This window comes from Miniopterus schreibersii (assembly GCF_964146895.1).
Source record: "Miniopterus schreibersii genome assembly, chromosome: 8".
NCBI classification, from domain to species: domain Eukaryota; kingdom Metazoa; phylum Chordata; class Mammalia; order Chiroptera; family Miniopteridae; genus Miniopterus; species Miniopterus schreibersii.
In genome coordinates this window covers 17,785,966-17,846,054 of record NC_138109.1, presented here as the reverse complement: position 1 = coordinate 17,846,054, position 60,089 = coordinate 17,785,966, and the positions used below count along the sequence as shown (strand labels likewise).

General features: G+C 42.8%; 2 protein-coding genes across 7 annotated transcripts; both read right to left on the bottom strand.

Annotated features, from left to right (window-relative positions):
* Positions 1–1,524: 1,524 nt before the first annotated feature.
* TMEM39B (transmembrane protein 39B) lies at positions 1,525–18,097 on the bottom strand. 5 transcript variants are annotated; one of them, XM_081143690.1, is made up of 10 exons: positions 17,757–18,097; positions 15,964–16,090; positions 15,234–15,453; positions 14,736–14,780; positions 14,500–14,583; positions 14,030–14,184; positions 7,341–7,677; positions 6,199–6,386; positions 3,413–3,533; positions 1,525–1,973 (listed from the first exon to the last, which is right to left on the bottom strand). In XM_081143690.1, exons 5-10 carry the CDS (start codon positions 14,551–14,553, stop codon positions 1,731–1,733), a joined length of 1,098 nt encoding a protein of 365 aa, XP_080999816.1. In that variant the 5' UTR covers positions 14,554–14,583; positions 14,736–14,780; positions 15,234–15,453; positions 15,964–16,090; positions 17,757–18,097; the 3' UTR covers positions 1,525–1,730. The 5 variants fall into 5 exon arrangements, with proteins under 5 accessions (XP_080999816.1, XP_080999815.1, XP_080999814.1 ...); XM_081143689.1 differs by having other exon boundaries at positions 14,698–14,780; positions 17,757–18,057; XM_081143688.1 differs by lacking the exon at positions 14,736–14,780 and having other exon boundaries at positions 17,757–18,092.
* Positions 18,098–25,614: 7,517 nt separating this feature from the next.
* KHDRBS1 (KH RNA binding domain containing, signal transduction associated 1) lies at positions 25,615–59,867 on the bottom strand. 2 transcript variants are annotated; one of them, XR_013999244.1, is made up of 11 exons: positions 59,128–59,665; positions 48,571–48,695; positions 47,672–47,788; positions 45,144–45,290; positions 42,434–42,567; positions 41,628–41,829; positions 41,084–41,151; positions 39,816–39,874; positions 37,388–37,580; positions 34,747–34,804; positions 25,615–26,263 (listed from the first exon to the last, which is right to left on the bottom strand). XR_013999244.1 is itself a non-coding variant. In XM_081143566.1 (9 exons), the coding sequence occupies exons 1-9, from the start codon at positions 59,507–59,509 to the stop codon at positions 37,483–37,485; spliced, it is 1,332 nt and encodes a 443-aa protein (XP_080999692.1). In that variant the 5' UTR covers positions 59,510–59,867; the 3' UTR covers positions 36,244–37,482. The 2 variants fall into 2 exon arrangements, 1 of the variants encoding a protein (XP_080999692.1); XM_081143566.1 differs by lacking the exons at positions 25,615–26,263; positions 34,747–34,804 and having other exon boundaries at positions 36,244–37,580; positions 59,128–59,867.
* Positions 59,868–60,089: the final 222 nt, after the last annotated feature.

Sequence of the window (60,089 nt, the reverse complement as noted above, 5' to 3'; positions counted from 1 at the left end):
CCCTACCAGGGGTTGAACCCACAACCTGGGCATGTGCCCAGACTGAGAATCAAACTGGCAACTGTTCTGTACATGGGAGGATGCCCAACCAACTTAGCCACACTGGCCAGGGCAGTTTTTTCTTGTCTGGGAAGCTCTTTATATATCCTTCAATTCTAAATGATAACTTTGCAGAGTAGATTAATCTTGGTTGTAGGTCTTTGCTTGTCCTCACTTTGAATATTTCTTCCCAATCCCTTCTGGCCTACAAAGTTTCTTTTGAGAAATCAGCTGAAAGTCCTATGGGAGTTCCCTTGTAGGTAACTAACTGCTTTTCTCTTGCTGCTTTTACGATTCTCTCTGTCTTTAACCTTTTCTCTCCCTCCACCCCCACTCTCTCTGAAAAGCAATGGAAAAATATCCTCCAATGAGGATTAAAAACAAAATAAAAAACAAAATTCTCTACAGGTTTGGACATTCTTACATTGTATCTTTCTCATCTTTGTATTTGTCTCAGTGCCTAGCACAATAGCTGCCTCAACAGGCACCAAAAACATTTGTTGCAGTGTCTGTCTACCATACACCTCTGCAGACTCATCTGCATATCTTGTGGCCAAAAAGGGCTCAGGGAATACAGGCAAACTAGATGAGCAGCTATGACTGTCTCCTCTCCTCCCAGCCTCTGAGTTATGCCCCATAGGAACCAGGTGGCCCTCCAAGCACCTTTATGTCTTCACTCTAGCACTTGGCCTTGCTCATAAACCCCCTAGAGCCATTGGTCCTCTCTGATCCAGGCCTTACATACCTTTCCAGCTCCACCCCACTGTTGCCCCACTTTCTTTATCCTGCCTGCTCTAGGAACCATATCCTGCTTACCCTCCCCAAATACACCAGGATGTTCCAAATCGCTGTGCTATTGTACAAACCCTTTTCTCTGCTTGAAATGCACTTTCCCCTCTTGTCCACCTAGGAAGTAGCTATCCCCTCCTCCAAGAAGTGTAGCGAACATTAAACATTCTTTCCTCTGTGCTACTGTGTACCTTGTAACTGTTATAGCCATCCCAGTGTAGTATGACTTGTTTCCTCACCATCTACCACAATGCCTGGCACAGAGCAGGGTCATAGTGACTGCATGCTGAATCAGGACATCACATTTGGCTAGGATAGTAGTATCATCCTTTGGAGGGTTTTTGGCACCACTCTATCCTAGCTGTGTTACCTAGCTGGGCAAGTCACTATAGCTCTCTGAGCTCTTTCTTCATCTACAGACTAGGAGTGACAGCACCCACCTCCTAGGGTTGTCGTAGAAGTTGGATTAGGCCTGTAATATACATAAAGCAGCATCTGACTGGTACATGGTGAGCATTCAGCTAGAGGCAGTTTTCACTGCTACCATAACTCTGGTGCCTTGTCTCCCCTCCACTGGAGAACGCAGAGCCCACAGGCCCTAGAAGACACATGTGGAGCTTCCTGGCCCAGAATCCCACACCTCTGCACTCTCCCTGACAGGCAAGAAGGGAAAGAAATACAGGACACAAGCTCATTAGGAGTATAAAAATAGGACTTTTTTTTCCTCATAATCATATCAATTATCAAAGGAAGAAACAGTATGTAACAAAAATACAAAGCTCTGGTGGATTTTTTTTGTCAGTTTTTGGGATTTTTGCCCCTCACCCATCCCTCCCCAACAGCCCCTTCCCAGGGATCCCCTGGCTGAAGCCTGGATGCTGTCCCTGGGGTCACCCTGGGGCTCAGGAGAACCGGTGGTCCAGGTCCCTTTGGGGGTTGGCCGAGTATGAGTAGGCCTTGCCTAATACCAGGCGGTCCCGCAGCAGCTTGAAGAAGGCGTAGTAGTTGCTGAAGAGGATGAGTGCCAGTGAGATGGTCTGGTGCCACTTTTCAGAAGACATTAAGGAGTACAGCTGGTAGACAATGACAGCACCTTCCAGCAGCAGCAGAATGTTAAGGATCCGCAGAGGTTTGCTGAAAAAGAACTGCCCAGGAAAGCGTAGGCATGGACTGGGAAGTATGCTCTGGAAACCTGCCTCTTGCATGGGCTGGGTGGGCCAATGAAGGGGATGAGTTCTTGGGGGGCCCCATGCAGAGTGGGTTGGGAGGACGACTTTGGAGGGTTGGGCATGGACTTTGCTGCCTTTCTGCCTTTGCTTGTGGTGTTCCTTCTATCAATACTATTGCTTCCCACATACGTTGTTTAAGATCCTATTCACCTTCTACCTCCTCCAGGAAGCTTTTCTTGAGAGGTCTTGCTTGCTCTTTCAAACTTTTTCTGGTCTAAACTCAACACCTTTTTATATGTGATCCTCCTGGTACTGTAAGACCTGAGCAAATTAGAATCTTATGCCATATTATAGATTCTACAGCCTGAGTCACCACTACTTCATGTGTAGCATAGCCAGCTAGGCCGGAAGTTTCCAGGGGACACGGTGACGCCTCACTCTTACCTGGTGTTTACTGGGCAAGGCAGAGTATAGGGACTCAAGAGTGATCAAAGTCTAGGGATCTAGATTCTGCAGAAGTCAAGGTTCTGCACGAGCCAGGGTACCTAAATCTCAAGAGCTGCTTACAGGATGGGAGAAGTAGCAGGAAATGGGAGTCCAAGAAACCAGTATGCCAGGCTCAGCTCTGCACCTGGCAGGCTTCTGGGACCCTGGGCAAGTCCCTTCCCTGTCTGGGCCTTAGGTTTCTCTACTGTGAAATGAAGAGATCACCCAGATCAATGATTTCTCAAGTTGTGTTCCTTATATCACCGGGTTCTGAGGAGGTTATTTTAGGGACTGTATCAGTGGTGAGTGGGAAGTGAAAGAAGTTCCAACCCTTTCAAATAGAGCAGTGCCATGAGGTCCTATATATTGGATTTACTCTATGACTATATTGGACAAAGGATTTTGATAGCAAAATAAATAAATAAAATGGAGACCACTAGCCTAGATGATTTTGAGCAGCCCTTTTCCAGTGTCATTACCACTACCAGTTTCCAAATTTCTCAGGAAGGCACCCTTGAACAAGTTAAACTCTCTAAGCTGATTTTAGTATCTGAAAATGGGGAGAGCCCTGGCATTTCTCCCATACACACAAGGTTCTGGTAAAGCGCGATGGAAGGGTGCATGGGAAGTGCTTACCACAATAAGCACACAGTACAAATGACGATAGTTGTTATTTTCACCACTGAGAACCCCTCCCCTTATTGTATCATCTTTCCCGCCTCCACCCAGTGTTTCCAAAGATCTGCTACCAAGGGAGCTGCAGTTATGAAGTGGTCATTGGCATGGCCGTCCTTGTTCTGCATGTGTGCACTGTCTTCCTTTGGATTTGGGAAATACTAAAAATAGCTCTCTTATTATGACATCACCTTCCTGCCCCTCCTGCCATCTAGATAAGGCCCTAGCCCTCCTTCCCAGGGGAGCAGACTCACGTGGAACCGGAAGTGGGAGACATCAGAGGGGATGGCCACGTTGTAGTGACCCACTGCTTTGTAGACATTCTTGCTGTGCTTCACCAGCACGCCCTGCGGCCACATGCACTCTTCAGTCCACCTGGAGGCAAAGCCCAACAATGCCTTTAGATCCCAGCTCACCCACAAAAGGGGGTAACAGAAGATTGAGCATGAGGAGAGACCACCAAGCCTCTACTCCCATTTCTATGACTTAGACACAGTAACTTTCCTTTTCTATAAAATGGGGTAAGGCCTGGCCAGCATGGCTCAGTGGTTGAGCATCGACCTAGGATCCAGGAGATCATGGTTCAAATCCCAGTCAGGGCACATGCCCAGGTTGCAGGCTCTATCCCCAGTAGGGAGTGGGCAGGAGGCAGCCGATCGATGACTCTCTCATCATTGATGTTTCTATCTCTTTCTCTCTCTCCCTTCCTCTTTGAAATCAATAAAAATATATTTAAGAAAAAACAAAACGGGGTAAGAACCATGAGAAATTCACTGTACTGGCAGTAACAAGGTCTAGGGCTGACATTAATGTCTGAAGGACTGTCAAGAAAATCCTTTTTTCTCTCTAGGTGAATTTTCTTCATCTGGTCTCACCTGTAGCCTCCAATTGGTCCATCACACAGTTGCCTAAGTGATCTTTGTAAAATACCAAACTGAGCCTGACTGTTTTCTGCTCAAAGACCCCTGAAGACTATCCAGTGCTCTTGGGGGTCAAGTACCCCTCTGAGGCCCTGCATGGCCTTCCTTGACTCCCACCATATAGCTCAGTTTCTAGTCCCTCCAGTATACCTTACTGCTTCATGTCTCTGCACAAGTTGCTCCCTCCAATTAGAGTGCCCTTCCTGATGCCTTATCGTTCTGGCAAGGTCTTTGTCATCTTTTTTTTTTCTTTTTTCCAACTGATCTCAGAGAGAGGAAGGGAGGGAGAAAGAGAGAGGGAGAAACATTGATGTGAAAGAGAAATATTCATCAGTTGCCTCCTGCATGTGCCCCAAATGGGGATCAAACCCGCAACTTGGGTATGTACCCTGACTAGAATTGAACCACCACCTTCTGGTGTATGGGATGGTGCTCCAACCAACTGAGTCACACTGGCCAAGGCTCTCTGTCACCTTTTAAAACTCCGAATCCTTCAGAAAGCCTTCCTCCAATTCCTCACAGAGTTCAGTATCCTTTAACTCTCCCTGAATCCCCTACTACTGGTCTATTTTCCCCAATATTTTGTCACTTATTTATTTCTTTGTATCCCACACTAGACTAGGAGCCCTTAAGGGAAAGGACGGTGTCCAATTCATCTTTGTGTTCCTGAAGCATGTCACAAGGCCTGGCACATAGAGGCCCCAGTGAGCATGTGAATGAGGTGGTGGAACCAGTGAGCTTTCTTCCAGTATTCTGCAAGATCTCTCAGGAACCCCAAGGGTGCCAGGCTAGAGGACTGAGAATCACTGTCTGCAAGAAGCTCAATCTCATGCTCCTGCTAGAGTAGAGTATGAGCTGGGGCATGGTAAGAGATGAGGTAGAAAAGGCTGGCAGGACCCAGTTCATCAGCTGGGAAACTGTGTGAAAGAGCCTGGATCTTATCTGCGGACCGTGGTGAGCTACAGACACGTTTATCCTCATATTCAGCTATGTTCTATCTTTCTACTCTTCCCTCCCTTCAGAGCCCAAGGCTAAGCAGAGACCCATTTTGGCAATGCCCATCCCCTTTCCTGGACCACCCGGACAGAGGCTGAGAGGGCCCTGAATGGCACAGAGGGCCAACACCAGGAGGGTTGGCCTCTGTGGCCTCCCTTTGCATCTCTGCTTCTAGGTGGGCGTACCTCTACAAACTATCCTAGCGGCCTCTTCTCTGCGAGGCCTGGTGCTGGGCCCAAGACTCAGATGTGATACAGAAGTGGCCCCACCTTGAGAAGCTTCCAGTCCAATGGGGCAATACAGGCAGAAAAATTAGTGTAACCTGGGTGAATAGCACTGTGGTGAAGGGCTGTAGAAATGCTAGGCCTCCATGAAGAATTAGCCAGGCTGAGGGGAAGACAGCCTAGCCCCTCGGTGTTCCAAGCTGGGGACTTCTGCCTCTACTCTGGGAGCAACGATATCCTGCAGCTGGGCTTCTTTCATGCCCCTCATCCTATTTGTATACACAGCTATCATCCCCACCAGACTGTGAACTCCTCAAGGATCTCATCTCAGTCATTTCCTCCCTGTCTTTTCTTCCCTGTCCAGGGTTCACCATCAGCTAACATAACACCATATCTTGTTACCAGACATGTTTCTAAGGTCCCTCCACTATTCAGAACCCTTTATAGCTTTCCTTTGCCTATAGGTCAAAGCCAAGCTTCTGTGTCCAATACATAGCATCAGGCCTGGTATGGATTAGGTAGAAATAAGAGTCTGCTGAGAGAGTAGGTGACCTAATAACTGAATGGATGAGTAAGCAGTTGATAGAGGGAGTGAAGCAATAAATGAATGCATCAGCAAATCAGTCAATGAGTGAATAAGTCGTGAATGAGAAAGTCAATGAGTCTATGAATTTAACACCTGTCCCCCCCCCATTTCTAGTCCACTACAAGTTACCTAAGAACAGGGAACATGTCCGGCTTGTTCATGCCATACCCCATTCTGCCACAAGGTCTAGCATACAAGACATGCTCAATAACTATTTGCTGACTGAATGAATGTGTTGATGAGCGAAGAGGTGAGTGACTCCAGACACTGACCAGGAGGGTTGGGGTTGGGCAGAGAAGGGTAGGGCAACTCACGGGTGCTGCAGCACATTGGAGCACAGCGCTGGGTCCACCTTCTGCCAGCAGCCCAGGTGGGCAGCAGCCTTGTGCAGTAGGTCACAGTAGCTGGCAGGCAGCAGGTGTTGCATGAGGATCACTGAGGTGCTGATGGACACCAGAAGGAAGAGCTCGCAGGACCAGCGCTTGTCATAGTAATGTGTGTTCTGGGGGCAGGAAGAGATGGGAAAGGCCTGGGATGCCCATAATGCCCTCACTCCCTCCCCCTTCCCTGATTCTATGTGCCTTGAACATCAGGACAACCCTGGAGAGAACTCAGGGTAACCTGAAACCAAGGACCTAACACATAACAAAAAAGGCTTAACCATGGGCTTAGACCCTGTGCCCACTTAGTTTTCTATGAAGAAAAACTGCTCCTACTGTCGACCACTCTGAGCCAGAGCACAGGCACTGGGGTCCAAGCAGAGACTCTGGGGTCCAACAGACATGAGTTCAAATTTTGGCTCTGCTGCTTATTAAATGTGTTACCTTGGGCAAGTCATTTCACTGCTCTATGCTCTAGCTTCCTCATCTGTTAAGTGAGGATAAGAGTAATCACCAACCACCTCTGAGAGGCATCCAGAGGACTATAATACCCATGAAAGCTCTAGCACATTGTAGGTGCTCAATAGACTTTAAGTCCTCTTAACCTCAGATTATTCAGTGTAGTCCATCCTTGGAGAAATGTTTCAAGCCTACAGTCAGCTGGAGAGGTAATTTCCCAGGCCACACAAACTCAACCGCTGAGCCATGCTCAGCCAGGCTCATCACTGATGTTTCTCTCTCTCTTTCCCTCCCTCTCCTTTCCTCTCTGAAATCAATAAAGATATATTTAAAAAAAGAAAGAAATACAAGTCACTGCTCTTTGTTATCAAGTATTATGAACAATAATGCCAGGTCCTCCTCATTTGCTGGGTGACCCTTTGTAGGCCACTTCCTTTCAATGAGCCTTATTGTCCCACCCTAAAAAAGAAGTAGCAGCCACTCTAGCCCTCGAGAGAACAAACAGAATCTCATCAAAAACGGTAGAGTTATTTATGCAAGCAGGAGGTCGCCTGCAGGGCAGGCAGCAGGGTGAAGCCCTGGGCAGGCCCTTTACCTCCCTGGGTTGAGCTACATACCTTCACGAACCAGACAGGCACAAAGGCCACATAATAAGCACTCAGCATGGAGCTGACCAGCACTTCCTTCATGCGCCAGTTGAAGTCCATCTTGAGGAACTCCACCTCGCTGCGGATGAGGCTGGGCGACAGGCAGCAGGCATGGGTGGGCATTGAATCTGGGCCATACAGCTGCCGAGTGTGCTGCTTCCATGTCTCCCGCAGGGTCAGCAGGTAGTCCCGGCTCCGGGCCAGGCCACTGACAGCCTCCCGGGGACCCATGGAAGCCACATGGCTGAAGAGATTTGTCTTGCGGAGGTCACAGTTCAGCTGCAGGAACGGAATGTACATCCCAAACCTGCTGGGGAAGACAGTGGTGAGGGCAGGCCTGCCCATGGGCCGGATCCCAATCTTTAGGCACTGAGGGAATCCTTCTTTCCTTCCCGGGCCTGAGCTCTCCTGGCTGTTCTGAGGGAAGAATTTACCCATCCATCCTCCCATCCAAAGGTCCAGTCATTCAACACGTGTTAGCGCTGAGCATGTGCCAAGCATCAGGAATAGAGCAGGAAGCAAGAGGAGTCCCTGTCCTCACAGTCTACTGATGACTAACAGTAATCATAACTGCCCACAGTAATTGGGCACAGCCTATGTTCCAGACACTGTACTAAGTCCTTTACGTTCATTCTCTTCTTTTTTTTCTTTCTAAGAACATTGTGCTTTAGATACTGTTATTTTGTGCCCTTTTCAGATGAAGAAGCTGTGGCTCAGAGAGGTGAAGGGGGTTCCCAAGGGTTACACAATTAGTAAAGGAGGTAATAGAGCTGGGATTTAAACCCAGAACAGTCTGGTACCATAGATCAAGACAGATACTCAAGAAATACTATGAGTAACTAATTTAAAATGTATACAGCACCACAAAAGAGAGGTATAAGTTGTTATGAGTACATATGTTAGAGGCAGCTCTTAAGTGTGCAGAGGAGGGCAGTTCAGGAACAATATTTGTGTGCCTACTATGTGCCACGCACAGAAATGGACCCTTGAACAGTACAAATCGCTTCCTCTGAGTGGTACCCTTAGGTTAGGGCTGGAGCTAATTAGTAAAGGGGTGTTTTGAGAGTCTAGCTGATATCATTTGAGGAGAAAAGTAGACGAACCCATAGCTCAGAAGGGTAGGTAATTATAAAAAGTGGGTAAGTGTCTAGCACAGTACATGGAACATCACAGTAGGAGCTCTTTACAAGCATTCTCTTTTTTAGCTTGGGGCCTCTCAATTTCCTCAGACACAGACACAGAAGGGGTCCCTGGGCTGCTCCCAGAAGTTAGGGTCAATGAGAATGCTACATTTTCTTATCAACAGTAATTGCCTCTTTTCTTGTTTTCTGAGGTTCCAAGAAGATAAATGAGTGTCCTTGGGCAATTTGCCTCTTTGGGTTTTTGCTTTCTGTATAAAATGGGGATGCTACCATTCTCCCTGGGGTAATGTTAAGATAACTAGAGAATTTGGTTGAGAGCATAACCTTTGGGGTCAAATACGCCAGGATTAATATCCCAGCTCTGCTACTTACTAATGCTGTGATCTAGGGCAAGTTATTTAACCTCTATGAGCCTCAGTTTCCTTAACTTGCTTTAAGTTACATAGCTTGTATTGATTCTCTATGCTCAACCAGGCATGCTAGAGTTTTCATAAATACTCTCAATTTCTACAACAACTCTAGCATGGTGCCTGGCTCAGAGTATGTCAATATGACTTTGTTTAAAAAAGAAATAGGCCAGTGATTCTATGGGACAGAAAGAAGACTGAAATGGGATTCCCAAAACACTCTTTAGGATACCCTGTGGGAATGAGGGGGCGGAGCACTTACATGAACATATAAGGGATTCAGAGTTAAACTTAAGGGCAAGTCCTTAAAATTTCCTTAGCTTTGCCTCTAAGAACTGCAGGTTCAATTAAATTATGTGGTAACAGCAGTGACTGCTCTGACAGGTCACAAATTAGAAGCAGCTTCACATGCAAGATGGAAGATTCCCTCCCATCCTCTTCACCCAAGACATAACAATAGGAAATGAAGCCATATCAGCAAAACAAGTGGGAGGAGGCGTATCAGTACACAAGTGATTCTGACAAATTTAGGAAGCGACGGAAACATGTCAACAGATGAGGGAGGAAGCCATTGTCTAGAGCAGCAATGAGAGTCACACATGTAATTTAAAAATTTCTAATAGCCACATTATAAAATAGATAAAATTAATTTTAATACTCTATTTTACTTAATGCAACATATACAAAATATTATCAATGCAACATATAATCATTGCTTATGAATGACATTTTACTTACTTTCTTTTTTTGTACTGTCTTCAGAATCCAGCGTATATTTTACACTTATAGCACATCTCAATTCAAATTAGCCTATTTCAAATGTTTAATAACAACAGAAGGCTAGAAACTACTAACCTGGATGGCACAGGTCTAGGATATGCCATAAGAGGGCTGCACTGGGGGTAGGAGCTTCTCTGCCTAGAGTGACTCAAGAGAGACTCTGGCTTGAAGTGAGCAAATTTGATAGAGGACAGAAGTGAGAAGCAGGGCTGAACAAATGAGATTAAACAAAGGATCTGTATTTATGTATACGAATCAGTCCTTTTACTCTATTACACACCTCATATAACCCACCCTGAAGGATTTTTCTCTAAAGAAATCGAAGAAAGCATTTGAGAATTGAGGTCTCCAATCTGGGCATCCGAGAGTAATACCTACCCCCCTTTTTTTCTGGCCAATGAGGGCTCACAGCCTGACAACTAGTACCTTAATCATCCTAAAGCAAAGTTTGCCAGTCAATGTGCCCTGCCCACATACTCAGAACTCCCAGTCAAATCTCCTGTTCTCTATACAATGGTAGGGGGAGAGAAAATGCACTCCAAGCTACTAGGTCCTTTGTTCTTAAATAAAGACAACCAAAGAAACCAACTGTACCTAGAAAACTAGCAGCATGAAACAGAAAAATTGACCCAGGACGAAAGACAAAATTGTGGGAACATAAAGAGATTTTAAAAACAAGAGAATGCCATAAAAAAGAATAATCAGAAAATAAGAAAGAGGCCTTAGATAGGAAAAACATGATTGCTGAAAAAAATCTCAATAAAAAAGCTGGAAGATAAAGTTGAGGGAATCTCCCTAAGGCAAAGTAAAAAGGAAGAGACAGAGAAAGACTGAAGGAAGGGAGATGAGAAAAATATGAGAGAAAGTATAAAAACAAATGATCAATCTATGAGGTCTACCATCTGATGAACAGAAGTCCCAGAGAGAATAGAAAACATGAAGGAAAGATATTATCAGAGAAATAATACAAGAACATTTCCTTGAACTGAATACCTAAATCTTTTGGTTACAAAAAATCCTAGAGTACTGAAAGATGAATGAGAAAGTTCCACACTAGACACATCCTAGTGAAATTTCAAATAATCAAAAGATAAACAGAATATCACTCAAAGCCTTCAGAAAGAAAAAACAAGTCATCTATAAAGTAACTGGAATCAAACTGGTATCAGTCTTCTCTTTGGAAACATGGGATGCTAGAGACAATGAACCAGTACCTTCAACATTCTGAGAATATGAATTTGAATTTAATTTTCTACATTCAGCCGAATCACCAATCAAGTATGAGGGCAGAATAAAGATATTTTTAGACATGCAAGGACTTAGAATGTATATAGCTACCACGTACCCATTGTTAAGAAAATTACCTGATTGTGCAGTCCAGCAAAATAAGGAAGAAAACCAAGAAAGAGGAAGACATGGGATCCAGGAAATAGTGGATCCAACCCAAGAGGGCAGCGTAGGGAAGTCCCAGGCTGATAGCTGTACATCAGGCCTAGGGAGCAACCACTCCAGACTGGAGCAGGAGGATGCAGAGCTCCAGGAGGGATGTCTTGGGGGGAGGGGGCGGGGAATGAGCTCCAGGCAACAGGTAGCATGACTGAGAGAGGCTGGATAAACTTGAGGATATGTTGGAGGCCCATCATTCTTTTGTCAACAAGAAAAAAGAAAGGCAATTAGAAACTCCAAGATAAATAAAAAGCTGTATAAGAAAGTTAAAATCTAAATATGAAGCAAACTAAACTATGACATGATTTTAAGCAACTGATGAAATGTAAGAAAAGAGAAACCATTTGCGCTTGATACTACAACATTCTTTTTTTAAGAGGCTCGAGACTGTAACTCAGTAACTATAGAGAAGGAATGTCATCTATGCATTCATCTATGGCCCTACACTGAGTGGCATTTTCATATTCATAACATCAAGGCTACTTATTTTTAATTTTTAGAATTAGCCTTAGACAAAGAATGTGTTTATACAGAAGAGTGTGAATGTCAAGCTTGACTATATAAGAGTATAGTTGTCAGGAAGTGAGGGGAGGGAAGGGGGAGAAAGAGTGGATGGGCAGGGTTCCTAATATTCTCCTCTTATATAAAAGGGATTAAGATACTGACTATTGTGGATGGAATAAAAAATACAGGCATTCTCATATTACTGAAAAAGGTAACTAATAGGAAACAAAAATAAGTTATTAAACACTGGAAACAGTAGGGATGGAAGGGTAAACTAAATCTTTTATCTCTTATCGTATGTGTATATATGAATGCTTGGTACGCTTGTATATGAAAGGAAATTTATTTCCAGTATATACAAGAAACCAGAAATATTGGTGGCTACCTCTGTGCAGGGAAACTGGGTAGCTGAAAAACAGAAGTCAAGGGGAGACTTTTTCACTCACATTCTTTTATATCTGTTGAATTTTTAAATATGTTTTTATTGATTTTAGAGAGAAAGGGAGAGGGAGAGAGAGAAACAGCAACTGGCTGCCTCCTGCATGCCTCCTGCTGGGGATAGAGCCCACAATCGGGGCATGGGCCCTGACTGGGAATCAAACTGGCACCAGCAGTGCAATCGGTTAGTGCACAGTATTTATACCTGTTGAAAAAGCCTACTGGATTTAATTTTTTATGAGATACATGTATTACGTTCATAAAAATTAAAAAATTAAGCAAAATACAAACATCGGATGATGCCTGTATCCAAGGAGATTGGACTCACCGGAGAGTAACCAGAAAGGTCAAATTTAGGCAAATGTTGACAATTTAAATCAGTACAGCCACTCTGGAGGATCATTTACTAATAGCTATCAAAAATGTACATAGTGTACTACCCAGTGTGGCTCAGTTGGTTGGGTGCCATCCCATGCACAGAAGGGTCACCGGTTGGATTTCCGGTCAGGGCAAATGCCCAGGTTGCAGGTTCGGTCCCCGGTTAGGGGTGCTAAGGGAGGCAACTGATCAATGTTTCTCTCTCTTTCCCCCCCTCTCTCCCTAAAATCAATTTTTAAAAAATGGACATAACTTTTGCTGCAATAATTCTACTTCTGGGAATCTGTTGTACAAAAGTATTGGAAAAGTGTGCAAAGATGTATGTGAAAGAATGTTCCCTGCCTCATTGTTTTAAATAGGGAGAGGATAGGCACAGCTCAAAAATCTACCAATAGAAGACAAAACAAACTGTAAGAAATCTATACAATGAAATACTATGAGGCCACTTGAAAAAGTGAGGCAGATCCATATGCATTGCCATGAAAAAATACCCAAGTTATATGATTATGTGAAAAATGTTATCAATTGTACATCATGCAAAGTATAATCCCATTTTCGTTTTAAAAAAAGTACATGTGTTCTAGCACAAAAAAAATATGGAAGGATATGCTGTAAATAATGGTTTTCTGGGGGATTGAGATTATGTGGACTTCCATTTTCTATGATTAAAGCTTCTATAAAGTTTAATGTTTTTATATGACATATGTCACTCTTCTAATTATAAACTAGATATAATTGCAGCAACAGTGATGGGGCTCCTCCCATGACAGTACTCTTTTGGTCAAGCAAGGTAGAGGGGGAGAAGTGTCCAGCTATGAAGCTTCCCAGGGAACAGGGCTGGTCTAATCTGGAGAAGCTCATGAACCAGGAAACTCGGGTTGGGAAATAACTGTTAATGCCCAGGCAGCCAGAAGCCTGCCCCAGGAATAGCCTAGAGTAGACACCTTGCCAAAGCCCTCCCCAATTCTAGGCCAGAAAGGGGCAGTCCTGGGCTCCTCTTAGATACTATTTCTCCATCCTCAACAATATGGGTTCTGGCAAGATGGAAGGAGTGAGTGACCAAAACAGACACAAAGACAGACATATACACATGCAAGTGCAGATATATACACACATGCTTCATGCATAGACACCCACAGGAAACATGCACACAGGTGCCAACATGCATACAGACCTAGGGGATGCACCAAGAGCTTACATAAACACTGATATACACAGCCAGAAAGAGAGAGAACCAGAGAGAGAGGAAAGGAAGAGAGAGGGAGACAAAGCCTGTGCATTCTCCCTCAGGAAACTTCCTTTGGGATATACACTCAGATTTGAGTCCCGTTCTGACCTCCCCCTTGGTGGAACCTTGGGTAAATTATGGCATCTCAGTTTCTGCTCCTGCAAAAGAAGGCTAATCACTCTGATCTCGGGGATATTGTCAGATAATGTGAGGGGACATTGTTGCCGCCCTGCCTGGGAGTCTTCCAGGTGTGGGGGCCTGGTGACCCAGCCACACTCAGGACAAAGGTCAGGAGCCAGGTGCTAGGCAGTAAGGGGTGAAATGAGGGGTACTCACGGATAGCAGAGGAACAGGAGGTTCAGGAAGGAGTAGGTCCTGAAGAGGTGGATGAGGGAGCGGCACAGGCTCCAGCCTGTTGCCGTGAGAACGGTGAAGCGGGTGAGGAACAGCAGGATGGAGCGAAAGAGGGAGACCTTTCCCCTCTGAGAAGCCTGGGTCAGGGTGAGATAGGACGGGATGGGGCCTTGGATAAAGGCCATAGGGGCTGTGCCCAAATCCCTCCCAGTATGGCCTATGATCCCATCCAGGCAAATATGGGGCAGCAGGCTAGGCAGAACCTGGCAAGGGAAGTTCTTCTCCTCAAACCCAGTAAACTCCAATAGCCGAAGGGATGTGAGTAATGCTCTTTGACCAAGTCCAAAGGGAGCCCCAATGAAATGCTTCAGGGTTGAAGGGCTCCACATGTCTCCTTGGCACCCCCAGGGGAAAGGGAATCCCAAAGTCCCCAGCCTTGAGGAACCAATCACCTCCTTCACGATGGACCCAATGAAGCGGCGGCCCAAAACGATGGTGGTCACCATCAGCAAGTTGAAGTCGATCAGGTGGAAATTCTGTCAGGGGCAGAGGCTGGGGGTCATGTGGGCCCCCTGCCCATATACAAGCTATTCTCATACCCACCTCCCTCTGCCCAATCCTTTCCATAGGGACTGTCCCCACTCTCTGACCTTCAAAGGCCTCCAGCTGAGTCAGGACAGGAAATTACCTAGAGGAGTAGAACAGGACCCAGAGGAGGGAAGTGGGAACGTCCCTGGAGATAAGAGAGTGGTGTGTGAGCCCTCTTGCTCTGATCACCCCTGCCCCTGTCCCTGAACCTCTCTTTCTGCAAGGAGAACTTTCCACTCCTTGAAATACTCATGTATGCCTGTGGTTCATCTCCCCCACAGGACTTAAGACTGTGCTTCATTAGGCAAAATCTGTCAGATTCATCTCTGCTACCTTTACAATGTCTTAGTGTGGTGCTAAGCACATTAGGGGTGAGTATTCAGGAATCACCAGTTACCTGTTCCTTCTATACTTCCCTTGCCCAGCACGAGGCCAAGCATACAGGGTGCTAGGTAAGCTATGCTAAACTGAAACCAAACATATCTCTCTCTCTCTCGCTCTCTCTCTCTCTCTCTCTCTCTCTCTCTCTCACACACACACACACACACACACACACACACACACACACACACACAGCTGGTCCTAGCTGGGCACCTACCAGGGAGGTGTGGGAGGGAGGGTGGGAAGGTGGATACCACCACACTGTCTTGTAGATGTTGATGTAGTGAACGAAGAGGGCCACAAGCTGGCAGAAGAAGAGCTGCAACTCAAACAGAATGCTGGCTTGGACTGGCAGCTCGGGGATCTTGCAGTGCTGTAGGGGCACGACCGTCTGGGTGGCCAGTGGGGGACTGGAGAGGCCTGTCCCGGAACTGCTCCTGGGGATAGGAAGGGAAAACATCAGGAGCTGACCTGAGAACCCTACCAAGAAGGGCTTCTGAGGCACAGGATTGTGCAGAAAGATCAGAAAAGTAGTTCATGGCAAGAATGGAGTCTTTATCCCGCCTGTCAGACAAAGGAGTCAACAGAACCTTTTTCTGTCCCTAATCTTGTTCAGGCTTCCCAACATTGCCCAGGAAGGAAAAAATTATTAGATCCATTTTACAGATGAGAAAAAGGAGGCCAAAGGGGGGGGGGAGAAAACTTGACCAAGCCCCCAGCAAATGAGTAGCAGAACTATAACTGAATCCAGGCCTTGGGGCTTACTACCCAATGTACCACTGCAGCTGTCCAAATGACCACCCTCTGGGTCTTTGCTGCTGCCCACTGCCTTCTGAACTCCCTCTGGTATCTGGGGCATCACATCCTAGAGCTCAGTCAGGGTCAGCTTTGTCCTCACTACCCCTATGAACCCACAGTGAGGGGCAAGAGACAGAAAGGTGGTTTACCTGGTGCGGGAACGGACACTGGTGACTGATGCGCTGGAAGTGTGGCTCCCACCAGAGCCCCCGGAGGATCCTGGCTCACAGAGCGGATTACGACAGTAGGATGTCCTGTTGGGACCTCTTCGTCCTCCTGTGGGGCTCAGCATAAGGTAGATCCTCAAGCCAGAGGGCATATATCAAGGATAACAGCAGTGATACTGGCTACCAGTTACCTAGTGTCTTGTTTTACGATTTAATCAGAGACCTATGATCTGGCCCATGTCTACCTCTTCAACCTCATCTACCATTCTCTTCAAGCCCCCACGCTTCAGCAATCCTGGCCTCTCTCTCCTTATGCAAACCAAGCTTGTTGCTACCTCTTGTACTTGCTGTATCCTGTTTGCAGAGCCCTTCCCTGATTGCCATTTTGGAAGTATGTGCTTCCATAATTCTTTTTTCCTCCCACAACAATTCACTCTTGGAATTTTTCTTATTCACTTATTAACGTATTTATTGTCTGTCTTACCCACTAGTATGGAAACTACACTTATGTCTTTTTCTGTTGTATCCCCTTCCCCTACCACAGTGCACAGCATTAAGTAAATGCCCATAAGTATATGTTGATGAGTGAATGAAACCGGCAGGGTAGGCTTTCCGTAGATTAGGGAACAGTTTATACTGTACCATAGGTAGTTTGGGGGTCTAGGTCCTGTGCTCCTAGCTCTGGTGTACGCTGCCCCCTTCAGATACTACATAGTTTCTATAGGCTTACAGTTCTGGGCACTCTTGAAGCTTTTTCCTCTACGGCCTGAGGTCCAGCTCAAGGGGCATCCTGGTGTCCTACAGTCAGGACCCAGGGCCTGAGCACAGGGTAAAGGATGTGGGCTTTGGGAGAATGGTGTGGTTGTGGACCCAAAACTTGGACCCACAATCTATTTCTCTAGCCTTAACAGCCTAGCCCAAGCTCCCAGGCACCATCCTGCTTATAAACACCACTCCAGTTCTAGTTAAGGTCATAGCCTTGCTTATATCCCTTCGGGGTAACACAGCAGCCTACAGAACACACACCCTTTGCCCTAGTTCCTCAGTCTGGAAGCTTTTCCCACAAGTCTCCACAAAGAACTTGTCTATGAACTCTGTCCCCCAACCAGCCCCCAGCCCAGAAGCTCTGTTCATACACTATTATACTCAGATTAGAAAATCCCACACAAGCACCCTCAGCCCAAAAGCTCTGTCCACACCTACTCTCCTCTCTTTACAAGCTCTGCACCCACACAGGCATCCTCAGCTCAGAAGTCCCGCCTACATACAATTGTCAGCCCAGAAAACCCGCCCACAAACCAACAAAAGCTCCGCCTACCATCCTGCTTATAAGCACCACCCCAGAAGCCCCGCTCCAGAATGGGCTCTCTTAGTCTAGAAGGTCTCCTTCTACCCCCACCACTCCCAATATAAAGCCCCTGCAACCCAGAAACATCGCTCCCGCTCCAGAACCTAGAGTCCAAGGGCTCCGCCCCTAGCACTGAGGCCCCACCCCATTAAGCCCCGCCCCCACACCCAGCCCCGTCCTCACCAGAGCCCAATTCTCCACAAGACCCCTTCATTTTAGAAGTCCCGCCCACCGCTCAGCTGTCCCGCCCCCACAACAGAGGCCCCACCCCTCAAAACGACAGGAGGGGGCGGGGTCCCTCAGCGCCCGAATCCCCTCCCCCTCCCCTCGCCGGGATCCCGTCCGCGTGTGGGAGCCATTAGCAGCTCGGCCATCCCAATCTCCGCGCCCGCCCGGTCCCCGGCCGAGCCGGACCCGCTCTGCTCACCCATCTCCTCCCCCCGGCGCGCTCTGCTTCGCCGCCGCAGCTCCTGCGGGCAATATGTCGGAGGCGACGGCGGCCGGGAGAGGACTAACCGCCGCAGCCCAGTCCGCGGGTATCCGCCGCGAGCTCCCGCCTCGCGCTAAATTTGCATACAAGGCCGGGCTAGAGGCTGGGGGCGCGCTTCTTAAAGGGGCCGTCCGGACCAAGGCGGGGACTGCGCGGTCTTTGTCTCGCAGTTCCCCACGCCCTTCCTGCAGCTGCTGCTAAAGAAACCCGAGAGGCCAGGAAACCCACGTCCTGCTCTTCCGTCGTGACTTCTCCCAGCATCTCTTCAGGCCCGAGGGAGGGGGCCGGAAGCCGCCGCTCGTCTCAGTTCCTGCCCGAGATGGACTGTGCTCCTGAGTGGCCCGCAGGCTCCTCGAACTCGACACTTCCCAAATTGGGCTGTCACCTTTCTCTTCGGCCTTATTGCTCTTTGGTCCACCCCAGTCAAAACCTGAGAGTTATTTCCCCCTATCCCTTGGCCCCACATCTAATCTTTTACATAGTCTTGCCGACCCTAAGATGTAAATATTTCTCACATCTGACCCTATTACCCTGCAGCACCTGTTCAAATTCTGACTGCCGGTTCCCAGCCTTGAAATCCTGTTTCTTGCCCTTTACAATGAGGCTGATAATATTCAAGTTATAGGTCTTGGTGAGGATTAAATGAGATAATGCATGTAGAACAGAGTCTGTTTTATAAATTAAAAAGCCATCATTATTATGGTGATGTATGGCAAGCACTTAACACAGAGGAAGAGCTCAACAAATGAGCTACTACTAATAATTGTTATGGTTTCTTCCCTCTAAGACTTACAAGCTGTGTTAATCGCCTGGTAGCTCCATCACTTAGCACAGAGCTTGGCACATAATGGTCATCAATGTTCAATTAATTATATGAATTAGTAGATATTTAATTGATATTCAGAGCTTATAGTCAAGTGGGAGGATATGGACATTAAATTAGTAAATTCGGTAGTACGTTAGAAGGGAATGATTGCTGTGGAGGAAACAAGAAAGGGGAATGGCAGTTTACAATGATATAAAATAGGCTTCACTGAGGTGACTTCTGAGCTAACACTTGAAGGAAATGAATCAGTATGCAGCTATCTGGAGAGATAGGGCAGTCCAGGCAGAGGAAGTCAGTGGAAAGGCCCTCAGGTACAGGCATGCATGCCTGGCATGTTTAAGACACAGCCAGGAGCCAGTGTGGCTTGGATGGAATAGATGAGAGATTAGGATATAAGAAAGGATGGACCATATAGGACTGTGTGGCTTTACTCTGAATGAGATGGGAAACAGTTGGGAGGTTTGAACTTCCATTTTTATTGATTTTTAGAGAGAGAGAGGAAGGGTGAGAGAGAGGGAAACATCAGTTTGTTGTTCCACTTATTTACCCATTCATTGACTGTTGTATGTGCCCTGACGGAATGGAACTGCAACCTTGGTGTATGGGGACGACACTCTAACCAACTGAGGTATCTGGCCAGGGCCTGCACTTGCTTTTTTTTTTTTTTTTTTTTTTAATTATTGATTAATTTTAGAGAGGAAAGGAGAAACAGATTTGTGTTCCACTTATTTATGCATCCATTGGTTGATTCTTGTATGTGCCCTGACCTGGGATCTAACCTGAAGCCTTGGCTTATTGGACAGTGCTCTAACCAACTGAGCTACCTGGCCAGGGCTGAACTTCCAATTTTTTTTAAAAAAAGTCTTTATTGATTTCAGAGAGGAGGAGGAAGAGGAAGAGATAGAAACATCAATGATGAGTTATTGGGGAGACAGAGATAAGAATCAATAAATTATGGTACAGTGTGATAGTATCAGTCGGTATCAAGTTCAGAGGTGGATGGAAGGTGACTAACTCTGACAGGGGTGGTGGACAAGAGAAGGCTTCCTGGGAGATGACATCAGAGCTGGTTTCTGAGAGATGGACAGGAGTTTGCCTATTATACTCCTATGGGAGGAAGCAATAGCTTGAGTCAGGTAATTGTTTTACTGGGGATGGGAGCAGAGCAATGTCTTGCTGTGCATTTATCATGTGCATAGTTCTAGACCTTGTACATGGCGAATACTTAGTAAATATTTGCCAAATTGCTTTTAGGGCATCTATACAATGCAGGGTAAGAGTTCAAATGAACTGTTATGCATGTGACCCATTACCGGTAGCTCTTGCCCACCTTGTACCTGTCCAACTATTGATTTTGCTTGCCTGGTATCTATTCATTCCTTCTGGTAAGAACACTGTGACTTTCCCTTGGGAAACTACCCTTCCTTCCACTCAGGTCATGTGGTTTGGTGAGGCTGCTTTATTCTGTAGTTCCAGTGTGGGTAGATGCCCCTGTCCTGGTGAATCAAAGCATTCCATCCCTGCCACCCCAGCGCCAGTGACTGGTTGCGGGGAGGGGTGTGTTAGTGACCCACTGCAGGCCAAATGTGATGCAACCCTAGGATCTTTGCTAGAAGTATTGGGAAATAATTTTAACTTTTGGGATGGCTAAGTAAATAGGATATAAACGTGGAGTGGAGTTGTTGGTGGGTATCTTGATACTTTGGGGGGAAAACTTAACTGACAATGAAGGAAACAGAAACATCTGAAGCCTTTTTGGACTTTTCGATTACAAAAGTCCACTTTGGTGTCTGACTACTGCATTTGAAATAATGCAAAATACACACTTCTATCACTAGCAGAAACATCTAGGGGCTTAGCCCTTTCACATTTGCCTCCTACAGGCTCTCTGGGGAAAATAATAAGATGGCAGGATGCTGGTTAGGTTCTGTCCTCCCGATCTGTAGCCACACATTCCAGCTGTTTCTTGACTTAGAGACCTCACTTTGCTTCTTTGTGTCATTTCCTGATTAACTTGCTCTCTGTTGGTTCTTCCAGGAGTCTGAGTTTTTGAGGAAATGCCACTGGCTCTAGGCCAGTCTATGTTATTGGGTGTTAGAAGTTGGAATCTCTTCCTTGGTCATGTTATTCTGGGGCCAAGGCTGCAACGTCCATCCTCAAGATCAGTAGTTTTCAACCTGGAATACACTGACCTCTGGTGGTATACAGTGGAGGTGCTAAAACCATAGAACAAAACACAATACTGCTTTCTGGAGTGTTAATTTTATTCATGGAAATGTAAGGCAGTATTTTCAATATTAAAGTGTATTCAGGGCACCCTCTCCGAGCCAGACTTACATAAACTCAAATCCTGGCTCCATCACTTACTAGCTGCATGACCTTAAGATTACTAAACCTCTGTGTACCTGATTCCTCAAACTATGAGGATATAGTATCAGTGCCTATCTTATGAGATTATGGTAAAAATTAAGTTAGTCTGTGTAAACTACTCAGAACAGTGCCTGCTGCATAATAAGTGCTATGTAAGTATTAGTTATTACTGTTAAAACATGGATATATTGTGAAGTACAAATAAAACTAGTGTAATTTTAAGATCCAAGACTATGAAGAAATGTCACCTGCAGCTCTGACCCAGCTTCCCAGGGAGGGATTTGCTCTCACTTTCTTCTGCCAGCAAGAATACTTACATCTATGGAGAAAAGGGAACGCTTGTGCACTGCTAGTGGAAATGTAAATTAGAGCAGCCACTATGGAAAACTTTGGAGCCTCTTTGAAAAGTTAAAAATAGAACTACCATACAATCCTGCAATTCGACCTCTGGGTATTTATCCAAAAACAAAAATACTAATTCAAAAAGATACATGCATCAAGATATGGAAGCAATCTAAGTGCCTATTGACAGATGAATGGATAAAGATGATGTGATACATATACAGTGGCATATTACTCAGCCATTAAAAAGAATGAAATCTTGCCATTAGCAACATGGATGGACCTCAAGAGTAATGTACTAAATAAGTCAGAGAAAAAGACAGATACTGTATGATTTCACTTATATGTGGAATCTAAATAGCAAAAGAAATGAACAAAATAGAAACAGACTCATAGAGAACAAACTAATGGTGGCCTGAGGGAAGCAAGGGGGTGGGTAAAATAGGTACAGGGCAATGAGATACAGACTTCCAATTATAAAATAAGTCTAAGGGATGTGATGTACAGCATAGGGAATACAGTAAATAACATTGTAATAACTTCATAGGGTGACTGGTGATTACTAGACTTAATGTGATCATTTTGTAAGGTATTTAAATGTTGAATCACTATGTTATACACCTGAAACTAATAGTTTATCAACCATATATATATATTTTTAATCCTCACCCAAGGATATGTTATAATTTTAGAAACGGAGAAACATCAATGTGAGAAACATAGATCTATTGCCTCCCATATGCACCCTGACTGGGATCGAACCCACCACCTTTTGGTGTACAGGATGATGCTCCAACTAACTAAGCCACCAGGTCAGGGCTCAACTATATTCTTTTTCTTAAAATATATCTTTATTGATTTCAGAGAGGAAGGGAGAGGGAGAGAGATGGAAACATCAATGATGAGAGAGTCATCGATCGGCTGCAGCCTGCAACCTGAGCATGTGCCCTGACCGGGAATCGAACCCTGATCGCCTGGATCCTAGGTTGACGCTCAACCGCTGAGCCACGCCCGGCCGGGCTCAACTATATTCTTTAAAAAGAATACTTACATGTGATTTTTACTACAAGAGAGAATCCAGGTGAATTCACATTCTTCTAATTTCCAGGGCCATCCTTGTTTCATGTATACATTAGCTTCCTCTATCCACCTTCCACATCTTAGGGCCACCCACCCATTGTCATACAGACACTTGCCTTCCATTTGATTACAAGGATAATATATGCAAGCTTTAAAAAAATAACCATTTCTTCAGTTTTTCAAAAATAGGATTTTGTTAGGTAATGTACTTCATGGGGGGTGGGCAATGAAGATAGAAGGAACAGCATGAGCAAAGGTCCAGAGGTTATGTTCCAGAAGAGCAAGTCCATTTTGACTTGAGAGTAATTGAAGATGAGGCCGGAAAAATAGGATAAGTTTTTATCACTTGAGGATCTTGAATGTTACATACATTAAAGAGTTTGAAGTTGATTTTAAACTCTCTAAGCCCGTTTCATCTGTAAAATTAGGAAACTCTCACTGAATTGTTGTGAGGACTGACGAGAGAAGCAAACAGATGGTGTGAGATATCCTACAGAGAAATGGAATGACTGTCTTGCGAGTTGGAGACAAAGATTCTACTCCTTGGTATAGAGCAAACCATCCCACCTCTCAGGATGGCCTCTAATTCAAATTTTCCCACTTTTGAGATCATATGTTCCTGCAAGGCACATATCAACCACCACCAGAGGGAGCTCAATACAAAGGAATCAGAGCTCACAGCTCAACAGGAAAATTGTGGTAGGCAAGTGTGGGCAGGGGGTGTGGAATCCTGAACCCAATCCAGAGATTCTCAATGGTAGTAGTGGGACATGGATCTAGGCGCCCTCTCTCTGGCCCCCTCTCCTTAGACCCATCCTAAGGACAGGGGTAGGATATGCCGCTACAACCTAGAGCTTAGGTAGCAAGTCAGATGTTAAGATCTCTAGGATGGGAGGTAGAGGATGAGGGGCCAGACCTAGTTTGGGGGCCTGAATTTCTGTATCTCAAGTAAAAGGGCTTTCACCAACTCTGGTTATAAGCCACTGAGCTGGGTGCCAGGCTAGGTAGTCTAAATCTAGCCAGACCTTAGAACAGGAGCAGGGCTGCAGTGTGGGAAGGAAAGAGGCAGTGCCATGTCTGATAATTAGTCATTAGAGTGGTGTCTGCATGGCGCTGGGACTCCAGCCTTTAGGTCTATCAGAAAGGGTTATGTACCCAGCTGGGCGTGGCTCAGTGGCTGAGCAGCGACCTAGGATCCAGGCGATCAGGGTTCGATTACCGGTCAGGGCACATGCCCCGGTTGCGGGCTCCATCCCCAGTTGGGGGAGTGCAGGAGGCAGCCGATCAATGACTCATCATTGATGTTTCTCTCTTTCTCTCTCCCTCTCCTTTCCTCTCTCTGAAATCAAGAGATATATTAAAAAAAAAAAAAAAAAGGGGGTTATGTGGTCTAGCTTCTCCAATCAAGACTACTTACTAACCTAGTGGTTCATACAATTTTTACAAAACCTTTGTCTTTTCCACTAACCCACACTGAGTTAAGTACTGATTTTTGTGTTGCAGATGTTAAAATGAAAGCCTAGAGACATTTAGCAGTTTACCCAAGATCAAATAGCACTCAAGGGCAGAGTTGGGCCTGGAAGCAGTAGGAGTGGCTCTGATGGGCCCAGGAAAGGGAAGGCAGGCCAACAGAGCAACAGCCTTCAGAACTGCCGCAGCAAGCACTGGCTCTTGTCCAGGCTTCAGACTCACTCCTCCAGGACCAGCTCTGCTGCTAGGCCCCAGGCTGCCAGCCCAAGTCTCCTACTCCCACCCCAGTCCCCTGAGAGCCCATCACCCTGGCAACAGCCAGAGAAAAGCCCAGCTAAAATATTTATGGCTCAAAACAGTCCAGAGGCTTCTGATAGGGGGAGGGGAAAAGGTTGAAGTCATCCCTTCTCTGCTTGCAGGGGAGGTGATTGACATGCAGGGCAGCTGGGTGTGTAGGTCAAGCCCAACAGGTCGGGGCTCTCACAGGAAGCTCTCTAGGCTGCAAATATTAATGAGGGAGGTCGTCCTGTATGTGACAGACGTGACAGGTGACAGGACTGGGTAAGAAACATAAGACGGATAAAAGGAAGAAGGAAACTCAAGTGTCGAGCAGTATTACATATAGACCCTGTGCTGGGTATTTCACACACATTCCATTTGCTTCTCAGATCCCATTCAGTGCATAGGGATTATTATCCTGCTTTTATGGAGTAAACAGGCCATGAAAAATACACAGCAAGTGATGAGCTAGAATTTGAACTCAGATCTGTTTGGCTTTAGCTCTCTGAGTTTTCTGTAAAATTTCGTGGCTCCCAAGCAGATATCCTGCATTTGGGGTTGAGCATATAGCAGCTTAGGAACCTAGTGCTGGCTTCTCAGACAGCTGACACCAGCTCTGCAGCTCCATTTACCTATGATCAGGATGTCATGATTCCCTAATTCCTTACCTCAAACTCCTCCCCTGCCTGCTAAACTGAAGCAGGTCCTCTGATGCTACATAAAGGAACTCTGGCCACAAGGTGAGGTCTATGAGACCAAGAAACCAAGGAAACTGCAGACTCAGTGGCCAATCCTGGACTGAGTCTCAGTGCAAACAGGCTGACAAACCCATCTCAGTTTGCCTGGAACTTTTCTGGTTTTAGCACTGAAAGTTCCACATCCTAGGAACCTGCTCAGTTCTGGGTAAATCTGAGGGTCTGTCATCCTTAAAAATCTCTTACACAAACATAATGCTTTGCTGCTTCAAAATAGTTGAGGCTAGAAGAGGTACAAACAGGTCAAGAGCAGGGACTATGAAAATCTGTAGCCCTTAACCGTAGGCAGTTATTTACCCTCCTTGAACCTGCTCCTCACATGCAAAATGAGGGTGACAGAATGAAGGGTTACGTGAGACAGTGCACACAAATGCTTGGCACAGTACCTGGCACACTAAGCATTCAATAAATTATTAGCTGTTATTCACAGTAATCAATAATGAAGATAAAAATGTGATCAGAGGTTAAATAACTTGCCCTAAGTAAATCAACTGATTTCAATGTCCCTTTCCTGCTAAGAATAAATCTAGTCTGTATCAAAGGCTGACTTTCCAATCCTTCAAGAGAAATGTTGAGGGCAAATAGCTAGCCTAATATAACTAGGTGAGTGGAAGCTATACAGGGAAGCTTTGGCTCTCTCCCAAAGTTGATAGAAGCTACCCGAGTAGGTCCATTCATCACTTGACCAAACTTTTATTGAGCCCCTCATTACCAGATATTTGCTGGGGAAGGGATACAGCACAGAGGTAAAGCCCTACCCTTAAAGAGCTTTTTGAATAAGTTTAGTAATAAACAATGCAGAGAAAACAGGTGCAGAGGTTAAATAACTTGCCCAAAATAAATGAACCTTCTCACTTGGCTTTCCTCAGCCTGTTCCTGAGTTGGTGACCAGCTTCTCTCTAGGAGCCCTCTGGAAGTGTCCAAGGGCTCCCAGGCTGCACTCACAACAGATGTGGCAGGGAGAGAAATAGGAGGTGGTGGAGTGTTGGTAGGGTGTCCCAGCCAGTTCTGCTAGAGGCTAAGGGGAAGCACGCAAACTGGGAATGACACAGTAGGAGTTGCCAGTTTATTCAGATTTAGGCAGCCATGCTGAGGATATTGTTAGTCCCCTTCAGTTTTTCCCCTGCAGCCCTGAGGACTCCATTCTGGGCCTAGAGACTCTTAGGGGATCTTGGCTGGCTTTCTGTGTGTAAATCAGACAGATCAAAGAGGTGGGTGAGAACAGACTGTTGATCTCTCGTGTTTCTCTGGGCTCAGCAAAGGCCCTCAGGCCAGCCTTGACACAGCAGGCAGCTCTCCTGGTTTCCGGAGTTCTCTGATAGCTGCAAAGACACAGGCAGAAAATTAAGAAACATGAAACTGCCACATCAGGGGGCTTCCCTGCCTCCCATATGGCCAGGCTGCCTCCCTTACAATCTCCCCACCTCACAGCACAACTGCAGTTGTTCCATTCAGTACAAGGTTTATAGGTGCACAGATGAGCAGAAAATAGAAGTCCACAGTCTATGAGCTTTTTCCATGTCAGTCAGGCATATGGTTCCTCACATCTCATACCTCCCAGCCTTGGCCATGCCAGAAATCTAATCATGTCACTCCCCACCCGTCACTCCTGGATTCAGTGGTCTTCAGTGATGACCACAGAATAAGGTCCAGATTCTTACCTCACCTTGAACCTGCTATAGTTTTACCCTCTGCCTAGAATGTGTCCTATGCCCTTTCCCAAGCCTTCTACCTCACTAACTCTTCCTTTTATTTTTCAGATGTCGGCTTAAACATCAGTTCCTCAAGGAAAACCCCAGTTAGGTTAGCTTCCTGTTTGTGCCCTCAGAGCACTCTGTTTTCTTTTATAGCACTATGGTCACAACTGATACATTTAGTGTCTGTTTCCACAAATATACTGTTTTTGAAAAAAGTTATTGAGGGAAGGAGGGAGGAAGAGAAAGAGAGAAACATCGATTTGTTGTTCCACTTATTTATGCATTCCTTGGTTGTTTCTTGCATGTACTCCGATTGAGGACTGAACCAACAACTAGTGTAATGGGATGACGCTCTAACCAACTGAGTTACCCGGCCAGGGCTCCCTAAATATACTGTAACCTCTATGAGACCAGGGATCAATTTTATCTTGCTCTCTTGTGTCTAGCACATAGTAGGTGCTCCAATTTATAAACGTGAATGCATTAAGAAAAATGAATAAAAGGGGCCATGTGTCTGATATCTGGAGAGAAGCTTATGAAGCCTTATGTCAGAGCATAGGTATTTCTCTTTCTCAAAGGCTGATGCAATTTATTTCCTACATTCCAACCCCAGAGAGCCTGAGAAATGGGTAGCACCGTTCTTTTGTTGTTGTTTTTTTAAATATGTCTTTATTGATTTCAGAGAGGAAGGGAGAGAGAAACATCAATGATGAGTCATTCATCGGCTGCCTCCTGCACGCCCCCACTGGGGATTGAACCAGAAACTCGGGCATGTGCCCTGACCAGGAATCAAACCGTGACCTTCCGGTTCATGGGTCAATGCTCAACCACTGAGCCATGTTTGGCTGGGTGGTAGCACCCATTTTATAGCTAAAGCTGGGCCATGAATAGGAAGCATGAAGCCTGCAGGAGTTAGAAGATCCCAGAGAATTAGCCTGTATCTGAACTCAAATGCTTTTTTTTCACCAACCCTGGGATCGATCGAACTCACAACCTACATATGTGCCCCAACAGAGGATTGAACGTGCAAACTTTCAGTGTATGGGATGACACTCCAACAGAGCCATACCAGCCAGCCAGGGCTGAACTCAAACACTTTTATCTCAAGTTCTCACACATGGTGCCGAGTGGGAAGAGACTGGCTATCCTGAGGTGGGCCAAGGTGGGCTTTAGAGGTTGATAAGGGAACAGCTAACTCAGGCATCTTAACAGAGTATGAACAGAAACAATGCCCAAATTTCTGGCAATGTGCTCTACTTAGCTGATTAATCTGGGGCAATAGCCTGGCCATGCCTCAAACTCTTGCCTAGAAACATCTCAAATAGGCTGTCCTTTTTCAGGAGTCCCAACTCCCCCAAATTTGTCTTGGAAACAGCAAGGCCTCCTTGAAGCAAAAAGCTCCCTAGGTCTAGGTGAGGGAAACACAAGGTTAGCTTGTGTACCTGTCTAAGAACTCCCCTGCCTAATGCCTGCATGAGATGCAGTCAGACAATCACCGCAGCTTAGGCTAGGAATGAGTAGGACATGTACTGCTGAGAGGCTACTACTGCATTTATAGTCAAGGAATTTCAAGAGGCTAAACCCCAGCGGCATAGCTATGAAATTCAAGTCCCTTCCAGATACAAGTCTCCCTCCTTTTAGAAAAGAGAGCTGCAGTTGGCAGAACATTGGGTAAGAACACATTATCTGTCCCAGAGTCAGAACAGGCCATAAGGGACCTCCTGCCCAGGGGTTGTAAAATTGATTCTAGATGCCAGGAAACATAATCTGCTCCAAATAACCCCCAAAAAGGGGTTTGGTCTGCTGCTTAAATGTAACCTCCTTGGGAGCCCAGGGCACCAATCAGGTCACAGTAGGACTAGGGAACAATACCCACCATAGGCCTTTGTTCCCAAAGGGGTAGGCCAGGGAACAAAAGTAGTTAGTTAGTAAAGTGCACTTCCTCCCCTCCCCCAACAGCTGCTATCTCGACAGCTGTATGCAGCCTGCCTGCTCAAGGCTATTAAATATTCATCAGATGCTCACAAACTTTAAACATGCAATGACTATTAATCTGGAGAGCAAGAGGTACATAAGGGCTGGAGAGAGGAATCCAATTTTTTTAAAGTTCAGGAATCTGGAAACCATGCCAGGGGCACCCATCCTGTACACCAAAGCTGGGAACTACTTTCAGTGCAAACTGATCATCTTGTTGCCACTCTAGACACAGAGGCGGCAGCTCAGTGGGAGTACAAAGACTTGGGTTTAAGCTCCAGCTTTTTTTTTTTTTTTTTAAATATATCTTTATAGATTTCAGAGAGAGGAACAGAGAGGGAGATGAAACATCAATGATGAGAGAGTCGTTGATCGAGCCCACAACCTGGGCATATGCCCTGACCAGGAATGGAACTGTGATCTCCTGGATCCTAGGCTGATGCTCAACCGCGGATTCACGCCTGAACGGGCTAAGCTCCAGCTTTTGGACCTTGTGGTCATCCTAACCTGTATGCAACAGTTTTCAGTTTCACAGGACTGTTTCTGAGAATTAAATGGGATGCTGCGTGTGATATTCTTAGCATAGTTAGCACAGAATTAAAAGCTTAAAATGGAGGCAGAGGCTTCATTCATTCAGGACAGAGTAGTGTGAGCAAAGTTTGTATCAGTGGAGACTCAGAGTTTTGGTCTCCAATTCACAGGGCAGATGAGAGGGATAGATATGGGAAGACTGTCAAGATATGGTGAAAGCTTAACATACACCCTCATATAGTCCAAATTCTATCTGAGAGATGATTTTTCTTTCTGAAAAAGGTAAGAACCAAAGGCATTCAAACAAGAGGGAGAGAGGAAGGAATGCAAAGTGAGAGGAGACTATCTCCTTCACTCTCCCAAAAAGGAGTGGTGCTACTTATGGATGGCTCTCCTCTTCTGGTTCCCTTACTCTCCTACCTCACCAGCACAACGGCAAACACAGGTGTATTCTTGTGCTTAAGGCCTCCAATAGCTCCTTAAACTTCAGAATAAAGTCCAAATTTCTTGCCTAACATTTACTGTTTCAAAATTGGCACTAACCTACTCTTCCAGCCTCTATTTATAGCTAAATTTATTGGGCACTCACTACGTCATGTTGAATGTTTTACATGTATTAGTTCACTCAAGCTTTACGACGATGTTGTGAAATGACTATCATCATCCCATTTTACAGATGATGGAACTGAGACTTGGAGAGGATAACTCATCTAAGGTCCCAAAGCTACTAGCTTTGGAGGCAGAATCTGAAATTGGTCTGTTTAAAGCCATAGTAAAGTGCTATGCTAACCTATCTGTTTGCCTGGTAAATTCTTAAGTTATACTTTAGGACAACTTAAATTCTACCACTCCCCTTCTCCAGCACTTCTTATGCCTTTCTCACCAGCTCCTGCAGGCTCCCTGACAGTTCAGCAACAGAAATGATCTCACACTACCGTTAACTATGTAAGACTTACTCTCCCATTAGATTGAGTTTCTTGAAGGCAGAGACTATGAACTGATGTAGACCCGTGATCCAGCACAAGAGCCTAAGTGACCTCAGCTAATGTTCCCTACATTAGTAATAACATTCCTGCAGAGTAAGCCTCCTTCCAGGATACAGGATGACTGTGCAAGCTCTCTGGGATGGTTCTGGCTGACAGGTAAAACTTCTCAGTTCCAGTATAATCTAGAAGTTGAGACTGATCATAGCCTCTAAAATTAGACTACCTGAGCTTGAATCCCAGCTTTGCTACTTAACAGCTGCATGACCTTGGATAAGTGATTTAATTTTTCTGAGCCTAAGTTTCATCATTGTGTAAACATGGGATAATAATAGCTCCTCTACATGTGGAGAAGATGGTGCATGGCACACAGAGAAGAATGTTATAATTGACAAAATGCCATAGTAGCTAAGACATATTTTTTTTCAGGTTTTAACATCTCTGAAATCGGGATGCAATCTTACATTCAATATAAAAACACACACAAAAACTATTGTGTTGGTTTAACTGGTAGTCTTTTTTCTTTCTTTGTAGTACTTAATAATACATCTTAGAATAAATGGCCTCAGTGTCAATAAAATATAGGAGCAGCATGCTTTTAGCACAGAAAATGGATGTTGGTGCACAAAAGTATTTGAATTTACTGGGGTGACAGTGGTTAACAAACAGAAAAATGTTGATACTCACCACCTCCCGCAACTTCCTATGCAAACATGGTAAACAACTTTATCTCTCCTGGTATCATCTGCCTCATTTACAAAAACAGGGATACACAGCAGGAATTCAAATTGTGTTCTCTTCTCCCTTGGCCAGGCAAAGCTGCTTATTTTCCCTATGTTACTTTCTCCTTCTTTTAAAAATGGGGTCGCCCTGGTGTGGCTCAGTTGGTTGGAGTGTCGACCCATGCACTGAAAGGTTACCAGTTTGATCCCCAGTCAGGATGAGCACGGGAGGCAACCAATCGATGTTTCTCTTACATTGACATTTCTCTTGTTCTCTCTCTCTCCCCCTCCCTCTCTCTAAAATCAGTAAAACTTATCCCCAGGTAAAGGTTAAAAAATAAATTAAAAAGGGTCTTGGCTGATGTTGCTCAGTGGTTAGAGCGTTGGCCTGTGCACCAAAGGGTCACAAGTTCAATTACCAGTCAAGGGCACGTACCTGGGTTGTGGGTTTGATCCCTGGCCCGAGTTGGGGTGCCTGTGGAAGGCAACCAATCGATGTGTCTCTCTCACATCAGGGTTTCTCTCCCCCACCACTCCTTCCCTTCCACTCTCTTTAAAAAGCAATGGAGCCCGCCTGGCGTGGCTCAGAGGTTGAGCATCCATCTAGGATCCAGGACATCTTAGTTTGATTCCCAGTCAGGGCACATGCCCGGGTTGTGGACTCCATCCCCAGCAGGGGGCGTGCAGGAGGCAGCCAATCAATGACTCTCATCATTAATGTTTCTCTCTCCCCTCCTCCCTTTCTCTCTGTGAAATCAATCAATAAAATAATTTCTTTTTTAAAAAAAGGCAATGGAAAAAATATCCTCGGGTGAGGATTAATGAAAAACAAACCAAAAAAACTAAATTGGGTCAAGGTCGATGAATGAGAGCAGACTGAGAATAAAATGAGAAAACAATTGAAACGACTACTTAATAGTAACACTGCCAGCAAAGGGCAGCTGTGTAGGCTCAAGCAAAGCAAAAGCCTATATATCAAGAAAGGAGGAGCCCATATGCTGCATTATGCATTCTAACTCAGAAATAATCTTTGGGCAAAGCCTTAGGGGACATAGAACTTCAGGGTTTGAGGCCAGGGAGGGAGTACTTAAATTTAAAAAACCCGAGCAAAACATCCACCAATACTACCTCTATCTCCTTTGTTTACTTAGTTCAAGAACACTCTGCATATTTATAGGCAAGAAGCCTTTTGGTTCCCAACTCTCAGGCTGCTGTTTTCTGAAACAAAAAATAGTCTGAGTCTGTTTCACCCTTTGTGGCCAGAAAGCCCCAGCAGCTGCTGATGCATCCTTACCTTGGCATTTTGGGGGTGATAAAGTTGTTCTAAAATGGTTGTGGCGATTATTGTACAATTCTGTATATATAGTCATGAACCACTTAACAGGGATACATTTTGAGAAATGTGTCTTTAGGCGATTTTGTCATTGTGTAAGTATCATGGAGTATACTGACATAAACCTAGATGGTCTAGCCGACTGCAAACCTAGGCTGTACAATATTACCACCACTGTACATGCAGTCTGTTGTTGACTGAAATGTCATTATGACTGTACTAAAACCACTGAATTATACACTTTAAATGGGTGAATAGTATGGTACACAAATTATATCTCAATAATCCTAACATGTTTTTAATTTATATTAATAGAAGCTAACCAGACTCTGCAAACTGGTAGGCTAAAGGTATCATCTGGCTTCTAGTGGATGTTTTACAAGGACTGATACAAATCTGAGCAAACATTAAACTGGTATATAAAATCCAAATTTCTAGTTTTCCTTGAAAATCAGATCTAGCAAGTCTAACAAAAAACTTTGAAGCTGGGAAAGAAGCATGAGTGAAAACGATCCTCAAATACTTGAAAGGATATTCAGGGGTCCAAAGAAGAACCAGTAATAGGTTACTGGAGTGATTTGTTCAACATACGGGAAAATTTCCAATACCTGGAGCTGTCCTAAATTAAATGGGCTGCTTTTGGAAGTAATGTTTCCTGTCAGTAGTATGAAGTACTGATACATGCTATAACATGGATGAACCTTGAAAACATGCGAAGTCAAAGAGGCCAATCACAAAAGGCATATGTATATAATTCTATTCATATGAAATGTTCAAAATAGGCAAATCCATAGAAACAGAAAATAGATTAGTGGTAGCCAGAGGCTGGGAAGAGTCAGGAATTAGTGACCACTAACAGGTATGGGATTTCTTTTGGAGTAATGGAAATTTTCTGGAATTAAACAGTAATGATGGTTGCACAACATTGTGAATATTCTAAAAAAACCCATTGGACTGTACACTTTAAAATGGTTAATATTACATTATGTGAGTTTTATCTCAATTAAAAAAGAAAAAGGTAGAAAGGGTCAAATGAGATAATCCTTATTAACTGCTTAGGACATTATGATGGACATAGTGATAAATGTTAGCTATTATCATCAACTTCATTTGGTGATAAATGAGAGGGGTTAAGGGTTTACCAATATCATATTCAGGACTTCCTGGGTGCCTCACACCATGCTCAAGACAAATGGTCCTCCCTAAAATCTCCAAATCTCAGAGGCTTCTGGCTATGAGGAAGGCTTGGAAGAAATGGTGTCCAAAAAGGCAAATTACTCTGCCAAAGACTACAATGTGCCTTTGGCTTACCTAGGTAGATCTTCTCTCCTCAGTGTTACCAGAACCCTAACAACTTATTCAAGGGCAGAGGGAAAAATCATCCAGTTAGTTCCTTGATGGCTTCAAGCAACAGGAAGGCTCATTCAGTTGTCAGAGTGAGCCCAACGATTCAAACAGGGAGAATGCTTGAATTCTTAGGGGAAGAACACTAATATTTACTATGTATAGGGCATTGAATTGGTTGGCCTTATACAGAACTCCTTCAGTTTGCCAACCACTCAAAGATGTCCATTATCACTATCTTCCTTCCCAGATGTGGAAGTAAGATAGATAATTGCTTTAGATCACTAAGCAAGACAGCTCATGGAGTCAACTCTAGGTTTTTGTCAGGTCCTATGTCCTTTCTACTATAAAATAATATCCCTACTAGGGGTCTAAGTGTGAGAAATGATCCTTTCCTTAAAGTATAAGCAGTATTGTGTAAGTCAAGATGTTAGGTTCAGGCAACACATAAACTTGGGCTTGACCCTGGGAAGTCACTTCACTTACTTCTGTAAAATACATATATTACTGGACAATTGTTTTTTGGCTGTCCAGAATCCACTTCCCCTTCTAATAACACCCTGACTTCCTTTTGTGGAATGAGCTTTTTCTTACTGCATACTGTTAAAGCACGGGCATGTAACTCAAGCTAATCCAGTTTGATATTCCCTCCCTAAAACTTGAATCTTGAGGGCCAACATGGCTAGAGTTTACTTATTCCAGCCAACAGTGCCTAAGCAGCTATCGCTGCTTCAGGACTACTCCTGTGGTCTACCACTGCTGTTTCACACGCCCCCTGCAGGGATCGAGCCTGCAATCTGGGCATCTGCCCAATTGGGAATTAAACCAGTGACCTCTCAGTGCACAGGATGATGCTCAACCAACTGAGCTACACTGGCAGTCCCTAACATCCTTCTAGTACATTCCCTTCTGTTTACATGAGCTACTTTGTTGCTTACGACCAATGAATACCAATGAACTCCAAATGAAACACTGCCTTATTAGATTACTGACAGGATAGAGTGGGATTCAACAGCCATAAGTTGATACTATCTAGTCATTATATAAAATCAGTATGAACTGTAAAGGAACATACAAACATGGTCACGTTGTAAATATGATACAAACGACTGTGTAAGAAAGATCGGCCCATTGATTACCTCCCAGGCCACCTCTTGGCAGAATTGTTTTATATTTAGGATAAAAGTCCCACATCCTTAATAGAAAGCCACCTTAACGTACCTGACATGGGTCTTTACTACCCACTCTACTTCAGGAAATGTCTTGAGTTTTCAATGACCTGAAATGGACAAGTAAGAGATCAGTCTTTCAAAGAGGAAGTTTTAAAGACATACAAAATAAAAGGTAGAGATCCTGCATGCAGTTTACACATTACAGGAGAGAAACATGCAACTTTAAGGAAATTTTAAGTAACATTTCATTGTGAATATCAATATGGGGACCTATAGGAACTCATCCTTGTACATTTTAAAATAACTGAGCAGAAAGCTTTACTTTGGGGAGCAGATCTAATCTACAGTCATTGAAATTTTACATTGTGTCATTTAAGATGTCAGACTTTGTGCCCAGGTTACATTACAGTTCAGTTGTGATGGGCAGGATTATTAAGAGTTATGGCTAATTTATGCGGCAGCATATGGTTTTTCTTTTTACAGCTATTTTTATTAAACAAGTTTTGCAAAGTTTTAACATTAAAATTAACAGCTAAAGAATTGTTTATGCAAGTTGCTGTCACAGTTTATGTAAAAGAAATATGTGCTATTAAAATCAGACATTTAGGTTACCTTTGGTTTTTTGCGATGCATGTTAGCTTTACACATCCTGATTCTCTTGCGATAATTTTCCTTTAAAAAGGGGGGTATAGAGTGATCTCTTTTCATCAAAACAAGACATAATGCCCTGAAAGCTGACTTCAAACCATGGTTGAAAATTCAGTTATTTACACTTTATCACAATCTACAAATACATTTTTTTGTTGGTGTGTTTTAAAAAGAAAAAAAAAATGTCCATCATGCACTGCTGCAGGCAGCCTGGCACTTCATACAAGAGGATTTTTCACCCCCGAGCAGTTTTAGGTGGCTCACTTAGACAAGGCACGGGAACCCTGAAAATTAACAAAGGAGTGGAAAAAGGGCCAACCAATTCCATCATTTCCTCTTGATCTCTCAGGAGGGAATACAGAGCCAGCCTATCATGCCAGATCCTGCCCCAGCCCAGCTGATTTATTAACAGTGTTTCTGGGATTAGAAAGGAAACCCTTAAGGGCACCCAGAGTTTGCAGACTTGTCATCTCGAAAGCAGGTGCTATTCATGTCCAATCTCAGAGAGGTTATTTGGTGCCACTCCTAGGACCACCTAGGGACTCTACAGAAGATGCAAACAAGGTGGCTGGCACTTTAAATATTGACACCTCTGTAAGGAAACCAATCCAAGTTTTGGTTTAGTTGGGTTTTTCTCTCCAGAAATTAGATTTTGTGATAGGATTAGATAAAACTGTTTTCAATAACTTCCAGGGGGTGAAAAAGCTTTGGTTATTTTAAAACTAAAACTTAACAACTCGATAAACTTTTTTTTGGTAAACTTAAAATAAAATCCCCACCACCACTTTTAAGAATGTCTCCAACTTTTAACAAGCCCATTAACTTTAGAATTAATTTAAGTTTATTTGAAAGAGAAAACTATTTTATTGTCCACCCACAAAAATGACAATTCATCACATTTACTTTGATTAAAAAAGGACTAAACTTTATTGACAAACTGCTGCAGACATTTTGACATAAGTTTAAGCTACCTATTTAGGCAGACTTACACATGTAGCATTTAATCTTCCAAGAACAAAATGGGAGGATGGTACAAATCCAATTAGGACTTTAACTTATGTACAGAGTGGATTTTGATTCCTTTTTCATTCAGCTGCAGTCCCTTTTTATATCATGCTAGTGTTGAGACATACTTGACTACCACCTTGGGAACAGTTCAATATTGACAACTGTCAACTTAGGAAAATTATCAGCTTTTGGCCCGTGTCCAAGTGAGCTTTTCATGGAGTGTAGAACCTCAGATGGACAAAATACTTTGTCTTTTTGAATACTGAAATTTTAATTATTAGTACTATTACTGAAAGATTGTGGCTAAAAAGCTCTGCCTTAAATTCAATTCAGGTGGCCAGCCCCCCTCCCCCAATCAACCCCTTCAAAACCTACTCTCCATTAAGTATCTCTCAACACTGTATGTCTGGGGCTAGATTTCAAAACCCACATAATGAAAAAGTCATTTTACAAACCTAATCTTGTTGTTGTTTTTTAAGTCAATTAATGTTAAAAATTGCATCAACTATTTAATTCATGAGGATCTTTCATATTAAAATTTAACCTTAAGATTCAACCGCCATGTGCTTTTAAAGGAAACGTTTTTAGAGACGTCTGAACTCACTTTTACATGGTGGCACCTATTGCCGTTAACGTTTGTGATTTTAAATCTTAAACAGCCCTGAATTTTGAAATGTAGCCTAGTTTGGGATTCTGCAACTACAACTACACGGGATGCCTCAAATCAAAACTAAGATAAAGTTAACAAGCCTTAACTTCAGAACCTTTAAGCAAGCAATGTCACTTTTGAAACTAACAGGTTGTGGTTTTTTATTTTTTTACTCAACTTTTTTTTATTATAAAAGGTACATTTCTGTTTATATTTAAACAACAAAGAAAAAAAGCATCTACACACTTAAAAAATTAATTCAATATTCCTAAATCTATTTTAACTCATTTTAAAATACTACATACAGAAGCCAGAATGCAGAGTTAAGAATGGAGTAAGGTGGGGAGAAGAAGGGGATCACGAAGAAAAACACTTAGACAATTACTTGTCTGTTGTGGGTAAAGCAACAGGAATCCTGGGAGATACAAGAAATCAGTAACAACTTTGCTCATAACTGATATTTTCCCCTCATGTTTGTTTTTAATAACGTCCATATGGGTGCTCTCTGTATGCTCCCTTCACCGGCCTAGCTGGAGGGGCCTTCAGCGACGGCCTAGTCCCATTCCAGTCGTCTTGGCCTATGAGGAAAGCAAGAACAGTTTATAAACCATGTGTCAATGACATTTGGAGATGAGCAGGGGTAAGTCACCTGGCAAAGAAACATGGCTTTGCTTCCAATGTCTTGCTACCTCCCCAGTGGTCCTTGTTTCTCCCTCTACTTGGCCTTCCTGAGCAGCTTAGGCAATTTCCCAACTGGAGGGCAGTTCTGAGCAATGGGCGGAAGGAAACAGCTCAGAAAGGACTTGGAATAATCTCCACAAGCAACATGATCTATATACTCCAGCCCCCAAACCTCAATAAACCCAACACTTGCTAAGACAGTGAGGAAATCAATCTCAGTGGGCCCTTTCCTGTTCCCAAAGCAACCAGATAGCCTCAAGTAAGGTGAACTTATGGAAGTCTTTCAGACTGGAAGCAGGCAGCTCCCTTTCCATACAACAGAAAGGTTTCCTTGTGTAGAAGTGTCCTCTGGCTCTCTGGGCGAAGCAAGCAAGGACCACTTTTCGTGAGGCTCCCCAACAAGAGCTGAGGTCCACTGCTCTGGCAGAGGGAAGTACAATAAAATGTGTTTAGAGCACTGACTAGGAGAATACATTCTTTCTTTCTTATACCAGTAGTCCAGAGAAGCCAAACATGGGGGATTATTCTCAAACGGTTTCCCTCTGCGATACGGAAAAGCCTGAGGGACAGCATCACTTATTTCAAGAGCTGACCTCTCATAAAAATGAGCTGTGTTTATAAGCTTATTCTTCCCATTCATTGCCATATATTACCCATGCCAGTTCATTCCTGAAGTATTTCTCCAGCTGCCTGTATTCATAAGCATCTGCTTCCACCACTATAGGTTTAAAATCTCTTATATGGATCTAAAGTCACACAGAACCCTATCTAAGCTGTTTCTATGCCTCGTATAATAGATATGTCCATCACTTTCCAAGTTGCTTCTGGGTACCAACATGATAGTTTATTTTCGAATTCTGTTTATAAAGGCAGAAATAAGAACAGATTACCATGGCAACATCATACCAGGAGCATAAGGAGCAGTCTGCCTCTTTCAGTCCAGTCTTTTATCCAGCAAAACAGAAATGCAATACAGTAAACACATACAGAGGCCCCACTGTGCTGCCTCATCGATGGAGGGAAATACCCTAGGGCAATCATACTGCCCTTCTAAATAGTGGCACATGAATAGAGCAGTTACTGATGGCAACTGTCCAGTGCCATTTAGCTACAACTAGTAAAAACTGCTTCCCTGGGCAAGTAGTTGAGTGGCTACTACATACTGTGCTGAGGAGTTGATTTCAGCTTGTCCATCTGTGGGAGGCCCTAAGAGGTTCCCCTTTTTCAGCAAGGGGAAGAGGGAGATTGTCAACTAGCATCTTAAGAACTGTCAACTGCTGAACTTCTTGCCAAGGATTCTGGAATTCCTTTAGGTATATTTAAAATACCTCATATTTAAAAGGCTGCTCCCTCTCTGCATCCACTGCCACAGGGCACTCCCTATGGGGCCCATTAACACGAGGCCATAATTGGCTTTTGAAGACATTCTTGAGCAATGCATTTTCAAACAAAACTCAGGGAAGGCAGTTTGGTCATCAGCCATTCCAGCCCCTATAGCTCGCTTAGCATCAAGGACTGAGTTGAGATGTCTCCAAAACAATAAGGATCTTGGTGCCAGTACTGCCCTGAATTGGCTCCAGGCCCTATAGCCTCTAATCTGAGTCTAACAGGTGTTATTCTTGTCCCAACCTGCTCTGGCTAGCTACATGCAATCTAGGTCTCTTTCAGCTATTATTTCCTCTACAATGGGATCCTTTTAGATGAGAACCAAAACTGTTTTTAAAAGTGAGGTAGAGTAGTAGAGTTGGATATAATTAAATTCTCATTATTCACCAATGCAGTCTAGGTCTCAGCAGCAAAGGCCCACCAACATAACCTAGGTCTAGCCATCTCCTGGCACAAAGTAGGAAAAAACTCAACATCAGCTTAAAAGTCTGCTGTTCCAACCAGGCAAAGGTGAACCTGAGCCCTAGTTTAGGACATGTGCTTAGCTTTCTGAAAGTAATAGTACCCCTATCTCTATCACACACCACAAAATTTAAGTAAGAGTAGGATTCCTACTGTTATATCTACCAACATCTTGGCCTTTTAAGGGTTCTCCTAAGGTGTGTGACTGTCCAATCCCCAATAATCCAGCATTCTCTCAGGCACTTACTTGCACATTCTGCCCCACCACAGAAATAAAGACATACCATATGCTTCATAAGAATCTTGAACCTCCCCATGTCCATAGTCATAATATTCTGAATCCCTAAAAGTCAAAGACAGAGTGTTAGAGAGCCATACAGCAACTATGTTTCAGTTTCACCTTTCTCCCAAATATTTCCATATTTCAGTCATTTTACTGTGTGTGTAATAAAGGAAAATGTTCATTCCCCAATCTTCAAACCAAAAAATATTACCAACACATGTATAACTACGTACTCATAAGAAAAACAGGTAACAGCTATAGCAAAGAAAAATGGATACTACACAATTTAAAGTGAAAAAGCACAACACAAAAGTGACCACAGTGTACATACATATGCATTTATAGGGCTCACTGGAAGAGAATAAACATGAACTGTTCTGTCCCCCATTGTAGAATTATGAGACATCTATTCAATCAATCACAGATAAAATACATATACACAAAAATTGTTTTTAAAGAAAAGTGCAGCTCAGGCCAGTGTGGCTCAGTTGCCCATTCGATTCCTGGTTAGGACACATGCTTGGGTTTTGGGCTTGATTCCCGGTAGTGGGTGTGTAGGAGGCAGCCGATTGATGTTTCAATCTCACATGGATGTTTCTCTCCCTCCCCCCAAACTCAATAAAAAAATCTTTAAAAAAAGTGCAGAAGAGAACATAAGTTATTGCAGTGGAATTCTATAGTTTCCTTTTTAACCTTTATACAATTTTAATGTGACTTTGGTATTTTAAAATGATAAACTGCCTGGCTGGTGTGGCTCAGTGGTTGAGGTTCAACCCAATGAAGCGCAGTGGTTGAGGTTGACAGATTCCTAGTCAGGGCTCATGCTTGGGTTGTGGCTCTATCCCCAGTAGGGGGTGTGCAGGAGGCAGCCGATCAATGTTCCTCTCTTTCGATGTTTCTTTCTCTCCCCCTCTCCCTTCCTCTGTCTAAAAATCAATTAAAATATAAATACATATACACATATACATATACATAAAGGAGTTTCTAAAAAAATCAATCAAACTAATTTAAAGGCATTTTCCCTTTGTTTCCATGTAGTCAGGAATTTTTCATCTGCTATTCTCAGATTCTACAGTGTAATTTAAGATTTACTATTATCCAAACTTGCAGATCCAATAGGTGTCTTACAGATGTCCAAAGCACAGGAGATACCCTCAAAAGGTAAGCCATACTGCTCCTTAGATTTGTGCTGCCTAAATCTCTCAGTCCCTCCCCCCTTCCCTCATACAACCCTAGGACAAGAAATAGCAGCTCTATTTCCTGACTCACCCTTGGCTCTGGCTGTAATAGCCTTCGTAGCCTTCGTAACTCTGCTCTGCATATGTATCATCATATCCCTAGAACAAGTAAAATGAAACAAAAAGTCAGAATCACACAGAGTAGGGAAAGTAATTATATCCCATGGGAAGATGGCAGGTTTCTACATTAACAGAACATGAAACTTCCTTATTTCTAAAATGTGAAACTAAACAAACAAAAACCTAAAAAACAAACAAAAAAACTCCTTCAATTGTGGGCAGGAAACAAGGTACAAAGTTGAACTTCAGTAGTAATAGTGGAAAATCCCTTAGTAAAACACTGTACATCAAGGCACAGCTTATTTCCTGTTTAATCTACATACAGATAGTAGTAAACCATGCTCAAAAATGGAAAAATCTTCTCATAGGTTAACATTCACTGCAAGAGAAAAGAGCAGATTCTGAATCTTACAGGCAGTCCCTGCCACCTACATCAAGGGCCAAGGCCCTGTCATTCAACTTCCTTTGGCAACCTTCTAGGTAGTGGGAAATGGCACATTGTTCAAACTTCTTACATATTCTTCATATGTTTCTGGTGCAGGGGGTGGAGGCAAAGGTATTCTCTGGATGCCTGCTGTCCGTGCCCTTGGTGCTGGAGCACCCCTCACAGTAGGTGGAGGTGGCACTCCTCGAGTCACAGTGGTGCCTCTGGTGATTGCTCCTCTCACTGGCGTACCACGCACCAGAGCTCCCCGAGGTGGTACAACACCACGGCCCCTGCAAAAAGAAAGTCCCATCCTTGTTACTGAATTTATTGGGGTAACACTGGTTAATGAAATTATACAGGTTTTAGGTGTACAATTCTACAACACGTTATCTGAGAAAGTTTATTTTAAATGGAGACTTTTTAATAAATAATAAATATAAAGAAATAGTAAGTATATAAATAGTTTACTTACATGGCCAGATTTGTTTACAAATTCTGGAGCTAGCTAGATTTTATGATGCCTTAAAAAGATTATTATTAGAACACAGAGGAATGTATGGGAAGGTAAAAGACCCACAATGGAAGATTCCCCAGGTCCCACAGTGAACTGCCTTGGAGAATCTGAACACTCCATAGAGATCAGTGACAAAAAGGTAAAATTCTAAAGTTAGAGACCATTTAAAAATGCTGTAACTGTCCAAAATTAAAAGATCAAAAGTTTCAGCAGGACTATTGTACCTGACTATGGCCAAAGGGCTCAAGAGCTAGAATTCCACTCAATGCAGGATTCAAATCCTGAGACCCCTTCTAAAGCTGGAGATAACACCACTAAGAGAGAGATGGTACTAGCAGTCACATTTATATCCTATTTCTGGTTGTCTACATTATTTTTACCTGGGAACAGGTGGAGGAGGAGGGGCAGCTCCCCTGCCTCTCACCGGCACCCCACGTCCTCGAGAGGGCTCCGGTACTCCATTCAAATAGGATAGCTCTAGAAATTGCTCTTGACAGATATCATCCATCATATCCTGCAAATGAAAGATAATAGGAATGTAACATTTTCCACCTTTTGCTCAGAATTCATCTAACCCACATGAACCTTGAATGCTAATAGATTTGAAAGCCCAGATGAAGTCTTAAGAGGTCATTCATTCTCTGAAGTCAAATGGCACCCTACCTGTTACCTCTTTGAGGAAAGTACCTCATCTTCATTAAAATGTCATAGCTCTTTATGATGTGGATCCTGCCTAGCTCACCAGATTATCACTTCCATCCTCTCTCCAAGTATAACCTCCTTTCAAGCCATGCTGAACAACTTGTAGTTCAGAATCTGGCATACTCTTACACATCCATTCTTGCAAACAGTTTCCTCTTCCTAGAATAATAAAAGCCACTACCATCGATTAAGCTGTATGCACTGGGCATTATACAATTAGCTTTATGTAGATTTTTCAGTTTAGTCTTCAAAATAACCTTGAAGTAAGTAAGTAAGTAGGCAGATCTTCCCCTTTTTTTTTTTTACAGTTGGAAAAATAGATTCAGGGAATATAAAGAGACCAGCCTAAGGACCTAGAACTAGTAAGTGGCAGACTCTAGATGTGAATTCAGAATCAAGGCTTTGAATCATTAGACTATAATGCCTTTTTCTTGTTCATCTGAGGAACTCTAACCTACTCTAACAAGACTTAATCTAAAACATTACCGTTTTTTGAAAAGCCCCTCCTCTTTTCCCACAGCACCATGTTAACATTCTCTACCCAAGCAGTTAGCACATCATTTTAGAATTGCTGCTCTGTCTTTCACACTAGACTGTGAACTCCCAGGAGCCATTTTTGTAACTTGAGACCCTAGGCACCTACCAGATACTTAACATTATGACTGAGATGAACAAAGCTCAGGAAAGTGAAACAACTTGTTCAAGATTATGCACATAAAGCTCCCAGTCCAGTGCTCTTCCTATTGCACCAGGAAGTCTCTCTGATATAACTAATGGTTCTAAGGGGAAAATGGAAAACTCTGATCATGGATGCAAAAATAGGCTCACTCCTTTTTCTTCACAAGAGGGGAAGAATTGAATCAAGTGTTATCTGCAAATCTTTTCACATATTTCCTGATGAGAGTCATTCAGTCTTAATACTACATGCATTTTTATACATTCCAGGTGGATACAGCTTCAAGGATAGAAATTTCTAGTTACCACAGAGATGCCCCTCCATAGCTCTTCACTTCTTCCTCCTACCTTACATATTACTGCTGCTTGAGACTCACACTGGAGAATCAAGTGACCAGACAGCCAATTTGCTTAGAGTCTCCCAACTGACACATCACCACTGAGGAAACCCAGATCTCCCTGGCAGGTATCTTTTGTGAAGATCTGCTTACACGGAAGCCTTGTAAACCTACTCCTTTTGAGAAATATGCTGAGACCAATGATAAAGAGGATGCTTTAATACAACACCTCAAAAGAGTCAAAAGAATTCCCTTAAGAAAAAATTTACCAGCTCTGGATTTTTCTCCAGAATACTTAAAATTGGCTGTTTCATATTGAACATTCTAATTAAGACAAGGTACTTGGAAGCAAAGCAGCTGCTGAGACATTTGAGACACTGATGGAATCTTTGGAGCTCAGCATTATAGGTACACAATGCTTATACATTTTTGCTCTACCAATGCTCACATCCTCTGACACCACATTTAGCTCCAGCTCCCTCATTTTACATAGTCAAGAAAACCAAGAATTGTAGTTCACCCCCTCTTAGTTTGTGATGAAACTACGATGCTTACTCACTTCTAGTTGAATAGTACTGCAAATGCTTTCTAAGGTTCCAGATTCAACCTTGGTTATTAAATACTCAACAGCAGTATGTTAATTCCAACAACTACCAAGCCTTGCTAAAAGGCAAAAATCCCACCATTTTCTATTTATTCAAAGAATGGACCCTCTGACTAGGTGGTAATAAGCAAGGCAGGTAACCTTGGCTGTCCTAACTCTTCCTAGGCCTCAATTACATTCTCAAAGGAGTTGCACACCAATCTGTTTAATATCATCAACAGTCAAGCCTGTAATAATCATGTCTTTTTCAAATCAAACTCTACTTGAGTAAACTCGTTTAGGAGAAAAAGCCCTGAATACATCCAGGTCAAATTTAATCCATTAAGATTGGATACTAGAAGCTTCTTGCTGTTATCCTCTACCTCTAAAGTTTAGAACATAAACCCTTGAGTGCAAGGGGTGTATGACCATTTTATTCACTTTCCCACCATAACCTCCTGGTTCCTCACTAGTAGCAATATACTTAGCTCAGGGAAGATACTGTTAAATCTTTGTTAACCGGATGTTAGAATGCCAGACACGCTGTGGACCTAAGATACTGATATACAACTAGAACCACATCAGACAAGGATGAGAAGAGTGGCCTTGGGGCACAGTGCTTTGAAAACTTGTTACAAGTTAATGGACTACCTCAGGAAAATAAACATAAGTGCAGAATTTGATATGCAATTTCAGGTTCTGCAGACACCCTGATTAAGAACCCCTGCCTTAGCAACAGCACAAGATCCAGTTCTCTCTTGCTCAAAAGATACAAGATATAGATTTCCTTACTGGCACTAGAAACTTCTTGACTTCCTCCATAGCATGTGCCATAAGAGCATAAGCCTCACATGGGGGTCCAAAGACTTCAATGAAGACATGAAGATCCATATTCAAATGGGCATATTTGGGGTCTCCACCTTTGCGCAGCTCTTCCTCCTGTAGAAAAACAAAAAACAAAACAAAACATCACATCACACACTAGGGAGTTAATGACACCTTTAATCTCAAGGCCAAAGAAACAGCAAGAAATAACCATAACATCTAGGGAACACAGTAAAGCATAAGAAAGAAGTAAAACAAGCTCTGAAGAATAGTAATTTATACAACCTGCTAAACCTACAATTGGTCTTGTTGCTAGAAGTTTATTTACTATTGTCTTGAATCCTTGGTGTATTCACTGGAGCTCTTATTAGAAGCTATAGAGGAGACAAACTTAACTCCAGTCTCCATTCAGTCATGGATTCATTGTCAAACATTTATTTTTTATTTTTTTTTGTTTTCTGCCCCAGGTGCTTCTTCTAGTACTATAATCGCACAAATGTTAGATTGCATGGTAATGTTCCATAGGCAACTTATAGACTGTTTATTTTCTTTCAGTCTTTTTTATCTTCTTACTTTGGCATGAATAGTCTTGCCTTTAAGTTCTCTGATTTACACCTCCCTCCTATTTCTCTTTTAGTGTCTTACATTATCTTATGCTCATCCAGTGAAATCTGCATTTCAGCTACTACATTTTCATTTTCTATACATTCAATCTGTCTCCTAATTATTCTTCCTCTACACATCCTTGAACAAATTTATTATATTTATAATAACTATTTTAAAGTCTTGTGTGCAAATCCCCAAATCTCTTATTATTTCCAGGTCTTTTTCTATCAACTGATTTTCTTCCCTGGTTATGGGTCACATTTGAAAATTTCCCAGTGTTTAGTAATTTTTTTGACAAACAGACATAAAAGTGAAAAGAAAAAGCACAATAAAATAAACTTTAATTAATTTATTTTTATCCCCTCCCCACCCCTTCCTTTGGCAAACACCAACTTCTCTATACAAGTGCTTTTGTTCTGTTTATTCATTTATTTTGTGTTTTTTTTTAGAGTCCACATAAAAATGAGATCACACAATATTTGTCTTTTTCTGTCTGACTTATTTCACTTAGGATAATACCCTCTAGGTCCATCCATGTTGTTGGAAATGGCAAGTTTTCATTCTTTTTTTAACTGCTGAATAATATTCAAGTGCACACATTCCCCCCTTTATGCATGAATCTATTGATGTACATCTAGGTTGTTTCCCTATCTTGGCTATTACTAAGTAATGCTGCAATGAACACAGGATTGCATATATCTTTCCAAATTAGTGTCTTTGTTTTCTTTGGATAAATACCTAGAAGTTGAATTGCTGTATCATATGGCAGCTCTATTTTTAATTTTTTGAGAAATCTCCAACTGTTTGGCAATCACTGATTGACTCATTCATTCATTGCTAAGCATTTGCTTTTAAATCCCAGGTAGAGCCTGGCCGGGCGTGGCTCAGGGGTTGAGCGTCAACCTAGGATCCAGGTGATCGGGGCTCAATTCCCTGGCAGGGCACATGCCCAGGTTGCGGGCTCAATCAATGACTCTCTCATCATTGATGTTTCTATCTCTCTCTCTCCCTCTGCTTTCCTCTCTCTGAAATCAATAAAGATATATTTAAAAAAAAAAAAAAAAATCCCAGGTAGAGCTGTTAATTACCAGCTCTTTTTATATGCTTATATGGCCTGGGAAGTTCTAGGGGAGGAAAAAAGTTAGGATAGAGAGGAAGAAAAATCTCATTAGCTAGAATAACATACTTCTGCCCTAAATGTATTCTTCTAGTGAGAAATGGGAGTGAACAAAAGAAGAGGGTCTGAGAAAACAATGTTCATCAATTAGGATGCGTAAAAGGAGGCCTGAAAGAGTAAGTTTTAAGGTTGTAGTAGGTATGTCTCATCTAAAACCTGACCCTAGAAGGCTAAGACTATTCTGTTTTGGTGGGAAGATTCTTGGCATTTACAAAGACTACAACATATATGGGGCTATGACACAAAAATAAATAAGTATTAGGTTTTGTGAGGATTACTCATGGCCTCACATTCCAGCTGGTTATAAAACAGACAACTAATCCTCAGACTTACTTGCATGCACAATACTATTGCTTTCATTTTTCCATGTAACTAGAAAGGAAATGTGCTATTCACATTTTAGTGTTTTTAGTCTGGGTTTTAGTACAGCATCCCTTCCAAGTTTTCTTCCTAATGCCATAGTTGCCACTGCTGTTTGCATTACTATGCAGTCAAAAGTCAGAAAGAAAACAATCACCAGGATCCACCTAGGCTTTTTCAGGGTTACCAAACAAGTAAACTAACTTGGTCCATAATCTCTGACATCTACTACAAATTTAAAGGAGTCATATTCTGTACATACACAAGTGCTAGCTTCCATAAGGCATCTGTACTGGACCCTGGGCTACAAGAAGGTATTAGGGTGTCTTCTTGCTTCACTATATGAGCTTACCTTGGCTTTGTCTCTCATTGAGCCCTTTCCCAACACAGAGATCTTTGCACCAGTCTCTTCTTGCAGTCTTTTGATAGTATTCCCTTGTGGTCCAAGGATCTTCCCCACAAAATTGAACTGACAGAAAAAAAAACAGATTTCTAAATATACATAATCCTATAAAACCTTTCTACATGTACTATCTCATTTGATCTTCAACAACCCTATAAAACGAGTAGAGTTCCATTCCCATTTTACTGAAGGATATACTGAGGTTGTACTGATAAAGTGATTAGCCTAAGGTTATGAAAATAGTAGTTCCTAGAATTGATTTTGGGATTCCTGATGTAGTCTGGTGCTCTTTCCATAATATCACACTGCAACCCCTAGCACTTAAACATACATAAACATTTTTAAGGAATTCACTTCAGAATATACAGGACATCCTTTTTTAGTACTTTTTTTGGTAAACTAAATGTAACAAATTGCTTTCCTGAAAAAAGGAAAAAGAGGAGGAGGAGGAGAAAGCATTTAAAAAAAAAGTAAAACTGAGTAAGAAATAAAATTAATTTCATCTTGTCAAGGATTTGTATTATAATTTCCTTTATTTCGATTTCATGTCCATCTTTTAACAGAACAACTCTTTAGGGTTCATTTTTTTTTCTTTGAACTTGGAGCTGGAACAAACATTTGAGAAACTCCTTTTGATAATAAAAAGATTACATTTCTTTCGTGGCTATAGCTATGCAATCAATTATGTACTTATTTGTTTCAAATGCCAGAAACAAGAACACAAGTATGAAAGAGAAGCTTCACAGGCTTAAATTTCTGATGCACCATGATCTCTGGAAGTCATTATTATAGCCCACGACTCACACCTACAAAGACAACTCAGAGAAGTGAGGCACTTTTTGCCTTACCTTGGGATACTGCTTGACAGGTATCAGTACCCGCTCCTTCAGCTTCATGTTCTTATGAGAAAATAAATCCAAGTAATTCTCCTCATCATCCTTTTTTGAAAGCCCTTTCTGAATCTTCTCAATTTCTGAATAAAAGAAAAAAGTTTTGTTCTGGTGAATAAAAGTAAATTTCCAAGTTTGTGTAAAGCAGTACCATGGAGTACCATGTAAGACACCAATAGTTCAGATGAATGTGCTAATTTCAGAGAGAGAGGGACTAAAAGCACCAAAGCTCTATGAATTTGACCAGGAAACCCAAAGCCTGCTTCTAGTAAGAGCAGTTTGCTCTTTCACCCCACCTGAATGTCTATAAATCATTTAGAGCAATTAAATAACTTTCAAAGCTCACACAACTAGTGAGTGGCAGAGTAAGAATCAGGTTTTTCAAACACACCTTTTTTAGTTTCCTCATTTAAAAAATAAAGGCAACATCTACTTCATAAGGTTTCTATAAAAACAGACTAAAATAACATATGTTCACATGCTAACTAAAACCCATTTCTTCAGAATTGTCAACATTAGCTAGCCCAAATTCAGTCAATGTCTTAAAGGAAAAAATGCACCAAAGTATTTTCAATTCTCAGGTTAAGATAGTTGCATCAGATAGAACCTTAGCATCCAAAAATATTTCCTATTATCAGGAAACTCCCTCCCTCCCTCCCTCCCAAGTATTTGAGTGCTTCTTAAAAAGAGGCAGATGAAAGGAGATACACAGGTGTAATTATTAAACACTAAGCGAGACTTACTGAGGGCCAGGCACCAATCCTAAAAAGTATAGGAAACACAATAGAACAAGTCAGATATGGTCCCCATCTTCACTATGTTTATATACTGGAGTTCCCAGTTAATGAAGTTAGCAATGAAGTATAGTTAAGTGCTATGATAGGAATACTAACAGAGATGGGGACAGTGGGTATGGGTAACGAGCAATTAAAAGGTTCTACGGTCCACTGAGAACAATAAAAAAAATTACATTCCCACCCTGGCTGGTATGGCTCAGCTGGTTGGGTGTCATCCGTGCACCAGGTCACTAGTTTGATTCCCAGTCAAGGTACGTACCCAGGTTGCAGTTTAGTCCCTGGCCAGGGTGTGTGCGGGAGGCATTCAATGTTTCTCTAGCATTGATGCCCCCACTCCCCCCATTAAACATTCTAAATAACACAGAATGTTCTCCTTATATAACATTCCAACAGTGTTTCTATCTTCTGTAATTTTAAGGCAAGGGATCTCAAACTTGAGTATGCATCAGAATGATCTGGAGGGCTTATTAAACTAGATTGCTGGGCCCAAACCCCAGTCTGGGATTTGTGTTGGGAGTTTGCATTTCTAACAAGTTACCAGGTGATGTTGATATTGCTAGTCTAGGGACCACATTTTGAAAACCACTGGTTTGGTATGAAAATATACTACTTCAAAGACATTCTACAAATCTAAAATTTTAATAGTTTTTAAAAAATGTTTAGATTAAGTCCAGCTATGGAGTACAAAGATGAAGAAGGAAAGTAACTTTGACCCTCACAGACTTTGAGAATTCAGAATTTCAAACAGAAGGCTTCCTGTTTATTAAAAAGCCTAATTTCAGATGTTATAGTATACAGTGAGCTAAATGACCTAATGTCCTAGAGCACGTACTCCCTTGCTTTCTGACAATTAAAACTGCTATTCATATTCTAAGTGTCCTTAACTAAACATTTATTCCTATGAGAAGAACTGTAAATGGCAGTGCTCTTCACATGCCTATGTTTTACTGGTTGGAACAGAAAACAACTCTGACCTTATAATTAACAGACTAAATGCTTCATTCAACATCTTACTTGTTTGCTGTGGTAACCCCTACCCCTTCCCACCTACTGCTAATATTAACTTTTTGTAGTCACTAGTTTTGGGACTACCATCATCTTTGAATACATCTTTTCTTGAGTTTTCAGGCTGGAAAACTCTGTACTCAATCCTCAAAAGTTCTAAAGGAACAAATGTCACACTTTTGCTATGAAAACATCACTGAGGAGTTTCTAAAAATGTGAAACAAATGACAGACTTAGTTTTATCTATGTCCCTCAGTGTTTCTTAATTGCTATCATCTAGTTAGGCCCTTCAGCTGTATTTTATACCACTTTCCAGAAACTTTACTTGGTTAGTGCAAGAAGACTCAAAGTCTTTAAAATCTGTTGTACTCCTACAGGAAGCAGGGCTACAAAAAACTGAACCCAGGAGAAAGGTTTGTTTATATGCAATGTAATGTGGCCTGTAATGTGGCTTTTCTGCAACATGGACCCTTCTGTTATATTATGAATTAGTCAGAACTTAGAATCCCCCTGTCCAATTTACCTCACAATTTTAAAAAGACCATTAAAGCATTTTTAGAGAATTCAGAGAACAATGATTTAAATAAAACTGAGAACTGAAAAGATACACGAATCAGGGGAGGTTAGCCTAGAAAGCAAAAGACTAAGTGGCAACTTGATTCTACAAGAAGAGTCATCTTCCATGTTTGGAAGGGAAGGACTGAACAGTTATTCTATGCCTACTATATATCAAATACTGTACAAATACTACCTCATTTATCCTAAAAAATAGCTCAGTGAAGTAGCTGGTACAATCCCCATTTTACAATTGAGGAAACAAACTGAGAGAAGTCGATAAATCACAAAAGCTAATAAAGTACCAGAATAGGGCCCAGCCGGCGTAACTCAGGGGTTGAGCATCGACCTATGATAAAGGTTTGATTCCTAATCAGGCCAGGGTTGCTGGCTCAGTCCCCAGCGGGGGCGTGCAGGAGACAGCTGATCAGCTCATCACTGATGTTTCTACCTCTCTCTCCCTCTCCCTTCCTCTCTCTGAAATCAATAAAAACATATTTAAAAAAAATAAAGTAACAGAGTAGAGATTAAAAACCAGGCCTTTTCTAACTTCAAACCTTATGCTTTTACTATTGCCTCTCACAATGGCAGGTGTGTGTGTGTGTGTGGGAGGGCTTTCTGTAAACAAGAAAAAGCTTATTTTGGGAAGTACAGTTTTTTGTTAATCCTCACTGGAGGGTATTTTACCATTGATTTTTAGAGAGAGTGGAAGGGAAGGAGGGAGGGGGAAAGAGAAAGAGAAACATGGATGTGAGAGAGAGACACCCATTGGTTGCCTCCTACACTCAAGATGGAACCTGCACTGCAACCCAGGTATGTGCCCTTGACCAGGAACCGAACCAGAGACCCTTTGGTGTGGAGCCAACACTCTAACCACTGTGCAACACCAGCCAGGGTAGAAGTACAGTTTTTAACCTCAGACACTGTCATGCAGCTAAAGGCAATAAAAGGGCTCTGTGGATGCTCAGATGTTCAGTTGCCTGATCTTTTTTTTCTTTTTTAATTCTGTTATTTCTCTCCTTAGTCTCACTTCTCTTGGAGAGCTAGGAGTAGGATATAATGGGGAGGAAATCAAGAAGCTTCCTAAAAATGGCTTATCCTCAGGCAAAAGTTCTTTCTAGACAACGTTTTTGAAACTAACTCCTTTAAATGATCTTTGCCTGGGCCTCTGGAGACCTTGGATGTCCCAAGAGCCAAGGAAAGAAAAGCTAGGGTGTAAACAACACAGAGAGATGACCCATTTATTTCCTCGCCAGACACTTTCAATAATTATATCTTATCCAATGCATTCTATGTGTCTGGAATTTTGTATTGTTTCATTTTGTTTTTAACCATTAACAACCGGAGAAACCTGGGCTTAGAAAAGTTATGTAACTTGTCCAAGATCATAAAACTAATTAGTAACAGAGCAGGTACTTAAACCCATGTCACTCCTTACATTAGTCAGACCAAATTCAACTAGTCTTGTGGCATTTCCTTTACTATTTTACTATAATTTAATCTTTCCATTTTTGGTAGCTCCTGAAGATGAGAACAATTTAAAAAATGTATGTCTCAAAGGAAAGAGCATGAGTTTTGGAGCTCGACAGAAATGGGTTTGATTCCGAGCTCTGTTACAAGCTTGGTATGTTACTTTCAGTAAGTCATTAAACCTCTTAGTCTTCCCTTCTTACTTTTAAAGAAATTATGGCATATTGTCCATGGTCTCCCGAATCTTTCTCAGAGCACAATTTAGAGTTTAGTGCTTTTTTTCTTAAAAATTTTCTTGAGCCCTGCTGGGCATGGCTCAGTGGTTGAGCGTCGACCCAGGATCCAGGCGATTGGGGTTCGATTCCCGGTCAGGACACATGTCCGGGTTGCAGGCTCGGTCCCTGGTTGGGGGCGTGCAGGAGGCAGCTGATCAATGACTCTCATCATTGATGTTTCTATCTCTCTATCCCTCTCCTTTCCTCTCTCTGAATAAAGATATATTTAAAAAACATATATATATATATATATATATAGTCTTGAGATAATTGTAGATTTATATGCAGTTGTAAAATATAAGAGATCTCATACTCTTCACCCAGTTTTCTCTAAAAACATTTTGCAATCTACAATATCATAACCATAAAATTAACATTAATATTATCTATTGACTTTATTCACATTTCACCAGTTTTACATGCACTTATTTGGATGTGTGTTTAGTCCTACGCAATTTAATCAGATTCATGTAACCACCACCACCACAGTCAAAGTACAGAACAATTCTATCACAAGGATTATTCCCCATGCTACACTTTTATAGCCCTTCCTTCATCTCCCCTTCACCATTAGTAACCGCTAATCTGTTCTCCATCTTTTATTATTCTGTCTTTTCAAGAATGTGAAATTAGCTCTGGCAGGGTAGCTCAGTTCTTTACAGTCGTCCTGATAAGCCAAGGTTGCAGGTACGATCCTCAGTCATGGCACATACAAAAATCAACCAATGAATGCATAAATAAGTGGAACAACAAAATTGATGTTTCTCCTCCCCCCCCCCCCCCCCCCGCCTCTATGAAGAAGAGGAGGAGGAAGAATGTTAAATTAGTGGAATTACACAGGATGTAACCTTTTGAGATTGTTTTTCACTCAGCATAATTCTCTCGAGATACAAATTGTTGCATTCATCAACAGGTCATTTCTTTTTACTGCTGAGCAGTATTCCATGGTATGAATGTACCATGGTTTAACTATTTACCTATTGGAGACATGGGTTTTTTTCAGTTTTTGCCTCTTATGAATAAAGCTGCCATGAACATTCATGTACAGGTATTATGTGAACCTAAATTTTAATTTTTCTGCGATAAATACCCCAAGAGTGCAATTGCTAAGTCATAAACATACTTAGTTTTGTAAAAAAGTGCTTTATCAAACACACACAAACAATATTTTGCTTAATCTTACTAATTATTATATTCTATAAAAATAGTATTGTACTATATGTAGCCCTATAAGATTTACTTTTTCAGCCCAGCCAGGCGTGGCTCAGTGGTTGAGCATCGACCTAGGATCCAGGAGATAGGGGTTCGACTCCCGGTCAGGGCACATGCCCGGGGTGCGGGCTAGGCAGCCGATCAATGACTCTCTCATCACTGATGTTCCTATCTCTCTCTCTCTCTCTCTCTCTCTCCCCCCGCCCTTTCTTCTCTCTGAAATCAATAATGTTTAAAAAAAAATTTTTACTTTTTCAGCTAATATTAGATTTCCAAGATTTCTCCATGTTGTTGCATGTAGCTGTAGTTTTCATTTTCACTGCTATATAAATACTTCATTTTTAAAATCTCATAGTATCCAATCAGTGGTGAAACAAGTTGTACCATTTTGTGAACAAGGTGCACCATTTAACAAATGAAGCATTCTTGTGTAAAAGTTTCTTTGGGCATATTCTTAGGAATGGTGTTGTTGAATTTTAAGAAATTTGAATGTTCAACTTTTAAATGAAATACCAAGCTGTCATCCAAAGTGGTTGTACCAATTCAAGCTTCCACCAGTAATGTAATTCACATCTTCTCAAGCCCTTAGTCTTGTTTGGCTTAATTTGTCAATATAGGTTTTCATTATTTTCCTATCTCTAAAAAATTTTCTCATTTATCTTCACTTATTTTTTAAAATCCTCACCTGAGGATATGTTTATGATTTTTAGAGAGAGGAAGGAAGGAGAGGGAGAGAAGGAGGAAGAGAGAAACATCCATCAGTTGCCTCCTGTACTCACCCTGACCAGGGAATTGAACCTGCAACCTTTTGGCATACAGAATGCTCCGAACTACTGAGCCACCTGGCCAGGGCTCATTTACTCTTTAAAGCTACTTTATATTCAACATGTCAAGTTAAAAAAAATAAATCCAGTTAGAACTAGTTTGGAAAACGCAAAAAAATTAATATGCTAATTAAAAAATTCTCTTATCTTGCCCTGGCCAAGTAGCTTAGTTGGTTGGAGCATCATCCTGATACACCAAGGTTTTGGGTTTGATCCCTGGTCAGGGCACATACAAGAATCAACCAATGCATCACACAACCCATGGACACAGGCAATAGTGAGGTAGACCGGGGGAGGGTACCAGGTGTAGGGGGTTCAAAGGGGGGGGAAGGGGACATCTGAAATATGTAATACTTTCAACAATAAAGATAAATTTAAAAAAAGAATCAACCAATGAATGCATAAATAAATGGAACAAAATTGACATTTCTCTCTCTTTTTCCCCTCTTTCTCCCTCTAAATACCAATTAAAAAAATTTTTTAAATAAAAATTCGGTAATCTTTATAATACTAGTTCCTCCTCCCCACTCCCCCCTTCAGGAAATGACATATTTCTGTTTTTATTCAGATTTTCCTTTATCACCTTCAATAATATTTTAAGTTGACAATGTGATCACAATATTCCTCATCTCTAACATTAAGATAAAAATTCTTTCTGCCTCACAGAATGGCCAGTAAGGTTGAATTATGAATAGCACATCTCATGGCACGTTACATGCTCTAAAAAGGTTGAATATTATTAGTTTGTTATGATTATCCACATACATTTTGAACTGATTTTTACCGCTTATCCCAAGGCATTTGATACTATTCTAAAAGTTAGATCATTTTGTCAGAAACCTACTTTTCCATACATCTTTATCTCCTAATCAGCCACAATACCACTTTTCTAGGTAAAGAATCATCAGGATGTTGCAAACAGTCATAACTGCCTTCCATTCCTAATATTTATACTTATACCTGTATCTGGTCTATAATTTTTTTGCAACTCCACTTTCTGTTTTAAATAGATCTTCTAGCCCTGTAGAACAAAACAGGAACATCTAGATATATTTCTACAGTATATTGTAAATAAAATAAAGCAATTAACTATTTTGAAGTTCCAACAGACTCTGTAAATGTTCTACACTGAGTGCCTTTGGAGGATAGATTTCTGAGTATCCTTTCAAGATCTGGGGATTGTTAATCTAGTCAAATGTTTACCTATTCCTAAATAATTTATACTAATTTATATTTTCCTAATTGTAGGAAGTAGAAAAAGAACAATGATATACTTGAAAGCATTTTATGTTTATTATGTGAATATTTAACACAAATTGTAAGATAAATTATTTTTTGTTTCAGAAGGCAAGCATGGGTACACTGCGTCCTTGCATGTCTGCAAATGCATTTGTCATTACAGTTAAGTATCAATTTGGCTAATACAGAAGTTTATATTCCAAACCTAAATCCCTTAGAATTATGTTGATATTTTTCCATCACACAATGAAGACGAATATCCCATTCATCAAATATTTAGTAATATTTGTGTGGCACTCTTTAAGGAACAGGAGATATAGCGATAAACAAAGCAAACAAAAGATCCCTGTCCTGGTGAAGCTGACATTCTGTCTGTGAAGGAGACAGGGTGATCAACAAACATGTAACTACAATATATAATGCATCAGATGCTGATAAGTGCCAAGTAAAGTTGGGAAAGGGACAGGGGGAGAGCTATGTGAACAGTGAAGCAAGAGTGGCTGGGTCTTGTGGCAGCTCTTTGGAAATGGGAAGAAGTGCTTCAGTCACAGACCCAAGTGCTAGGCTCTATTCTTTGGGTTTCCCTTTTCTTTATCTTGGCCTTGTCATTTTCACCGCCCTGTTAGCAAGCACTCTGATGCATTCAAATGGATTTTAAAATATTTTGTCTAAGTAGTACTATATATGTATATATTTTTAAAATCCTCACCTGAGGATATGTTTTCATTGATTTCAGAGAGAGGGGAAGGGAGATGGAAGGAGGGAGGAACATCCATCTGCTGCCTCAGCATGCACCTAGCCAACCTGGGATTGAACCCGAACCTTTTTGGTATAAAGGACGTCCCTACAAGCAACTGAACCACCCGGCCAGGACCAAAATATTTTTTTTAAGTACAATCTGTTGCAGGTAATATAGTGGAGGGGTGGAGAGGGCTAGGTGTGTGGATCCAGACTGACTTCAAATTCTAGTTATGCTGTTTATTAATTTTGTTACCTTGGGCAATTTAATCTCTGCATGATTCCCTCATCTGTAAAAGTGAGGATAATAAGAATAACTTCCTCACAGTATTGTCGTGAAGACTAATTATGTGATGTTAAGTGCTCAGGCCAGTGTCTGGTACAGTATTAGCTATATTTTTGTTACACGTATCCTTATCATAGCTTAAATGCTACTATTCTGTCTTCTCAGTCTCATACTTCCTTGCAGTTGGGTTACCTTCACTACAGTCCCTTTTCTGGATCATTAAAAAATACCTTAAAAGCTGGGTTCAACATATACCAAGATTTACCCATGCTAAGAAATTTGCAGTCTGTTTTCTCAATAAACAACCATTACCTTAATCCCATTTCTCCAATTAAATTTCAGTTTGGTTAAAAAAAAAAAAAAAGACATAAAAAAGCCCAGGTTAAAAAATTAAAGAGCACTGTCTTTTCATACCATATTCAACCATGAATTTACAACTAGAAGAAAACTGTGGTGACAAGTTATTATCTAATGATTATAGGTCAAAAGAAACTGTGTTAGTGCTTTTAAACCTCACAACTCACCATCCCACTTCAGGTTACTGAGGTTCAGAATGTTTCCCAAAAGTAGGTAACTAGTTAAGGGTCAAAATTAAACCAACAGCTTAAAGTCCTAAAGTTTGATATTTTAGTCTCACAAATTTTGCTTGGACTAAAGATTTGAGAAAATACAAATCAGACTACCAAGTCAACCTTTACCACTTAGTCTGACATTCCTTAAATCTGCATGTACTTGCTTTCAAATTCAATTACCTGGTGTTTGCTATACACAAGACATTATAAAAAAATATAAAGATAAAATGCATTCCTTGCTCTCAAAAAGCTTGCCAGAAGGACACAATGAACAATCAATCCAACTGTGTTAAAGAACAGCAGAGCACTGAGTTAAAAATGTAACCACTTTAAATCTTATTCTTCACCACTGCGTGCTTCCCCGCTTCGTTTACATTTTTTAAAGACCCCTTACCAATGATAGGAGATAGAGAACAAAGGGAGGGAAATATTTTCATAATGATCTGTCCATTATATCAACCTTGCCAGAGTCTAACTATTCATTCAGTGATGAAGGCTGTGAATTTCTACTTAATGAAATTTAGGTATCATAAGAAATACTTATTAAAACAACATTTCAGGCAGAAGTGAGGACAAAACAGACGGCTTTAGGGAGAAATCAGAGCGACTAGGTAATTGGCCAGTGGAGAGCAGAAAAGGAGCGCAACTCGACCGACACCAGAGAACAAAGACTAACTATTCCTAATCTATTTCACTACTGAAGCAAAAATAAGAAAGACCAAGCCTTTCAGGTACAAGCATCGTGCAACTTCCTCAATTTTTGTCCATCTCGTTGAGGAATGTCATGCAACCACCTTTACCTCCCTCTACCCCATTTTCACGGTCTCTAGGGTTATTTCCCCCCGTCTTGAATGACGGCGAACACACATTGTAAAATAAAGGTGTCCAACCTTGCGGCTCTGTAACCATTATTTTATGTGCTTAAGTCAGAAATGTGATTCGGAAAACCTTAAGCGTCGATTCCCACAGGTTGCTCCTGCCTCGTAGGAACTTAAGCTCCAGTTACCGCAAAGTCCGACCCGGCCCCGGCGACCACGGCGCGCTGGACAGGGCACTTCAGCCTCACCCCGTCTCACCTCGGCCCTCCCCCCCCACGGTCCCTCCCATCTCAGGCTGTCTTCACCTCCTACACTCTTAGTTGATGCGCCTACCGCCACCCGCAGTCAGAAAAGCTTTCCCTTTGGGAAAGGGGGAGATAAAGGTTCATTTCTGGAAGAATCTAAACACTCGGGGCGTGGGGCAGCTGCAAGAGGTGAGAGGGGGAAGGGTCGGCAAGGGGGCGGGGAGCCTAGCACTATCCATCAACACCTTTGCGCTAAGAGGTCGCCAAGTCCCCTTTGGGCCTCCACTGCAGCCTAGACACCCTCCTTCGCACCCTTGGCGGGATGGGAATATGAAATCCAGGCTCCCAAAAATGAGTATAAGAGAAGACTAGTTCACTGCTGCCTTGGTCCCCAGGGGGCGGGAAGCAAGAACAAAGCCGCTGCCATCCATGCTCCCGGGTGGCCAGGCGACCCAGAAGGACTGAGGAGGCCCGCTTACCTGCAGTCAGCAACTGCATGGCGTGAGTGAAGGACGGGTCGAGCGAGTCCTTCTCGGCCATGAGTTCGGGCAAGTACTTGTTCTCCGGCTCCATCTTGACGGAGGCAGTGGCCGAGGGGGGCAACAGCGGGGTCGGCGCCGGACCGCCCACTGTCGCGTCGGGACCTGTGGCCGAGGGAGGCAGCAGCGGTGGCGGCTGCGTGGCGGGCGAGGCCCGGGCTGCCCCTCGGGCCCCTCCTCCGCCTCCCCGGGACCGGTGAGGCAGCGGTGGCTGCCGAGAGGGCGGCTGACGCACTGAGGGGTGGGCACCTGAGGGGTCCATGGAGCCGCTGCGGCCGGAGGACCGGCTCATGCGCGCGGCGGGGTCGTCCCGGCGCTGCATTGGGGAGGATGTGAGATCGAGGAATCAAGAGAACGACGGGGCAGCGGCAGAGGCCCGAGCGGCGGTTGGCGGGGGTGGAAGAGCGGGAGCGACGGCGACCGAAGCCGACCCAGGCGACCCAGCGAAGAAGAGCACCGGAAATGAGGCGGCGCGCGTGCGCAGCTAGTCACCGGCACCGCCCTTGGGTCTCTTCGAGGAGAACAAAGTCCCCAGTCGGGCCACGGCGCCTGCGCACCGCCGCGGATCCCAAAGCAGTCGCCTCCCCGCTCTCCTCTTCTCTCCAAGCCCGCCAGGTTAGAGTGTCGCGCGCGTGCGCGGATGGCCGCGGGCTTCGTTCGTTTTCTTTTCCACGTGACTCAGCGCTAGCGGGACACGTGTCTCCTCCCCCAGTGCGCGGCGGGGCGGGGGCTGTGGAATGTCTTTGTCTGTGCGCGGGCCGGCGGAGTGTGGGGCCGGCGACCTGTTACTCGCGGGGCCACGCCCCCTCCAACGGCCGGGCGGCTGACTCGGGCAGCGCTCAATGGGTTGGGGGTGGGGGTCACTGAGGTATGGAAATAAAAGGAAACAGGCGTGGGGGACG

Coding starts and splice junctions, on each gene's coding strand:
- TMEM39B (XM_081143687.1), bottom strand. CDS start 16,133: ATGCCCTCTGGCTTGAGGATCTACCTTATGCTGAGCCCCACAGGAGGA. Junction 15,454..15,963: donor AGTGTCCGTTCCCGCACCAG/GTAAACCACCTT, acceptor TCCTATCCCCAG/GAGCAGTTCCGGGACAGGCC. Junction 6,387..7,340: donor TGCCTGTCTGGTTCGTGAAG/GTATGTAGCTCA, acceptor TCCTGCCCCCAG/AACACACATTACTATGACAA.
- KHDRBS1 (XM_081143566.1), bottom strand. CDS start 59,509: ATGCAGCGCCGGGACGACCCCGCCGCGCGCATGAGCCGGTCCTCCGGC. Junction 41,830..42,433: donor CCTCCTCCACCTGTTCCCAG/GTAAAAATAATG, acceptor TTCTTTTTGCAG/GGGCCGTGGTGTTGTACCAC. Junction 39,875..41,083: donor TATTACAGCCAGAGCCAAGG/GTGAGTCAGGAA, acceptor TTTGACTTTTAG/GGATTCAGAATATTATGACT.